At 42.5% G+C, this 70796-nt stretch overlaps 5 protein-coding genes across 10 annotated transcripts; 3 read left to right on the plus strand and 2 right to left on the minus strand.

Moving 5' to 3' along the window:
• Nucleotides 1-16556: 16556 nt before the first annotated feature.
• gpr37l1a (G protein-coupled receptor 37 like 1a) lies at nt 16557-20451 on the plus strand. The gene is made up of 2 exons (XM_012827297.3): nt 16557-17428; nt 18157-20451. Exons 1-2 carry the CDS (start codon nt 16739-16741, stop codon nt 19096-19098), a joined length of 1632 nt encoding a protein of 543 aa, XP_012682751.2. The 5' UTR covers nt 16557-16738; the 3' UTR covers nt 19099-20451.
• An 8225-nt stretch (nt 20452-28676) lies between these two features.
• Nucleotides 28677-38132, minus strand: arl8a (ADP-ribosylation factor-like 8A). Its single transcript, XM_012827855.3, has 7 exons — nt 37688-38132; nt 33628-33708; nt 32979-33052; nt 30925-31018; nt 29240-29307; nt 29081-29151; nt 28677-28876 (listed from the first exon to the last, which is right to left on the minus strand). The coding sequence occupies exons 1-7, from the start codon at nt 37808-37810 to the stop codon at nt 28827-28829; spliced, it is 561 nt and encodes a 186-aa protein (XP_012683309.1). The 5' UTR covers nt 37811-38132; the 3' UTR covers nt 28677-28826.
• Nucleotides 38133-38955: 823 nt separating this feature from the next.
• c5h6orf89 (chromosome 5 C6orf89 homolog) lies at nt 38956-44731 on the plus strand. Of its 3 annotated transcripts, XM_012827744.3 has the most exons (9): nt 38956-39084; nt 39299-39424; nt 39788-40228; nt 40526-40691; nt 41137-41285; nt 42270-42421; nt 42677-42812; nt 43161-43284; nt 43413-44731. In XM_012827744.3, exons 3-9 carry the CDS (start codon nt 40040-40042, stop codon nt 43493-43495), a joined length of 999 nt encoding a protein of 332 aa, XP_012683198.1. In that variant the 5' UTR covers nt 38956-39084; nt 39299-39424; nt 39788-40039; the 3' UTR covers nt 43496-44731. The 3 variants fall into 3 exon arrangements, with proteins under 3 accessions (XP_012683198.1, XP_031423155.1, XP_031423156.1); XM_031567295.2 differs by lacking the exon at nt 38956-39084 and having other exon boundaries at nt 39201-39424; nt 39791-40228; XM_031567296.2 differs by lacking the exons at nt 38956-39084; nt 39299-39424 and having other exon boundaries at nt 40122-40266.
• Nucleotides 44732-45000: 269 nt separating this feature from the next.
• On the plus strand, nt 45001-54861 carry znf76 (zinc finger protein 76). 4 transcript variants are annotated; one of them, XM_031567290.2, is made up of 14 exons: nt 45001-45210; nt 47071-47173; nt 47482-47565; nt 47800-47877; nt 48304-48497; nt 48899-48970; nt 49233-49349; nt 49520-49721; nt 49993-50172; nt 50820-51017; nt 51620-51723; nt 52767-52928; nt 53080-53190; nt 54085-54861. In XM_031567290.2, exons 2-14 carry the CDS (start codon nt 47101-47103, stop codon nt 54187-54189), a joined length of 1680 nt encoding a protein of 559 aa, XP_031423150.1. In that variant the 5' UTR covers nt 45001-45210; nt 47071-47100; the 3' UTR covers nt 54190-54861. The 4 variants fall into 4 exon arrangements, with proteins under 4 accessions (XP_031423150.1, XP_031423154.1, XP_031423151.1 ...); XM_031567294.1 differs by lacking the exon at nt 45001-45210 and adding an exon at nt 45263-45287; XM_031567291.2 differs by lacking the exon at nt 45001-45210 and adding an exon at nt 45282-45418.
• A 12265-nt stretch (nt 54862-67126) lies between these two features.
• On the minus strand, nt 67127-69751 carry btg2 (B-cell translocation gene 2). Its single transcript, XM_012827875.3, has 2 exons — nt 69291-69751; nt 67127-68632 (listed from the first exon to the last, which is right to left on the minus strand). Exons 1-2 carry the CDS (start codon nt 69436-69438, stop codon nt 68268-68270), a joined length of 513 nt encoding a protein of 170 aa, XP_012683329.1. The 5' UTR covers nt 69439-69751; the 3' UTR covers nt 67127-68267.
• Between the last annotated feature and the right edge of the window lie 1045 nt (nt 69752-70796).

Below are 70796 nucleotides of genomic sequence, written 5' to 3' on the forward strand. Positions count from 1 at the left end.
GTTTTCATTCAGCTCACCATAGACTTGAAATGATTTTATAAACACGTTATGCATTCATTCATGAATGTCATTCAGGGCACCAGTGAGTGCAGAAAAGGTATGTGATCCTTTGTTTGTTTTTCACTGTACCATGAGATATTACAACCATCTGGTTGTAGGTGATGCACAAGACTTTTAAAAGCCTGCTGCTCAACAATACTGAGAGGGTGCAGACCTTGAATGACAAAGTTAATGATGGCATCACCAAGACTTTTCTGTGACACTCTCTTGGTATCCCACAGTTTAAGTTGCATCCTCTGTCATTGATCTCCTTCTCACAGCAGGTGAAGTGAGGTTCTTGTACCTCTCCAGGTGATTCACGTGCTTTCTCTAGGAGTGACTAAATGCCACAGACAGATACACACAGAGATCAACACAGAGGCGAAAAGTTATTACAGCAAACAGATTTATAATTTTTTCATAACATATATAGGCCTATATATATTATGGGGGGTTACGGCATCACTGTCTATGCATTTAATAGACGTCTTCTCTGCGCCCGAGTCTTCCTCTCTTGTCTGATTTATCTTATTACGTATTTTACGTAGTTTCCGTCTTGTTATGTTTTTTACCTAGTTTTCGTCTTGTTACGTATATAGTGTGTAATAAGCACCGATGGATACACTAAGACATCTCTTCTATGTGTCCATCATCCCATTTACGATGAAATCAGTCTTGATGTTGGGAAAGCGTGAAATAAAAAATAAAGTAAAGTACGGAAAGTACAGATCCTTGGAAACAAAGTATTTGTCCTTCGTTACTCTCCAGCTCTGGTGGCGTGGTCTGGTCTTCCAAAATAAAGGAAAGTTTGTTCAACTGAGGTAGTTAAATTCCACACAGTGCGTGCTTGTCAGTCAAGTGTTATTCAATTGAACACCTTTGTTAGGAGGGACATTTTTTATTGATTTGCCAGCTTTGACTTCCTGCTCATTCACCTCATGAGCCCTCGAAAGATGACAGACTCCGCTGGCACACATCTGACCCAGTTCCATAGTTGTGTTGGCAGACCATGCATGCCAATTATATCGTGTGTGTCGTGCCACTGCGAGACAACAGTGGCCTTAACTGCTTAAGTCACTGCTCTGTGAACAAGACTAAGTTGTGGATGAGGATTTATTTTTTTGCTTTGTTAAGGTAATTGTTTAATCTGATTAAATCTACAGATTCTGTGCCTTCTGGCTTATCACTGGCCTTTGGTTTTGTTGTGGCTTGTTTGCACTGTGCCCACTGGTTTTGTTTCGCTGATGTTTATGATTAACACCCAGCTAAAGTGAAAGAAAAAATGCCGACAGTTTCTGCGAGGCTTAATGATTACCTTTCTGTCCAACTGAACACCCACATAGAAACTGTTACCACGGTGACAAGAGACTGTGAATAAAAGGGGCACCTTCATCATGAAATGGAACAGTGCAGCAATGGTCAGAACTTGGGTCTGGGGGAACAACACTAAGAGGTGCCTATTTTGGGCATACACATGCATGTAAACACAAAAGGGAAAAGAAAAAAAAAGTCTGCAGGTTGGTTGCCTTACTGAATAGTAGGCCACTCCCAGATTGAGCCCAACTCTGAGACAGCAGGGTCAAGTTCAGGGACAGGTCTGCTGTAAAATTGTGTTAGACGTACCTGTGATGAACTGATAAGCCAGGCTTTAACCGCTCTTTTAACCAAACCAAAGCAATGTCACTCCGCATTTGAACTTTGGTGCAACAGACTGACAGGCCGATGCTGGCCTTCAATTAGGATGTGGATGCAGATGGAGGCAGTTGCTACTGAAATGCTGGGCATTTTTAACAAAGCACATTGCATCCGAGGTCAAACTTACCCTTGCACGTATCTTATATTTAATAATGAACTTTAGCACACCCACATCTTAATAATGGAGGTGTGCATTTGTCTCTAGATTCTGAATAGATTTGACCTGCCCCTCTTTGCGACGCTGGGATTTGAGAAGTGATTTATAATGAGTGAGGACCCCTGTGCACCTTGGGCCAGGAATCTTGGCCACCCTGTACACCACTGGGGAGTTTTTCCAAACTGGTCAGACGTGGCTGCTTTCATCTAAATATTTTCTCAGAATTGTATGCCAGCCACTGATTGTCAACGGAGCAAGGCATCATGCAACATCACGGTCAACAAGTGTGACTGACCTGAAAGTAACCCTTGGGTGAGTTGACCTAATGTGATCATCTGACAGGATCCCTACCTGATGCTGGGGGGGGGGGGGGAAGAGCTGTGCTGTTCACACCACCATTGACTTTTCCAAGCGCATGGCTTGTCACAGTGCTGCCAGGGTTTGCAGCTTTATCGCCCATGATAAGGAGAGAGCATTCCACAGTAGGGCACATGCCTGGCACCAGTGACCACAGCAAAGCAAACACTGCAAAACAAAGTCCACCATTTTCACTCTCTCTCTCTCTCTCTCTCTCTCTCTCTCTCTCTCTCTCTCTCTCTACAGCCCTCACATCTGAACATGGAGCTTTTTCAGCCCCTTTCAAGCTGCCAGCAGAGAGAAACCATCCTAACGGTGGTCATGAAGTATTAGTAAAGAAATGTAGCCATTAGTTGATTTTTTAATCAACATACCACGTATCTCTTCTCTTGTCTCCCTAGTTACATTCCCCATTCAGGCATGTGCACAGATAGACCCTAGACAGGGCCCTTTTGCCCTCTGACTAAATAAGTGCCCATTTTGCAGTACATTGTCTAACCAATACTGTTTCTATAATTGTAAAGTTCATTTTTGTAACTATTTTAATTTGGCTCATGGCATCAATTTTCAGTTAAAAGCGCACTGCAACTATGGCCGACAACTGCGTTTAAGTTCTAATTCCGTGAGACTGCAACAGGCCCCTTCACCTCCTGCACCTCCTGCACCTCCCCCTTCGACTTCAACATCCATGTCTCCCTGACTTACCTTCAGTGGTGACAGCCAATGATAATGACTGATGATATGATGATAATGAAATAACAATAATATGCCCTAAGCCTCTGCGTTGTTTGTCACTATTGTAACATAAAACTACTATTAAAACATCTCGATCGAGCCTGCAATGGGCCAGGCAGCCCACCATTAAGCTTACCAAAAACCAAACTATTCTGGCGAAAGTAAGCCTTGCCAATAAAAATGAATAAACCCCACTAGTTCCATTAAAATCTGTAAAAAAAATATGGATTATGTCTACATAGTACATTGCCTATGCAATCATATTTTGTATTATGATCAGCTTGATCAACATCTTTGTAGGCTATGGGTTATTATTACAGGCTATATATCAGGCCTACTTTCAACATTCAATGAACTAAATAATAAATAAATTAAAGATGTGTTACCGTAGGTTACTTTATTTCTCATAAATAACTTTCGGTGAGAGGGATGCCTTTTTTTTTTAGCTTGAGCACAAAATGTCTGTGCATGGCCCTGGTGAGTGTGTATTTAGAGTCTTGAGAGGTCATGCCTACTAACAGAACCTCTATCAATAACTATGATGTTCCATGACCTGACACCATCTCATTCAGTAGAAGGTGAAACCTCATGAGATGTCATATTGTGTCATATTGCCATATTGGTGGTGTGTGTTGAAACAGAAAGCACCATACCATATCTCAGAACAGGCTCAGTGGTTTGTGTATATAGTGCCTGACCTAGATGACTTCCTTGGTATTTTTCCACAACAGGAAGCACATTAGGTGGAGTGGGTCGATACTGAGATTTAATCCCTAGTAGCAACGCATTGATTGAAGATGCAAGAAACGTTTGGGCACCAAGTGTAACAGACCTCATTTCGTATACAGAGCGCATTCTGTGCTAAAACAAGCATCAATTTATTATGAAACCATGTAACACTATAATGCCTTCTGTCCACGGAAAACAATAACGCGTTAGCCTTCTGTCCACAAAACATTGAAGAGAGCACATTTTTTCATGCACAGAAAACAAAATGGTTGATTCATGTCACGCACTGACCTGAATGTTGTGCTTTACATTTTGTGGGCAAAGGGCTGAAGGCACTTCTCAAAATGTACAAAATAAACAAATATTTATAGACAAAAGTAATTCTGTCCACGTAATAGATATCCTAGGCCTTTGAATGTTCATTATCTCCTCATAACAGTTCTGATAAGAAACCACCCGCTTAAATGCTTTGAGATACCTGATGTGTCACATGTTGGCATGAGGCTGATTTTTATTCAGTTTGTTTTGAATTACTCATGCATTTTCCTCAGACAACAGGGAGTTAAGAACCAACTTGTTTTAATTTCAAGTTAAAATGGGAATGACTACTCTCACACACACCATGTTTTTGTTGTCATGATAGGTCCCTATGGTGGAAAACAACACAGCATTAGTGATAATGTCCAAGACATTAGATAGGATTCACACTGTGAATATTCACACCATACATTGTGAATGTTCAGCCATAGTCCTCACGGTTAAAATACTGACTGCCAATCACTATATGCCTCTGGTTTGTGGGGCACTTTTAAAAATAGTAACTAAGAACTTCTGTTTCAAATGGCTGAAATAAAAAACATAGCATTATCATGAATTTTGCAATAAACCAATTCAACACCTGCACAAAGTATAATAAAACTGTCCTAATACATGTATCAAAACGAAACATAACAAGGATTGATGAAAATCATGCAAATTCTGTAGCTGCAACTAATTAAAAGGTGTTCTGTCTGTACCAGCGCAAACAGGGTAATTCCTTGTGACTCCTCGGGTTTATAGACCTTTGCATACATATTCAAATAGCTTTGGTCACATACATGGCTCACAGTAAAGCTTGTTTTTATTTCATGTATTATTTGAATATTACATTTGAATACCAAAAACACACCTCGTCAACATGCTTTGCAAATCTTGCAAAACAGTTGATTAGACAACGGTTAAAGCAATGTTATGTTGCAGCTTTGACACTTCTGTGTCACTATTCAATTATTTCTGTAAGTTTCATACCAATTCTGTGCATTTACTTTCTAGATTTTAAAGTTCCTTTCATCAACCTCTTTGTTATGAAATGGTGAGAAATATCCGTTGACTGATGGTAAACAGGCTTGACCCTGGCAAACACTAACAGGGTGTCACACACCCGACCGGTGCATTTTCTAGCCTAACTGTCAGACTTAATGAAATGGGCACTTGGCCAAGGTAAGGTGTGCTGAGGTGATGTGTTCACAGGCAAGATCAGTTCATCAGGACACCATGCTGTCATGTGGCTCAGTCATCTGATCAGATAGGGTGACCCGGAGGAGACAGAGAGGAGTCTGTGGCATCTAGCAACTCCCACGATCCCATGGGGCACCCATGCTGATGAAAGGGTGTATTGACACTGTGTGCAAAATAACTGCGTTAGTGTTGATAGTGTGGGGTGTGAAAATGCTGGCCTACAGGTGGTCTAGGCCTACATGCATCTGAGTATCTGTGTGAAAGAATGCAGAGTTAAGAGGAGATAAGAGGAAAGTGCTCAGACAGACGACTCAGGTGACTGAGGCTACGTCCACACAGAGCCTGGATTGCCTGAATCCGGATTTTTTTTGGGATCCGGCACCTTTTTTTATCGCGTCCACACGGAGCCGTGTCAAGAAAAATCTGCGTCCACACGGAAACGCTGGAGTGAATCCGCTGTAAAGACGTCATGGCGCATACGCATAAAGTGACGACTTCTCTACCACCTGAAATCACTGTTACCACAGCACTCAAACTAGTTAGGACTAGTTAGAATCGCGCACTTCGCCATAACCCTCGTTTGTGTTAAGTTACCATTTTGAAACTACCGTCTATAATTAAAATCTTTTCACGTCAGATTTGCACATATAGGCTATGACCTGGATTTATAAGAGGACAATTTTCATTTCATTGCAAATCTCCTCCTGGGGAGGGATACAATTCCGTGGTTAAATAATGATCAGATTGATGAATCATATTGGTTAACCTGATATCTTTTTAGGTGGTTATATGAAGACACGACAAGATCTTGCATTTCCAGTCTATCTTGTTTGCTGGGACCCACCAACAGAAGAGGACCCAACAATGAGCAAGACGCGGAAAGGAAAACTATTTTTTTCTGTTACCGTAACAGCCACCAAATTGGTGCCAGACAATGGAACAGTAGCAGTTCGGCAGCATTCTCCATCTACTACATACCTGCATGCTGGCCAGCCTTGGCCTTACTGCAAACCGAGCATTTGTGTGGGTTTGTTTGTGTTTGTGCGTGTGTGCGTGTGTGTGTGTTTGGGGGGGGGGTGTTGTGGTTCTTCTTGTCGTGACTTCTTCTGACACCAGACAACTTGGCTTTGGTTCAGCTCCAATGTGGTTTATAAAGTAGACAGGTCAAAAGGATTAAATAGGGAACCGCTGTGAAATACATGTCATACAATAACATTTAGTTCTTTGCTGTCAAGTCTATATGGCTATTTAATATTTCAACCACAACAGTTTATCAACAACAGTTAAACTACATATTAGATCAGAATAATTTAATGGAGGTACATTTATGGTGAAACCTTGGATATGTCCTATTGGATTTGGTTGCTTTAGCCTAATTACTGTGAATTATTTTATATAGACCTCAAATTCCCTGATAGAGCATTAAAGCTACTGTGGGAGATGAGCATCATAAAAATGTCTATTGGTTCAAATGAGATGAACACTCCCTTTCAAGCTTGTCCTTGAGTGACCTTCGTCAACTAGGACTCACTGTTGCAGTTTTTCCAAAAGACATTGTTTGAAACAATACACACATTTTTCAAAAGAGCTCACACATTCCCAAAACGATACTGGCATCAGTGCAACCATCTTACCAGGTCAAAATCAAACTGTGCTCTTAGACGACCCTCACAGGCGGTCAAAAACACACATTTGAGGGATTAATATATTATTTTAATACACCTTTACACAATGTTTTTTTCCTCCGAAGATTACTCTTACAAGAACACACTGTGATCACACATTTTTTTTGTATGTTTTGTCTCTAGAAAGCAAACACATGCTGATTCACAGATCCATGATTGACAGATCCAAACAAATGCAGGAATTTTACAGAAGAAGAAAAATACAACATAGTATTAATATATATATATATATATATATATATATATATATATATATTAATACTATGTTGTATTTTTTTTTAGTTACAGTATTGAGAATTTCATATATATATTCTCAATACTGTAACTACTCTCTTGTCTGCATCAGGATCACAAGATGTGACTCCTCTCTGGACTGATTCAGGAAAACACAATGTTTATCCAAGTACCATGGGAAATACGCCCTGGTGTGCATAGTTTACGCAGAGAACTTATCCTCAAATTCACTGAGAAATGGGGAATATGTGTGTAAAAAAAGATTTGTGAACCTGGGATGGTGACTGAACCAGGCACGAAACCAAAGCAGTCTGTTAGAAACTACAGTGACATAATTCCAAATGATAATGTATTGGAAGTGCTCTTGTTGCCCTGATGTGAATGTCTGCACTTTGGCCTTGTTGATAATGACCATATTGACCGCTGAAAAGCAGTTTCTTACTCATCAACAAAAGTAGTGTCTGCCTACCCCCAGAGGGTGTCTGCCTTTCAGTAATTCAGCAATTACTGATATCACCCTTTACTCTGCAAGTGTAAAGAATGAGAACAAGGTCCAAGTGTAGATACAGTCCTTACATGCTCTACAATAGTAGAGTGTTTCTAGTATAACACACGTGTCACAGCTACTGCGATGCAAATTACGTGGAAAATAGATGCAGTTGTGCGCTTTGGCTCACTGTAACTTTGGCTGCACTCATTGTCCAACTTCATCATAGTCATCCCATATATGAGCACATGGTGAACTAGATGAAATTCATCTGAAATTCATCTGAAATTCATTGTGGCCTTTCTCTCCCACGTCCTCATCCTCTGTGTGCTTGGCCTCCTCCACCACCCCTCTGGTGTCTGGCAATTTCTGCATTGTAGAATCCATTGTTCCAAAACATATGGACACACCAATGTCGCTTATTTATTAATTCTGCTATTCTGATTGATATGTAAATGTTTTTGTGTCTTAGTGTTTTCTCCATGAAAAAGATGTTCTCATTTAGTTCAGATGTTGACGAGTGTATTGTCGTGATTGTATGTGTTTACGAAATGAGCATACTGTTTACACAGTGGAAATGTGTGAATAGTGTTGACATTTATGGGAAAAGTGCATATCTTTTGAGAACTGAGGCCAAGCTATAGGTTTTCTTGTTGAGGGAACTGGTTATAGTATGTTAGCAATCAGAAAAGGCTGTGATTGGAAGGTGATGTGTACTGCCCTCTAGTGGGCCCAATGTACAACACACATAGCAACTCAATACATCAGGTCTTGGGAGTTCACATTCAGGTCAGTTGTAGCCAGCTGTCTTACAAAAACAACACAAATCACAGTAAACTGCTTTGTGTCTTCAGGTATGAAAACATGGTACTATGTAGTTAACTGAACAGTTAGATCAGGTTTGCAGACCAGTTAGATTTATAAAATAGTGTAGAATACAATAGAATTGTAGAATAGTGTTTGGATATGGAATCTGTATTTCATCTCATTGTAAAAATCTTCCACAAAACCATCCACTGCAAATTAAAGCCTCTTTAACCAAGCTGGCCTTAAAGGATTTAGTTTGAAACACCTGCTTCCTTTAGTTGAGGCTTTGCCTTGATGTATGAGGTAATGAAGAAGTAGAATGAACTTAACTAAAGTTTCACATGTTTAAACTGGGGGTTGTAAATTAATCTTCAAGAGATTGAAATCATCTCTTAAAGGTGGATAAACTTACCAATGTCAACAGGAAATTATTTTTGTAGGACTTCACAAACTGGAATACGTCACAGCTCCATTGAAACAGAAATACACCGGAAAATGATGTCAGATGTCAAAGGTTGAGACGTGATGTGACGAAACACTGCACCCTCCCCATTTTTAAAAGGTAGTATATATACATAACAGGGTAAAGCTGCTAACAATAGTAACAGGAAACTGCTCTCACATAGGTACATCCCAGTTCCACTCAACTCTGCTGTCACAAAGGCAGTGAGTGACTCAGATAGTTAGCCTTGAAATCATAGTCACATTGTAAACATTGCATGCCTCACAGTAGGAGTCAAAGTGTCCCTTGATCCTATGATAAATATCTTAGCTATTCCCTATAACATACAACACATTTGAATTCAGCATAATAAATAAAAGTAATGATTGCTGTAATATATCAAAGTTATCCACATAATGAACAATGACCTCATGTTAATCATCACACTGAATACCCAGACTCTTTAAGAATTCAAGGTTGCCACCTTTAGGCTAGTCGCACAGGAGCCAAACAGGACTTTACTACTTCACTAACAAGAGTTTGCAGGCTGGAGAAAAGTACTTAATTCGACTATAAGCCTGTCAAAAACAGACACAAACAAGTCCAAGCCATATCTAGGAATTCTCTGGCTATACACTGGCTACTGGGCAAATTCTCCAGGCTGGTAGCAGTGCAGGCTTTATTTATGTTTCACATGTGCACTGTGCTGTGCACAATAACGGCTGAATAAAATGCATTTTGTCTTCATTACAAGCCTGTGCCCAGAGCAGTGTGGCCTGGAAAATGAAATAAGAATACAAGAGAGTTTCAACTAGAGTATTGAAAACAGGAAGTATATATCGGCTTGATGACACCCATGCCAGGACATGCAGGTGGCTACTAGAATAAAAATAAAAGTAAAAATAAAAAAAATGTCAAGTTTGGTCTGCACCAGAATGGAAATGAATTGGTACATGTTTAACCTCTTTTAGAAAACACCTTCTTTCTCCCGTTGTACTAGTCTTTCAGGAAGTTCTGTATCTTAATTTCATGGGGCAAATGTCATGGCAGGCAACCAGAGATTTCCAATGGAATGCCGGTCTCCAGATATTATCATGTTTGGAAACCTGTTGTGTACTATAGACTTATTCATATAGACCTACAATGGGAACTTCTGAGTGCATCATCCTGTGATCAGATTTTGAAGTGAGAGTATTCTCATATGTATGTCGATGCATGAGATTTAAGCTCATTTTAGGTATTTAATATTTCAGGAAAGAATGCAGAGAGGCAAGCAACAACACAGGTGCACCTTCAGTGTTGTCTCTCAGGTTCTTTGTTTACCGCTGTTGTTGCTCGCCCAACTGCAGTTACAGCAGCTGTACTGTAGCAAGTCCAGGTTTGCTGTCATGAAAACATATTGCAATATTACATGAAATGGCATGAAATAATAAAAATAATAACAATTTTAAATCAGCATCATTGCCATCATATGGTACAATGGCTTACATCTGCAGTGAGGCTGGGTCCCCCATTAGTTCTGAGCCTGTGTTAATACAGATGTTGTAAAAGCTTACATTTAATCATAAAAGTCATCGTATTTATTGTATTGTTTGTGTGATGATCAGCAAATAGGCCCGAGTTTAGTGAACTTTGTAACAATAGCTGTTTTATGTACTAGTGTAACTGTATATCTTTTCAACAAACTGCCGAAACGAGAGAAGAAAAAAAAAGAAAACAGCCACTACAGCTTTGGATCTGGAACCGTGGGTATGGTAGCCTATGCCCGTAGGTTGTCATTTTTGGGATTCAGGCCACTTTAATAATGGCCTTGGCTTCGACGAGGCCCAGGAGAAGTTACTGTCTAATAGCATTATGAATGTGAGAATAAGATCTAGTCATAATGCCCATAAAGCATTGGCTGCTGGAACTGGTGAATGTGAAGTCATGGCATTCACCGTGATTAGGGCAAGATGGCCTAATTCAAGTCCCATGGTTATTCAAGTGACCCAAACCACTTAACTTTAGCGTATAACCCCTGCTGAACACTAGAGGGCTTTTGGGCCGATCCCGATTTAAAGAGCTTGTAGGATGAAAATAGTTGGTCAAAACTGATGAACATCCCATCTGAGGCCTGGGGGTCTTACTTTCAGATGGAGCTTTCGGGGTCATAAATTATTGTCTCTTGTGGTTTTGGATGAAATGGTAACGTACTTGAAAGTTTTGCGCTTTTTTGTTCCTGATTTTGGGGTTTGGTCACATACATGGCTCTCAGTAAAGCTTGTTTTTTATTTCATGTATTATTTGAATATTAAATTTGAATACCAAAAACACACCTTGTCAGCACGCTTTGCAAATATTGCAAAACAGTTGATTAGACAACGGTTAAAGCAAGGTTATGTTGCAGCTTTGACACTTCTGTGTCACTATTAAATCATTTCTATAACTTTGATACCAAATCTCTGCATTTACTTTCTACATTTCAAAGTTCCTTTCATTTACCAATTTCCTTTTTGTAACCAAACAACTGAAATTGTATTAATCCAGCTACTGCTGCATAGTTTGCACCTGTTGTTTGTGCATGTTTCTCTTTCAGGTGTGTTATAGTATCAAGGACTTCATAGTCAGTGCCAAACTGTCATGCAAAATCCAGAGATGCTGATGAATCTGACCTACATAGCTCATGGTTTCATTCTGACCCAATTACATATTTATCAAAACAATCTGGTGCTACCACTTTGAGCAATGGACAAGCCTTTACCATAACTACCTGTTTGTTATGTAGTGGTGAGAAACATTCCCAACTGTCAGACTTAATGAGATGGGCACTTGGCCAAGGTAAGGTGTGCTGAGGTGATGTGTTTACAGGCAAGACCAGTTCATCAGGACACCGTGCTGTCACGTGGCTCAGTCATCTGATCAGATAGGGCAGTGGTTCTCAAACTTTTTCTGTCATTCCCCACTTTGAACAAGGGGGCCTTTTCAAGCCCCACCTGTACCTCATCGCTCCCATAAAATGGTAGGCCAAGCTTAAAATTGTCAATTATTGAAATAACCTCAATTAATAACAAATAGCATCTTATTTAGGTCAGCAAATGTATATTGCTTGGAGTGATTTCATGTTTCATGTTGTAGTGTATTGTTGTTATGGACATGCACACATGGACGGATTATGAAACCATGGGTCAGGACGTATAACAAAATACACCACTTCCAACCACAACTAAGAGATACATTTAAGCCACCTCTGATATTAACAAATACAAAGTCTAAAAACAATTGAGAGCAAGCAAGCAAAGTTAATAACAGCTACTTCACTTAGAGGCTTTGGTTTAGGGCCATCCCTGAGCTCATGGGCCCTTGGGCCTGGGCCCGGTAGGCCCGTTCAGTAATCCATAACTCCGTTGGTGGCTAACGTTAGCACTTATTAGCCAGCTGTGTAATCTGTTGTTGCTCTGATTCTTGGTGTAATGAATCTAATAGTAACTTGCTGTGTTTAGTTAAGATACCTTCTAAGTATTTTCCGTTTCTTGTGTATTATTATTTCACTCATAAGTTTTCACCTGACATCAATAAAGGGGCAAGGCGCTCGCTACCTGGCTTGTGAAATCAAGTTTGGCTGACTGTTGAACTGACTGTCAACACACTGGACGTGTAAAACATGTAGCGAGAACAGTACACAGCCCTAACTAAACTAAACTAAACTAAAGTTTTTTTTGTAATTGTCCCGCTGCAATAAATACGCCGGCGTCAATCAAAATCTATTGTCTATAAAGGAAAGCGTTGCCATAGATCAGGGCTAAAAATATAAATCTCCCGCTCATCGCGTCCATTCGCGCCCCCACCTGTCACGTCTCTGCGCCCCACCAGTGGGGCGCGCCCCACACTTTGAGAAACGCTGAGATAGGGTGACCCGGAGGAGACAGACAGGAGTCTGTGGCATCTAGCAACTCCCACGATCCCATGGGGCACCCATGCTGATGAAAGGGTGTATTGACACTGTGTGCAAAATAACTGCGTTAGTGTTGATAGTGTGGGGTGTGAAAATGCTGGTCTACAGGTGGCCTAGGCCTACATGCATCTGAGTATCTGTGTGAAAACACAGTTTTTAGTTGCATCACTGTTTTTAGTGACGGAGGAGATAAGAGGAAAGTGATCTGACAGACGACTCGGGTGACTGAGTTAAACTAAACTGACCTGCACCTGAAGTCCAAGTGGCTGCATCAAGTGGGAGGGATCAAGTTCCATTGTTAAATTATAATCAGATTGGTGAATCTTATTCGTTAACCTTATATCTAAGTCATTTTAGGTGATAGTGCTGCTCCAGGTTTGCATGAGTGCATTTCTATTCAATCTTGTTTGCTGGGACCCACCAACAGAAGAGGGCCCAACAATGAGCAAGAAGCAGAAAGGAAAACAAAACGTTTCTGTTACCGCAACAGCCACCAAATTGGTGCCAGACAATGGAGCAGTAGCAGTTCGGCAGCATTCTCCATCTACTACATACCTGCGTGCTGGCCAGCCTTGGCCTTACTGCAAACCGAGCATTTGTGTGTGTTTGTTTGTGTTTGTGTTTGTGTTTGTGTTTGTGTGCGTGTGTGTGTATGTTTAGGGGGTATGGGGGCAAGTGTATTGTGTTTTCTTCTTGTCGTGAATTCTTCAGACAACTTGGCTTTGGTTCAGTTCCTATATCATTATCAAAATAGACAAGTGAAAATCAGTGGGATTAAATGATAAACTGCTTGAGTGACCTTTGTCAACTAGGACTAACTGTCGCAGTTTTTCCAAAAGACATTTCTGAAACAATTCACCATTTTTTCAAAAGTGCCCTGGTGCAAACTAGATGCAGTTGTGCGCTTTGGCTCACTGTAACTTTGGCTGCACTCATTGTCCAGCTTCATCATGGTCATCCCACATATGAGCACATGGTGAACTAGATGAAATTCATCTGAAACTACTAGTCTTTAATATTGTGGCCTTTCTCTCCCACGTCCTCATCCTCTGTGTGCTTGGCCTCCTCCACCACCCCTCTGGTGTCTGGCAATTTCTGCATTGTAGGATCCATTGTTCCGAAACATATGGACACAGCAATGTCCCTTATTTATTAATTCTGCTATTCTGATTGATATGTAAATGTATTTGTGTCTTAGTGTTTTCGCCATGAAAAAGGAGTGCTTATTGAGTTCAGATGTTAACGCGTTTATTGTATTGATTGCAGGTGTTTACAAAATTAGCATACTGTTTACACAGTGGAAATGTGTGAATAGTGTTGACATTTATGGGAAAAGTGCATATCTTTTGAGAACTGAGGCAAAGCTATGGGTTTACTTGTTGAGGGAACTGGTTATAGTATGTTAGCAATTAGAAAAGACTGTGATTGGAAGTTGATGTGTACTGCCCTCTAGTGGGCCTAATGTACAACACACACATAGCACTATATTGCAGTAAACTGCTTTGTGTCTTCAGGTATGAAAACATGGTACTATGTAGTGAACTGAACAGTTAGATCAGGTTTGCAGACCAGTTAGATTTATAGAATAGTATAGAATACAATAGAATTGTAGAATAGTGTTTGGATATGGAATCTGTATTTCATCTCATTGTGAAAATCTTCCACAAAACCATCCACTGCAAATTAAAGCCTCTTTAACCAAGCTGGCCTTAAAGGATTTTGTTTGAAACACCTGCTTCCTTTAGTTGAGGCTTTGCCTTGATGTATGAGGTAATGAAGAAGTAGAATTAACTTAACTAAAGTTTCACATGTTTAAACTGGGGGTTGTAAATTCATCTTCAAGAGATTAATAGGTGGATAAACTTACCAATGTCAACAAGAAATGATTTGGTAAGACTTCACAAACTGGAATACGTCACAGCTCCATTGAAACAGAAATACACCGGAAAATGATGTCAGATGTCCAAGGTTGAGAGGTGATGTAATGAAACAAGTGACGAAACATGGCACCCTCCCAATTTTTAACAGGTAGTATATGTATAACAGGGTAAAGCTGCTAACAATAGTAACATGATATTGCTCTCACATACATCCCAGTTCCACTCAAATCTGCTGTCACAGAGGCAGTGAGAGACTCATCATCAATCATCAATCATCAATCATCAATCATTGTTTATTCAGGGAAATTGACTGAGTACTCTTTTACGGCAATGCCCTGATTGAGGGTACAGAATACAGAGTATGAGAGTGCTCAGATAGTTAGCCTTGAAATCATAGTCACATTGTAAACATTGCATGCCTCACAGTAGGTGTCAAAGTGTGCCTTGATCCTATGATACATATCTGACCTATTCCCTATATTTAACATACAACAAGTTTAAATTCAACATAATAAATATATGTAATAATTGCTGTAATATATAAAGAGTATCAACATAATGAACAATGACCTTGTGTTAATCACCATACTGAATACCTAGACTCTTTAAGAATTCAGGTTTTTAGGCTAGTCGCACAGGAGCCAAACAGGACTTTACTACTTCACTAACAAGAGTTTGCAGGCTGGAGAAAAGTACTTAAATAGACTTAGTGCCTATAAGCCTGTCAAAAACAGACACAAACAAGGCCAAGCCATATCTAGGAATTCTCTGGCTATACACTGGCTACTGGGCAAATTCTCCAGGCTGGTAGCAGTGCAGGCTTTATTTATGTTTCACATGTGCACTGTGCTGTGCACAATAACGGCTGAATAAAATGCATTTTGTCTTCATTACCAGCCTGTGCCCAGAGCAGTGTGGCCTGGAAAATGAAATAAGAATACAAGAGAGTTTCAACTAGAGTATTGAAAACAGGAAGTATATATCGGCTTGATGACACCCATGCCAGGACATGCAGATGGCTATTAGAATAAAAATAAAAGTAAAAACAAAAAAAATGTCAAGTTGTGGTCTGCACCAGAATGGAAATGTATTGGTACATGTTTCACCTCTTTTAGTAAACACCTTCTTTCTCCCGTTGTACTAGTCTTTCAGGAAGTTCTGTATCTTAATTTCATGGGGCAAATTTCATGGCAGGCAACCAGAGATTTCCAATGGAATGCCGGTCTCAAGATATTATCATGTTTGGAAACCTGTTGTGTACTATAGACTTATTCATATAGACCTACAATGGGAACTTCTGAGTGCATCATCCTGTGATCAGATTTGGAAGTGAGAGTATTCAACTATGTATGTCGACAGAAAATGCATGAGATTTAAGCTCATTTTAGGTATTTAATATTTCAGGAAAGAATGCAGAGAGGCAAGCAACAACACAGGTGCACCTTCAGTGTTGTCTCTCAGGTTCTTTGTTTACCTCTGTTGTTGCTCGCCCACCTGCAGTTACAGCAGCTGTACTGTAGCAAGTCCACGATTGCTGTCATGAAAACATATTGCAATATTACCATGGTGATAAACTCAGAAAAATGACATATGATAAGAATAATGACCATTTTAAATCAGCACCATTGTCGTCAAATAAAAACAAGATTCAGGCCACTTTTATAATGGCCTTGGCTTCTACGAGGCCCAGGAAGAGTTATTGTCTAATAGCATTATGAATGTGAGAATAAGATCTAGTCATAATACCCATAAAGCATTGGCTGCTGGAACTGGTGAATGTGAAGACATGGCATTCACCATGATTCACCATAATTCAAGTCCCATGGTTATTCAAGTGACCCAAACCACTTAGCTTTAGCGTATAACCCCTGCTGAACACTAGAGGGCTTTTGGGCCAGGCAAATATGCAGTTGTCTTTGACTAAAGAGCTTGTAGGATGAAAATAGTTGGTCCAGACTGATGAACACATCCCGTCTGAGGTTTGGGGGTCTTACTTTTAGTTGGAGCTTTCGGGGTCATAAATTATTGTCAAAAATCTCATCGAACTCTTCTAACCTACTTGAATGGATATAATGTTTTGCGCTTTTTTGTTCCTTATTTTGGGGTTGACGGAGCCCTATCACGCAAAACCGCTAAAGGAACCTTCGGAGTCGCTGAAAACTTCTGTGGGAATATCACCAAGTGGATTAGATGGCTTTACTGCGATGCAAATTTCAATACCTAACAATTTAAATCTAATAGGAGATATGGCTAGGGCAGATCATGTTATAGTACTTCGGGAGGCAAATCTTAAGAGAGTACGCAGGGGGGCGAATGATGGAAGATCCAAGCAACAGGAGAAACAGTTCCCCTATAACTTCAGGTACCCAAGACCTTATGACCCAGACGGCTATTTTACAACACCCAGGAATGCACATTTGCCTAACAACACACACAGGGATAGAAGAAATGGTAGCAAGTCTCTTCGTATCCACAACCCTCTATACCCTGTGACTGACAATTCCTATGGCGCCTATGCGGTGATGCTCCTGTCGCTGATAGTATTTGCTGTGGGTATCGTAGGTAACTTGGCAGTGATGTGCATCGTGTGGCACAACTACTACCTGAAAACTGCTTGGAATTGCATTCTGGCCAGCCTGGCCTTTTGGGACTTCCTGGTCCTCTTTTTCTGTCTGCCGGTGGTCATCTTTAATGAACTGACCAAGAGGAGGTTACTGGGAGACCTCTCGTGTAGAATTGTCCCTTACATGGAGGTAAGTTTCATTCATAGATTAAATCTATATAAGTATGTAGCGTATAATAGTATGTACAGCTACCTTTTACACTTTCTGGAAGTATATCTTCCCTGTGGGGTGGGTTCTCCTGCCCCCTCGTTTTGCTTTACTAGTCGAGACTTTGTTATGTTAATTACCCATTCACCACGTTATTTGTCTGGAGGGAAGACTAATTAATTGAGCCATTACGACTTTAAATGAGACCAGATTTAGGTCAAACGGTCGTCAAGTGACAATCGTGTACTTGTGTTGCCCTTCATAAATAAACAAGGCCAGATACTAACATACTGATACCAGCGGTAGCACCTGATGGTCAGTTATAGTTTGTTAGTTATGAGCAGCTGTTGGCTTATGTTGTTCTTTGCTTCACTTGTAACTCTGTATGAAAGTGCCTGCCAAATGAATAGAAAGTAATCAAAGTGCTTTACTTGGTTGGATATCACATTCGGTATAATGTACTGTATATAGGAATTGGGCTGGAGTGTGTTCAGGAAACATCATGGTTGAAAAAGGACCTTATTTATAGTTTATTCAAACACTGTAGGTATAGCAATTTTATTGTGGTTTCATGTGTTTTACCCTGTCTGCAGTGGAGAAACATGGAACTCTCCAGTGTCTCCGATTCCCTTACTTTGGTGATCTCCCCCTCCACCCCCCACCGCCCCTCATGTCTTCACCCTTTTCCTCTCTCCTCTCTCCCCATCCAGGTGACCTCACTGGGAGTGACCACCTTCAGCCTGTGCGCCCTGAGCATTGACCGCTTCCACACGGCGACCAGCACACAGCCCAAGCCCAGGCTGGTGGAGCCCTGCCAGTCCATCCTAGCCAAGCTGTCGGTCATCTGGGTGGGCTCCATGGTGCTGGCACTCCCCGAACTCCTGCTGTGGCAACTGCAGCAAGAGGTGGCACCGGTGTCAGGCCTGCCAGTGGACTCCTGTGTGCAGCGGCCCTCTGTTGACCTGCCCGAGTCGGTGTACGCACTGGTGATCACTTACCACGAGGCGCGCATGTGGTGGTCGTTCGGCTGCTTCTTCTGCCTGCCGCTGCTCTTCACACTGGCGTGCCAGCTCCTCACGCGGCACGTTGCTGAGGAGGCGCGACAGGCGGCGACGGGGCGCCCACTCTCATCCTCTACCACATCTTCGTCATCGTCGTCCTCTTCCTCGCCTAAAAGGCAGCAGCGGCGGAGACGGGAGCGGCAGCTGACCCGTACGGTTCTGGCGCTAGCTGTGGTGTATGGCGTCTGTGGCCTGCCGGAAAATGCTGCCAACATCGCGCTGGCCTATGCCGGATTAGAGGTCTCTATGGCAATACTGGCTCTGCTGCAGCTGATTGGCCAGTTCCTGATGTTTGCTCGGGCGGCGGCCACGCCGGTGATCCTGCTGTGCCTGTGCCGCGCACTGGGCCAGGCCTTCATGGACTGCTGCTGCTGCTGCTGCGATGAGTGTCTGCCCGACCGCTCTTCCTCATCCACCTCTTCCTCGTCCTCTTCCTCACACTCCACGGCCGCCACCGCCACGTCCACCTCCTCGCCATCATCCTCAGTCCCCGAGGACAAGCTCAAAATCGTCTCAGGCACGTCACCCACCATCCTCTTCGACAAAGCCAAGGACAACTCCTCCATCCTGGCCATAGGTACCCCCTGCTGAGGGGCCAGCCTTGTGGACCCCGTCTCCAATGACTGTGCTGCTGGGACACTTTATTACTGTCCCATCAACTATCTGTGGGGCTTGATGTCGGAAATCATAAGGGGAGAAGATGCCAAGTCATTTAAACATGGAGGTTATTCTTTTGCTGATACTTTCATGTGTTTGCTGAAGCAACCCAATACTGTCCAAAAATCATAGTTTACTTGTTGAGAGCTGGTGACCCTGTCCATATTAGTGGTTTAAAAAACAATCTCATCTTTCTAATGCCCTTGTTGCTCCCAGCACAAGACAAATTCTGAAATAAAAGAGGAAAGTGAAGAAATGATACTGCTATTAAGGGTATAATAAGAAATCAGTTTTCCCCTTCAAAAGCGAGTCGGCTAGAAAGAATAATTATGAATCTTAAACTGTGAATGGCTTGTGTGGCCTTTATTATCTCCTTTGAAAGGACTTTTGACATATCGAGTCTGGTGGACTAAATGAGTCCAGTGAAGGCTTTTCCCCTGACACTCTGACTCAGTAGTTGGCCTTTTGTCTTCTGTTATGCTAACCCTTTTTTATGTCGCATAATGAACAAGGAGAGGAATGTTATGCAGCATTCTGTATTCATCAATGCATGACATTACTTCGTCCACAGGCTGGGTTTTTGTACATGTCTACTCACATTATTGTTAGTTAACTCAAAGCAATATATACAGTTATTACTGGGTATATGAATAACACTGTGCTGTGGGACTGATTTAGTTTGTCTTAGTCTTTTCTGCTGAGGGCTGAAATATGTCTTGAATAGTTTAGAATATTTTTATATATTTTCATGGATAGAAAGACTCCTAGTTTAACACAATGTATTTGTAAAGCAAATAGACACGTCAGTTTTAGGTCTGCAAGGTCAGTGCTATGGCATACTTTGGCTTGATGGCCTGTTGGTAGCTGGTATAAAATGAACAAACGAAATTCATTTTGTCCAATCTGGACTGGGAAGATATTTCACTAAGAATTTTCTATTTTACCAAAAAAAATGTCTTGTTACATTAAGATACAGTGATGTCCTAAATTTGAATCTGGAACTTGACATCTCCATCTCCACCTTAAGTCCATGTAAGATTGAGCGCAAACAGCAACCATTTTTGAAGTATTTTCGGCAGTCAATAATGGGGTAGCCGAGATGTCTCTTTAAAAAAACATACATTCAAATGGTTACGTTTATTTTCTAAAATTTGGAAATGCTCATGAGATTATCTTATGAGAAACGTGAGCAAAAAAACAATAATGCAGGTATAAGAATTTGTTATTTTAGTTGTACATTTACATTTCCTTTGTATTGACTGGGACCCAATAAAATAAGTTGTTCAAGTTGCAGTTCACTCTTAATGTAAAAGCAGTGAACCACCCGGGCTGTGCTCATCATCATCATCAACAACAACAACAACAACAACAACAACAACCCAGTCAGTCCCTCAAACCCTGCCTGTCTTCTGACACACAGTTAGATGTTTTCCCTCGTCTTTCTTTCTCCCTAACGCTATCTGTCTTTCTCACACACTGGCACACAAACAAGGGGGGGGGGGGAGATGCTGGGAAGTGTCTGCGCCTGGTTAGCTGAGGGTGGCTCAGTTCTCTCGGCTGAAATATTTGTCCTCCCACGTTAGTTGCTCTGCACACCACAAGGAATCGAGGTTCTCATAAGGACACTATTGTTCCTGCCCCCCCACTCTTCACCCCCCAACCACCACCCTCCCTCCTGCCCCCCTCCCTCCTTTGAGCCCCCTCAGTGAATATCAATACCCATACCCAGTCACCGAGGGGGTTGCTAAGCTACTGTCACATTGAAGCGCGTACTCCAGAGACACTGAGCAGGACCGGAGCAGCGAGTGTGAATACAAACCCGAACTCTCTGCCCTGCCGCCCAAGTTGTTGCCGTGACGACGGGGGCCTTTTTTTCCCTTTTGGGTCAATGCCGTCCCTTCACACCCCTCCCCTGGCGGGATGCTTTGGCTCTGTCTCACACATGCACTTGTTGCACGTGAGGCCTGGACACGTACAAGCCCTATTTAGAGCATTATTGCTAGGTTCATTACTATGAGCGACCAGATGCCTCTCTCAATGAAATCGAGGTCGTTAGCTCTTCAGAGCCGTGGTCAAAAACCATCAAGTGTGTCTGTAATGAACTGCACAGCTGAGTACACAAACATCTTTGGCACTAAAAGCTTGACCTGTGAAGTTTTTTCTTCGTAAAGGAGTCTTTGGTGGTCTTTTGGAAAGTAATTTACAATAAGGGTTCTGGCAGTGATTAAATGCAGTAGATGAATGTTTAAATACTGGCTTCTTTCCCAGCACAGTTTAAGTACTTAGTGTTTATCGCCATAGCTGGTTTCTATTAGATGTGTAATGCATGCTAATATGTATGAGAGAATTTTAAGGCCGGTGTAATATACTATAGGCTAATCCAGGGTACTGTGAACTGAATATTCTGCACAACACTCCTTACCACTGGGCTTGTCATATGTCTCCTCTTTCGACTTGAGTGGGTCTCTCACTGGTCAACTGCTGTCTTTTTCTCAGCTCACGTGAGTGAGTGAATTACCTTACTGCTTCACACACAAACAGGTTTGAAAGAATGACGCCTGTCTGTCCTTCAGAAAACCCCCATCTGCAACACTGACAAAAGAAACCAGTGATCCTACGGCTCAAAAGCAGCCTGGAGACAGACTATGCCCTGTGTTTTGACTAGACACAGGCACACATATTCACTCTGTGGGACAGGAAACACTGGGTTCATCCGACTGGGAAGGGAACGGCTTCAGTGACACTTTAAATGGCAGCCACTGTCTGAGCCAGAATTAAAAGGGGCTCAGTTTATATTGTAACATAACGGACTAGACAGCCTGACAGTATGCACCATTAATGCACATCTGTGGGCCTGTTTATATCATATTGCACTATAAGGGAAGTCGTCAGTGTATCCATAGTTATAAAGCCAGGAAGTGTTGGACTTTTGGCCATAGGAACAATGAAGAAGTTAGGTAAGGGTGATGACAGAAAGGTGGAATGAAGAATTGTGAATGTAAGACACAATATCCAACAATGCATGGATTTCATGACTGTCTCTTAAAAACTGTGGAAAAAAATGCATGGCTGAAGGCAGGCAAGCACTTCTACATACCCTTATTCTGTGTTCACTCAATGTCCATTTGTATACTTCCATTGTATACTTTTAATACCATCTGATTCATTTATTAAGATTTTTTGGTGAGAGTTATCACCGTAATATTAGGAATATTAGTAATATTAGGACAGAAACACTGCGCTGGTTTATACTGCCTGACTCTTGGTTACCTACACCTAACTGTGCCACGCCTTGGCGTGATTCTAGGGCATAACCAATGCTGCATTGTGCACATTGCTGCATGTTTATGTAGGTTCATGCATTATGTATAGAAGTGTTTAGGTGAGGGAGTGTATACTTGCCCTATTTCATGAGCCTTGTGCATGCCAGAGGAGAGAGGGTGTGTGTATGTATGTGTGAATAAGTGTCTGTGTATGTGTGTGTGTGTGTGTATGTATGTGTGAATAAGTGTGTGTATTATCGTGTAGTAGTGAACAGTCTCCCTCTGAGGGGGCAGACACTTTGAGGACAATGTTTATCTTGTTCCTGTCCAAAGCAAGGGGGGGGGGGGGGGGTTGAGTGAGGGAGACGACAACATGTAGCCCCCAATCCTGAGAGACCCTTTTGCGCCTCCATGACAACAGCCTCGACAGCCAGCTTCAGCCCTGGGAGCAATGCAAACAGAACAGAACAGAGTAGAACCGGGTCCAGCACTCTGCAGGCTGGGTCCGGTGCCGCTCAGATCAGAACCCTCTGCACAGAGAAACCCCACCTCCCACTGTCAGCACTCCATCACTGGTCCTGGTGGGAGTGGGACGGGTCCGGAGTGGCCACCGCGGTGCAGAGGGGCAGAGGTCAGACGGTCTGCGTTCACACTGCGTCCAGCAGGACACTTCCTGCTTCCTGCCGCTCTGTTTTCAGCTTTGGGGGTGAGAAAGCGTGAGAACGAAACTGCATGGTGGTGCTGGTAGACATGGCAATCATATTAAAAACCCCTCCTCATCAAGACACCCCTACCCTCAACAGTTTATCCCCCTCCCCACCACCACACACACAGACACAGACACACACAAACACTCTCTCACCCTGTTTCATGTCCATCTCAAACTATTCCAACCAAAACACACACACTCTCCGGAGCTGCAGGTCCGCACAGATGGGTATAAAGGCTTGCTCAGCTTGAGAGGCTTCGTCCAAAATCAACATCGGTGGGACACCCTTTCAAAATGGTCCAGCGTGGATCGGCAAGCTTTAAATGAAAGCCCTAGGAACAGGCAATTCAAAAAAAAGAATCCTTCAGGGCCTCCACAGCCAACTTCTATTTTAAGCTGTAAACAAAAGGCAACTAAAGGACCACTTCATCAATTAGGTTGCATGTTTCAGGCATCACTATGACCAGCACTATTTACCAACAGAGTAAAGAGTAAAGTGTCTAACACCTCCATAAAAATGATCTTGTTCAGTTGAATTTCATAAAGATTTAAGACAAAAGTTGGGACAGGATCTCAAAAGCATAATTTTCAGTGTAAAACCAACAGAGGCCCAGACACAAAGAAGAAAGCTGACGGGATCATGAAAGCTCATCTCTCCGCCACAGATTTTCCACCAGAGTCGTCACAGTGTTCCCAGCAATGGCTCCCTATTGTGACTCAAGATTTTTCCCAAGCCACACTGCGTCAATTGTGTGTGTAGGAAGCCTCAAAGAGAGATGAAAGAAAAGGAGTCGACTGCCCCATCCCTCGCCTGTCTGGATTCAGAAGACAGATACTGCCCTCTACTGGTCAGACTCTATACTGCCAGTCCCCTTTACATTTACATTTACTCAGTTGGCAGACATTTTTTTTATCCTGAACGACTTACTATGGCTTTGCTTGGTTTTACCTCATTTGTAAGTTAAGGAGGCCTGTTGGGAGTAAGCACAACAATAGTCTATTCCAATCAATCTGACATAAGTGTCAAGAAACTGCAGAGTAGAAGAAGGACGTTTTTTTTTTACCATTCACCACTCACTTGTCTTCATATTATTATTATTATTATTATTATTATTATTATTATTATTATTACTACTACATTCATGTCTTGTATGCATAGAAACCTGTTCTGTGGTAGCATAGAGATATGAGCAACATGTAATGACATGGATATCTACCAATTTCATATTCGATTTATCTCCCCACTTTTAAGTACTGTAATATCTGTCTTATGTTAGTAACTGAGATGAATACGGTCTTGGCACACGCCGGAAAGCTTTACAAAGATATCATGTAATCAGCAGGAAAAATGTCTGCCTGTGATCAGCAAATAAAATGGCCTGGCTGTATTCTGCAATAAGGAAGTCTGCAAAGAGATGAGCATACCTGCCTGGCTGCCGCTTATTTTGTGCATGCACAGCACATTGAAGGGTGGGGGTAGACTCCCAAAGTGGCGTGAAGCTGCAAATGAATTAGTTTGACATTGTGATTCCATGATTAGAAGGCAAACACACAAACCTTTGATCCTGTTTGTCTGAAAATCCACACAGAAAAAAGGGAACAGACACTCATCCACTGAGTGGGAAATCATTTATTCATCGTCTTTAAATTATCTCAAGATAACAATAGCAACATGTACAGTTCTCACTGGAGGGACAAGGGAATATAAAGAGAAGTTAAAATAAAAGGTCACCTGTTTTTCATCAGTTGAAAGTTTCTTCAAAGTAGTTATACAGAAACACTCGTTATCATGTCAACAATTCTTTAAAAAGTTATTTTCCAAAAGAAATAGAGTTATAATAAAGATAGCAAGGAACAGCCTATTTGTTGTCATTAATACATAGAATACATACATTTTCTTCTTCTTTTCTAAGGGGACCAAAGAGTGTGTTATGAACTGGACTGATATTTCATGCTGCAGGTCATGGCTTCACATGAGGCCTATGATGCAAGCGCTTGATAAAACCAGTAGTGTGCTCACCAGTGCTCCATTATATCAGAGCACCACAGTTATCAGATATTAGTGACACAGAGTAAAAATGCAGAGCCTCTCAAAAACCACCATGAATCACGTGCTGGAGGAAAGGAATTTCTGTCTTTTTTTTGTCTTGTTTTCGTCTTTTTGCAAACTGCTTACTGAATCGGCTACCACCTCAAAACATAAACATAAAAAAAAAAGAAAGAGAGAGAGAGAAAGGCAAATTTGGAGCTTAACTGAACACGGGCGGAATTCGAGAAGAAAGCCCAAGATGAAAACGTGTTCAAACAAAGTTATGTATCAATACACCCGTGGACTTCAGGGAGACAAGGCATGGACTAATGTTAACCTGATGAAGAGCACTGCTAACAGTGGCCAACGCTGCCACCTTGAGGTGACAAATATTTGTATGGGGTTCAAGCCAGTAGTTTTGGTCTGCTATGTCGTTTGACATCTGGCAGAAACGTCACCCATTTTCTTTTTCTCTGACATCACAGAATACCAATAATCTATAGCAATGAATTATTTATGGACAAAACGAACATTGAATCCGGCATTAATTTTCTGGCGACATCAAACCTACGAAAAAAGGCTAGTCTTGAAAAATCTTTCATCATGTGTCAAAATGAAAACAATGTCCAAAACCTTCTATTTCACCAGGAGTCTCCATTCTCTCCTCACCTTGTTCAGGAGTCAGAGAGAGAAAGAGAGAGAGAGAGAGAGAGACGAAGAGCCGAGGAACGAGGAAAAATATTGTGCTGTCTGTAAAATAGTTCCTCTTGCCATCTCTGGCCAAACTTAGCCCCAAGGCCCTGCTACCATGAGGTGACCGACTGCCCGTCTGCACACAGCATGCTACCCTTGTCCCCTCTCTTCCACAGGCGACGACCACACAACCCAAAGGATCCCTTCACAACTGAAAAGGATCCCTTCACCAATGCAATAAAAAGAGGTGATCCCTATACAATCCAATGGATCCCTCCACCAGTGTAATTAAACAGGTGATCCCCGTACAACTCAATCGATTCCTTCACCAACGAAGCTAATAAAACAATCTATGTTTTATATATACATATGTTTGTTTGTTTTGCACACAGGTTTCACAATAACTCATAGGACTCTACAGACAGGAGAGTTTGTTTTGGTTCCAAGTTGCTATGTACAACATCCCATCAGAGAGCGCAAATAGAAACTCTTCAAAACATGCCAAAAGGTTGTTTGTTTGTTTGTTTGTTTTTTTGCAAATGTACATATGTATAATGTAACGGAAACGTACCTTAAAAATGAATTTGACACAGTACACCTCCCAACAGCTTAAGATAACTACCAGTATATGAACAACTGTAAAAAGGCAACTCGCAAACAGAATTATGGGGTATTGTGTAACTACATGACTCCCATCATGACAAGCTCAGTTCAAACCCAGAGATAAGACAGCTGAACCCAAGCCAACATAGCCAGATGTATTAGTGTATGATGTACAAAGAGCCTGGCAGAGAGAAAAATGGCAAAAACAAAAAGAATGCAATAACCACTGTTGGAGCTGCTGGTTTCTCGTTGGGGACATACACTCAGGTACAGGAATCACACAAGTCCAGGAATGCATTCTAGCAATATTCATTTAAGACATCTAATGGCAGGGCCGTGCAACAAATACCACATCCTGAACCAAATCAAATCATTTGCATACCAATCTGAAAATAATTCAAACAAAAACAGGTCCTTCACAGGTACCCGCCATAAACTGGCTTTTAGTCTTGCCTCACTTTTACCACACTGTCCCGCTATCAAGTGTATGACCGGATGGCATTAACCTTTTCCCAAGCTGCAATACAAAGCTTCTGGAGGATCCTAAACCATGATGTGCACTGGACCTCAGAGCTTCAAGAGAGACCAAACTTTGCCCATTGACAGGAATGTCTAAAACAGAAACACTCAATTCAACCCAGTTAAAGCCTCTGAATCTGTGCGCTCAGAAACAAGTATGAAACCGTGTCCAATCAGGGGAATAATACAAGGGATTAAAAAAATTGGGAACCTTCCAAAAAAGCTTAAAAAGCACAAACTATGGCTTGAATAATGAGGGTATATGTAACAACAGATCACATGATGCAGACCAAAAATATTTACTTTCGTAGTCTAATCTAATCTAATCTAATCTAATAACTGACAAACATGCTGGTTCTGATTATTATGATCATCATCATTCAATTTTGAATCCAATGGTCTCGGCACTGTGCACATCATTTCATTTTGACAATGACGCTGTAAATACCAAAAAAACAAAAGCGCCTGAGTGGCCGAGTTAGTCACCCAAGGTCTCCACCAGAGCAGCTCAAAGCCGAGTCAGTCTCCCAAGGTCACCAGAGCAGCTCAAACTTGACCACTCATCCTTCTGCTCCAGAGGGAAGGGCTTCGTTTTTAAAAAACTTCACATCCTTACTGACCAGGCTATGAGTTGGTATACACAGAGGGACAAGACCACACACTGCATTTCGTAATTCAAGTCTGGGTCAGGTCAGGTCATAAGGGCTCTCAGCAAATCACTTTCTTCATGATATTACTTAATTTTGCTTACAGCTTGGTAAGACGAGGCAAAAAGGCAAGATATAAAGTCTGCACACTGAATTCCCAGGCTGATTCACAACACAAAATGCCAAGAAGACATGGAGGGTGGAGGTGGGGTTGGGCGATATCGCATGCAAATACCTCGCTGAAGAAATAGAGCTGATTTTATGGCTACCGTGTTTTGCAGTTGCATTCAGAAGAAACACCAACTTGCACAATGTTTACAGTTCCCTCTCCATTGTGTGTGCGTGGGTGTGTGTGTGTGTATGTTTGTGTACATCACTTCGATTGTTAAGATGAAAAATCACACACACTGAGGCATGCAGTATGTTCAGCCACCATGCCCAGCATCACTTCCTGTCACACACACACACACACACACAGTCAGAGGTCCTTTTCAGGAAGCAAGAGTGGCGCTGACTGTCACATGACTGTCCTGACCTAACCTTGGCCACTGACAATATGACCAACCCCTTTCAAAAAAAGTTAACCATTAAATGGTCGGCATTCGGTCACAGGCAGCCATGAAAACAAGCATGCCATGTGGATCACTCTACTCTGGCTGTTTAAGGTGAGGCCAAGCTAACAAACCGACCAACCAACTAACCAGTGACATTTCGGCTTTCTGTCAAACAAACAAACAAACAAACAAACAAACAAACAAACAAACAAAGCAAGCGCAAAGGTTAACAACAAGCGGTTATTTGATCAGCAACGTATGAAAGAGTCAATTGTTATCCAGTCACTTGTAAAAAAAAAAAAATTGCGTATGTAAAAAAAAAAAAAAAAAAAAAAACAGAAAGAAAACAGTGCAAATCATATTTCACACAATGTCTTTACAAGAACGGAACAAGGGTGAAGGTGTAATGGGTGTGGGCAGGCTGTGTGTGTGTGTGTTGGGGGGGGGGGGGGGGGGGGGGTTGCAAGGGGGGTGAGGGGGTACTATTTTTTTGTTTTGAAGAGTAAATCTGAGAAGCCCATGAGAGTGTGTGTGTGTGTGTTTGTGTTAGTGTACGTATGTGTGTGTGTATATATATGTGTGTGTGTGTGTACACCGGACACGGTTCCTCCAGGGTTAGGGCAGGGTCAGATGGATGAGAGGGGCTCAGCTTCTCCTGGTCCTTGAGTGCTGGATCAGCCACTGTAGCGTGATGTCTACAGGGACACACAGGTCACATTTAATACACTTAAATGACAACCAAGGAAACCACATGTAGTTCAAGACCAACTAACAGTGAAACTCATTAAAGGGTAGGAAGTACGTAACCACACTGAATAATTGTTATGATTGCACAGGCAACATCCCTTATGGTTTGTAGCACTCAGATTTGGGTAGGGCACCCTCAGATAAACTCTTACCGATGTTGTCTTTCTCCTTGCATGAGATGGAGTAACAGCAGATCTCTCGGTCTTGAATGGCAGACAGATTCCTAGAGAGCAAAGGATTAGGTTTTAAATGTTTTAAATTGTCCAACCAAAATAATGGTTAGCGTTTGACACATGAAAACAATAACTCACATTCTCTCGATCAGCTCCTTCTCGTCCAAGGCACCTGGAAGATCTCTTTTGTTTCCCAAAACAAGTACCTGTATGCGCGGAGAGGAGAAGGTTTCAATAGGAATATCCATTTCCTTCTTCATTTAAAAAAAGAAAACTGAGACTGGTATTAAAATATATTAGTTCAAATATGGTATGATATTCACTGATGGTTCTGTATATTATCCATCAGATTTTCATTTAAAATGACATTATTACATATAAATGTGACTGAATTTATGATCCATCCCCCTGTGAGCTCTCCTGAAACCCAAATTTAGGCAGCCCCAGTAAATCCTGATGACGAAAAAGCACCCCCTGTGCACCTCTGAGCAGAGTGATAAAGCCTTTAAGCCCTCTGACAGTGCCTCAGCCACTGCCCTTCGGCCAGGATCAATAGGACCCCTGCCTCCTCCACCCAGCAACCCAGCTGCTCTTAATGGCTTCCCATGTCTAGTCAGACACGTCGTCTATCCACTCCTTTACTGCGACGAGCTAACCTTGGGGAGAAAAAAAAAAAAAAAAAAAAAAAAAACGGACCCCTCCTCTTTTCCTATCTTCACACACACCCACACACAAGCTACCAATCATACCTACACAGTGACACACAGACACCAATAAACACACTGACACACAAACAAACACACACTTGCTCAGTAAACTCATTTTCTCCTCTTTAGTACCATCTCTCTCTCTCTCCCTCCCTCCCTCTATAAATCAGGCAGGACTGCAGTGGTGGTCATTACTCAAAACACACACACACACACACACACACACACACACACACACACACACACACACACACACACACACACACACACACACACACACACACACACACACACACACACACACACACACACACACACACACACACACACACACACACACACACACACACACACACACATTCATTATTCATAGAAGGGCTGCGACAGGACAAATGCCGACCTCCAATCATGAAGGGGAGAGGGGGGCTCCATGTGTGAGGCTCAGGTGCTGCATATGGATATGCACTAAGCACTCAGGCCACAGCCTTTTAACCAGCTGTGCACGTGAGTATGGAGACTACTCTGAACTTCACGCAAGAGCCAAAATGAATGTACACATTATATATTGGGGGCATTTGTAACCCATTAACAGTACACAACAATTAGCATGTTGTGGGAAAACAAGGCTAAAACTATTATTAATATGTGGTCACCCTGCCCTTTAGCAGAGGCCTTTGACCAAAGACACTTGTGCCAAGAGGGAACTGGCCCCATCATCCTGTCATCAATGGTGTTGTGCTCAATAACCTGAGCTGCAAAGGTCTTTTATCACAGTAAAAAGTTATACTTTAGAGCACCACACAGTTCTTTTGTTTTATTCTGTGAAACAAAAGCCTGACATAGTTTACATGTAGCCCCATAATGACAGATTCTTTGACTTTCTATCAGTTTTCATCTATGAGAAACCCGTTTTAGGCCCAAGGAACCTGCTTTCCACCAAAAGCTCCCTGGTGTGAAAAACTTTCCAAACACTTCATAAGCAACAGTCACTTGTTCATCGTCATACCAAAAAACTATATATATATATAAAAAAAAAAAAAAATACTCCAAGAATGAAGTGTTAATAAAAAGGCGACTGATGATTGGTGGTTTGCCCATGGCATGCGCGGTACTCACTGGAATGCCCTGCAGCTGGGGCTTGTCTAACAAGTTGTGCAGTTCGTTCTTGGAGGCCTCGATCTTTTCAGGGTCAGCAGCGTCAACCATATATCTGAATGACAGGCGGCATGGAGACAAACATTAGATTGCAAGGGCTGGACTGCATGTGTGTGTGTGTGTGTGTGTGTGTGTGTGTGTGTGTGTGTGTGTGTGTGTGTGTGTGTGTGTGTGTGTGTGTGGTAGTGAAGCTTTAAGAACACTTAAAATGCTGAGTTTACATAGTTTAGTGTTCAAAGGAATTCCAGTCCATAATGATTACTGCGCCATAACAATGCTAACAGTGAACTGTACCAATGCATGTCATTTTAGAATAGCTAAGTACAATACAAATATAAAAAGTATAAGACTGGAAGTCCAAGTTGGTGTGAATTAAGTGATTATGTGCTATAGCAGAGGTCACCAACCCGTCGATCGCGATCGACGTGTCGATCTCGAAGACCTTCCCTGTCGATCTCCAAAATTATTATTTTTTTAAATACAGAAAAAGTTGTGTCTTCTGAAATGTTTTCTTACGGACTTCGGAAGACCAAAGTCAGAAAAGATCTCCGCCTGATTCATGAACGCCAGCTATTTAAATCCGAGGATGTCCGTAGAGTTGATGTGAACGTAATCACCAACGATTTCTCACAAATGTAGCCCTTCCCACTAAATGCCCCTTCTAAAGCAGCGTGCACACTGCCCCGACAAACGCCAACATTCTCCAACAAACGCCAACAAACACCAACAGTTGGGTCAGCGTGCGGCAGTGGTCATTGTCGGGTACTGTCGGATTGGGTAAAGTTGCAGAATGTCTGCCCAATGTAGAGAGATTTCCAACATTCTGACAGCTCGTCTGACAGCTCGCAACTAGGCTCAACTCGCGTGCATAACATCCTCGAGCTCTCTTGGATGTCATTGTTATGTTGGTTATCGGCCAGTTTGTTAAAAAAAACGATCATAAGTCTATTTACAGATTAGCTTACCCAAACGAACGGTTTTCCAGGCAGATATTTGTCTATTTTAATTTCTACGACTCGTTTAACACTGCAACGTGTTTCTAAATATTAATGTTAAAGGTGACACGTTACATGAGTACGTTTGCGCTTATGTTAGTTATCGGCCACTCCCACTTCATTCCAATTACCGCGTTGGTTTTCGAAATATTAATATGCACGCATACTGTCGTACTGTCGTCGTAAAATAGGCTGTGGAAATATTTAGGCACCCTAATCATTTTCATGATTTGAATACCTGTAACTACTCAATCCTGAATAATTGCAACACATAATTAGTCTGATTAGCTTGTTAAGCCTTCAATTCCATAGAAAGGTGCATTCAATCATTAGAAAAACTATCTAAGGTAGCCAATTGCAAGATGTGCTTCTCCTTGATTCTCCTCTGAAGAGTGGAAACATGGGGGCCTCAAAACAACTGTCAAATGATCTGAAAACAAAGATTGTCAGTGTTGTGTTGTAACTTCAGTTGATTAAAAAAGCAGTTCATATCCAGCCTGCTCATTGCAAATGTGTTTTTTCTTGTTCATATTGTGTGCGGTTAACAAATATTTTCGTTTTTATGTTGCACTGAAATTAAATGATTTAGTGTGTTCTTGGCCACATCAATTTGAAAGCTGGACCAAAGTGTTTAATTTCATTCAATTACAATTAGGCTAAATAAAAAGTTAAGTTGTAAGTACAGTCTGGAGTCTGGACAGTCTTTTTTTCTCAACGCCTCAATAGGTAGATCTTGCCTGTCACCAAGGCAGAGGTTGTGATCTTTGGCCAAAAAAGGTTGGTGACCACTGTGCTATAGTGACTAACAATTTCAACAGTTTGTTCCATGTGTGTGTTCAGTATTATTTAAAAAAAAAAATTGATGTTGGGATCGTGTGGTAATGGAAGAATTTCGTCATCAAGAGGTTTAAAGTTCACTTCTAGTATATCACTGCAATGATTGACACTGTTCTGCTGGCCTGTCAGAGCGTGGCAAACATGAGCAGGAGGGATTAGTGACACCTGCTAAACGGTACTCACACTATAGCGCTGACTCCACGGCAGTACCTCTCCCACATACTCCTGAATCGAGGCTGGCCTCCGATATCCCAAAGCTGCCAGGAGGGAAATACACTAATTAGAACTACACACATAGACCCCAACACACACACATACAATACGCAAACACAACACAGGAGTTGTTCCTCTCCCATCACATCAAATACACTTAATATACACTTACACACTGCAAAGACACTGTAAAAGAACACACCCATATGTGTGCTAAGCTGTGAGCATGTGCCTCCAGAAGACTCTGTCCAAACAGTGGCGCAGTGGGAACAGAAGCCAAGCACCACGATCATTTCTACTAAATAGGATTGAGTGAACTCCCAAAGGACCCAATCTCCACTCATGCCTGACTCCAATGTTAGCCTAATTCAGTCAAATAAATGACAAGGGCTCATCCTGCATCACTGCAGCTGTTTACATCGCTGTGGTAAAATCAGACTGTAGTCTATCCTATTGAACATCAAAGTTAAATGTCTCAATAGAAATGTAGCTTTCTGGCAGACCATGACAAGATACTCTCACACACACACACACATACACTAATGTTAGTCTTAGTATTTAGTATCCGGGTTTACAGTCTTGTGTTTGTTTTGGATCCCTGACTGGATAATGCCCTGACCTTGATGGTGACATTTCCCTTGGTGATCTTCCTCATGTTGAAGCCCACAGTGGGGATCATGTCCTCGCTGAACTGGCCCGACTGCAGAGAGAAAAACAGTAACATGCACACTCATGAATACACAAATCAATTCCCAAACACACGATAATGATAAAACATACAGGTAATAACTAGCGGCAAACGGCTGCATTTAAAAAAAAACAGCTAACACCATGTGGAAAAGGTTTTAGATACAGAAAAAAAATGAGCATATAACAGTCTGAGGCATACACTGCCTTATCCCACACAACACGTGTCCACACATATGCCAAAGGCCGTTACCTTCCTCAGCCATCAAAGCACAAGCGTTGCACTCTGTGACATGAAACATTTTCTAGTGTAGGAGTTCTGCCACTACATAAACTGAACCATTTAAAAAAGCCAGGTGGTGAAAATCACTATGAATCCACAGTGATCTGCATTGTCAAATTGTTAATAATTTGAAAGCCATGCAAAGCATCTGGAGAATTAAGGGCAGAACTCGAAGAATGCAGAGGAACTTTGGACAGATTACACAGAAGTACAATCCTTGCACTAGACAGAGGGATGAAGGAACCAGTTGCTTTTTGATCTTCAAGTTGAGAGCTCTTTAACCTAATGGCTCAGCTGTTTTTACATTTACATTTTACATTTAGTCATTTAGCAGACGCTTTTGTCCAAAGCGACGTACAAGGGAATTTTTACTTGAACTTTCAATTCAAGCCATATTCCAATCACATTTACACTAAAACACAGTAACGGGATCATAGGGAAGTTTTTCAGAACAGAACTATTGTAACAGAAATATTAAGCATTAGGTCTTGATGAGACAAAACTCCTAGGTAGTTGTGCAACACCAAAGGACGGCCCCATCTGCTCTACGCAACCTGTCAGTGACCAATCCTAGGATGGGTAGAGTGATCTAATCAACTACACCTTATCCCAGTGGTTCTCAACCTGTCAGTGATCAAGCCTGGAATTGGTAGTGATCTAATCAATTACACCTTATCCCAGCGGTTCTCAACCTTTTTGGTCTTTTGTAACCCCCCTTAGCTGTTTTGCCATGCCAACAGAACCCCATCACTGATGCGTGTTAATGATTTTCCTAAATTGATTCTGTTAAAGTGATGTTTAACTTTTAGTATCTAACACAACTGTTCATTAAATAAAAATGAATTTCAATGACTGCCCTTTAATACAAAGACATTTTGCAGACGTAAAAGCAAATCCACACAAAATATATATTTTTTCACTGAACTGCCGATGTTTGGGCTTGGTCTCTTTTCACTAGGCCTTCACCTGAAGCCGGAGCGACAGCAAATGGACGTTTGAGCAAATTATCCATGTTTGCTAGGTAGTTGGTTTGTGCACAGTTTTGACATTCGTGAACGGGACCTCTTCACAGAGTAGTGCAACAGTTGACACCTGCTGGGTGGAAATTAGTGGTGGGCGGGCGCACGTACCATTTTAGCAACAGGCCAATGAAATGGCTTGGAATATCATTTTGTAAATAAACTGTAATCCCAAATCTTTCCACGTACTCCCTGTGTGCTGCTCAAGTACCCCTAGACGTACCTGTACCCCCTGCATGCTGCTCAAGTACCCTGAGAGGTACGTGTACCCCCCTGGTTGGGCACCATTGCCTTATCCCATCTTATCTGAAAACACGCTAGCGCATAGACACTTCCATGTCTATATTTGGTTCTATGTAAGGGGTCTCCATTGCATTACCCACTTAGGAAAATAAATCATTAGATGGCTTCACTGATGGCAGCCAAGCTATTTCCGGCTTCTGATATTCTGTTAAGGATGAGTCAAAAAGAATTTGTCATGTAATGTGTCATGGAACCACGGTCCTGGTGATGGATCCTCTGATAAAAGGATGCTTGGCAAGATGATGTGTTTTCAAACGATGTGAGCCAGCAAGGAATTGCAAGTGGAAGGTGGGGCAATGAGCAGGTTGAATTTATGTCCTTGCCAAAGGTGTGAATTTATACATGGATGACCTTCCACAAAGTCTGGCTTGTGTTCTCCTGTGGTGCAGGTGGAATACTCATTAGCTGCAGCAGACAACTTGATTCACTGCATACAGCAAAGTTAGACAGGGTGGTGAGTGACAAATCATAACATCTTAGAAGATGTTTTTCCTTAACCTTATGTTGGTCAATAGGAGAAAGGCTGAGAGAGCTACAGAGAGGGTCACAATCCAAGCAGTACTTCGTAGGATCATCATTAGGGACCAAATGGGACGCATCACACAGATCAGTTCTTTCACTTGATCACAAAAACAACATACTAGTAGCTGGTAATTGAAGTAGCCCATCAGTACGTTCATATTTAAGTTAATCAAAACGGTTATGGCCTAATTTAGAAGCACCTGATGCTATCTGATCCACAACTGGGCATAATTTGGAGCTCAGGTTCAGATGTGCAAAAACAAGAAAGGTTCAATGCTTGGCAAGTCAATAGCACCAATTCCCAATACCACTACATTTCAGTGAGGTAGTGGTCGACTATTGGAGTTGTTTCCTAGCCTAATCACTGAATAAAATGAAGCCCAGGGAACAACTGTAACTGACAACTGTAAGAAAATCCATCATGCCACTATAACTCTGTAAAGACCACTTCTACTTAGTCAGTAAATGATTTATTGAATTGTGACTGACTCACTAATGTACAAATGTCACGACTCAGCAAAGACACCAATGACACAACATTCTGCTTGCCTTACCAGACAAGCTAATTAGAACCTTCCTCAATGACACAGATTGAGGACGTGAAGGTTGTTGTGGAGGAATAATATTAATGAAACCATGATTTGAATCGTGACCATGTTCAAAGGATAAGAAGTTAGACAACATTCAAACATTATAAAACACTGGCAAAACAGACCAAATATTCAAAACATAGATGAGCATGTGTATGAAGATTACTTTAAATTTTAAATCCAGAATGGTTTAGATAAAATGTAACATGAGCCCTTGATTTTATAGTGTTGCCACAGGCAAAGGTGATGTCAAAACCCCCACTGCTTACAGGTAAAAAAAATAAAAATAAAAAAACGGAACTATCTTTTAATGGCTATGATGTGTTGGCTATGGGGAATTAACTGAATTCCAAGACATAACATTCAAGCAGAAAGCTCCAGGATCATTGGCCTTGCCCATAGACAATGTTTAGGTTAAATTAACCAAACCTTTGAATGGACTGGTTTCGCTGTAACGTAGATATACGCTTTAGCAAGAAAGGAAGTATGCCACACACCTGCTGTCAAAGTGAGAAATATGCATGACAGAACCACGCTGGGGCTGTCTGAGATTATAGCCACATCTTCGGCCAGACCACAAGCTATAGTAGGCCCTGAAACTGCAGAAACATACCCTTTCTGACAATTGGATATGGTGTTCAAGGATAACAGTCCATTTTAGCAGTACAATAGTCACGTCGTGCATGGGCCTATCTAGCTGTAATTTCCGAGATTTATAACTTGATAGGTCGGCCTCGAAAAATTATGCCTCTTTAGCCGAAGGCTAGTCGTGTTCATTATGGTATTTCGCCACTACAAACTAGCTTAATCCACACCAATTCAGCCTTAGGCATTCCTGACCGGATTTAGGACAATGTGCCCTACAAATGTAGTTTGAGGATCACAGATGGATTTAACCACATAGCAAATATTGAGGACTCCATTTTCATTCACTAAACGTCACACGCGATGCCGTCATAACGGGTCTCTGCACATCATATGATGGACTGTGGCTAGCTCTCGCTGCTCTTTCACACGCTTTAGCAACACTCTGGGCCCACACGGTCATCCAACGTTGTCTTTCGGCTGTTACACTGAAGCAACTTCAACCACATGCGAAACAAACCAAGATGACATTGTATTTTAACTATGCAATAGGCATCTTTCCTGTTCCGGCGAAATACGACACTTGGCAGTTACTGGGGGCGCAGCGTCAATCACGGGACCGCTAGCTACCTTGGAGGAAAATCATGATTTGCATTATTACTATGAGTAAACATAAAATGGTCACATTACCGCAATCACGTTTACAAAGGTGGTCTTCCCCGAATACTGCAAACCGACCAATGTCAGTTCCATCTCTTCCTTCCAAAACAGCGCTTTAAACCAGTCCAGAAGCTTGTTAATCAAGGCAATCATCTCGTCGCCGCTCGTTGGAAATTGCTAACAAAATATCAGCTGACTAGCTTCACCGTCGCGGCGCACAGTAGGAGAAATGTTGCAGTATAGCCTTCCTTCCTCTTCCTTGGAGAAAAATGTACAGAAAACGGCAATAAGCGTTATTGTTGCCTTGTAATGACCGTCACTGTGGTAAAAGACTCCCCGCTCTGTTTTCTTGCAGTCCCTGTTCCTCCCTACGGTTTGTCCTTCCTCATTGGGTGGGGTTTCAGATCCATGCACAGCTGATCCTAAACAATGCAGGGAGAAGGGCGACTGGTAAAAGAAGGCATGCTAGTCTGGGTGCTCGTCTTAGTCTTGAGATTGCGCCCTCTATCGTAGACACACTTTATGGAGTTAATTGAAATAGACGTCTTAAATAACTTCTAACCTGTTTTTATTGACAAACGCAAATCACAATATAAAACATATTAATTAGAACATAAAAAGGTGAGGTGAGTCAGGTATAATCAGGTTTACAGGTATTACAGGTATAATCAGGTTTATTATGCACACATATTCACCTTTTCATGGTCACACTAAGAAAAAGGGAAGCTACATTATGTGCATTGCTGAACTCCTTGAGGTAATTAACACAGCCATTCAGCATTACTTTGAATAGGGGCTACCGTAGCCCAACCAATTGGCACAGACAGGTCAATAAGATTGTGTGTGATTTTAATTATTTTAATCAAGATATAATAACATATGGCGCACTTCACCAAACTGTTGAGCAGACCAATTGATTTGGCAGGTAGGTATTGTGCACATAGGATTACAGGATTACTTGCATTCTCTAAAACCTGAAACAACACTCAAAATGTGGGCAGCAGGGCGAACCTTTACTACGGGAGGGAAAGTAATCAAGTCGTCCCCTGGTGGTCGCTTGGCGAAATGAAAGGGATTCTCCATAGAGATGTTTTAGAAAAAATATATCTCGGTTCATATCGAAAAGTTTATGGAGAGGCTTCCATAACATATGCTTTCAGATAAACGTTATTGATTCTGATTATCATAGTTTATTTTCAGCCACAATTTGAATTGTTTCGAAATTTCTGTAACGGCGTGATAAGGAACTACAATGAATATGTCGTATAAATGACGTCATCGGTTTGCGCACCTGATAAAAATGCTGACTTGTGTTGCTTGGCCGGCTGAATTTTTCTGTAGTAACAAATAATACATACCGCGTGGTAATAACCTGTATAGGTCAGGGCATGTGGAGCAGTGCTGCTAATCATAAGGAGAGCTGACAGGTGACTGATGATTCGATGGTGTAGTTTCATCATTAACGCCAAAAATCCACCAAAATGTTATTAAATATTAACTGCATTAGAATGTATTTCAACATAATTATAATTTTGCTGAATGATTCACTTTATAATGTCTGTGGCAATATATTCAGATATGGCCAACTGAAAATAGTCGAATCTGCGGATTGTGAAATAAAAAATACAGCCGTAATTTTAGATTCCGTCAGGGGAAGGTGGAGGTGAAGTGTCATCGTGAAGTTTGGTCTTGAAGGTGGTCTCCGCAATGTCTGGTTAGGAATTGGTCATGAAAACCAAACGGACTTTCTAGTATTGTCACTTAAGTGTAAGTATACCTGGTTTTGTATTGCTGATGTTGCAGACAATAGCGAAAGACCCGTACTGGCATACTTGAGCAGTTGTTTAGCTAGTGTGATAAGATAGCTATTCTGCTACGGCATCTAAGCTAACTAGCTAATGATACTGTTGTTAGCATTTAGCTAATGTTACCTGTCCAGTTTCGGCTAACGTTACGTTGTTACGGACATTTATAAGGCACTTCTCTTAGACTATATGATCGTGTATACAACACTTGTCATCTATTGTTATTATATGTTTCTAGAAATGATGGCGATTCATTTGAGGAAATGTGGAAATGTTCAGTCGTTCATGTTCATGTCTAACTGAAGCTATTCATGTCATATCTCAGAAGTCATCGACGATGAAGGCAAAGGAATTTTCACGTGATATGGGATAAGTGTGGATTCACCAGCTCCTGAATCGCTGCCATGGACGTTTACTGAACTGATTCAAAAAGTGTACTTGTATGCGTGGATCTATGTGCCAGTAACTATCGCACCTTAATAACAAGGGGTCCTTGTTGTGCAAAAGCCTATCTGTCGAAGACGTAGCCAAGTGTATTCCGTCCCTCCCAAAACGAGCTGGAACCTGTGGGATCGCTATGGGCACAACGTTGAGTGAACCTTGCATCTATGACAAGCTGTCTGAAAGCATCGACATTTTACGGCAGTCGGGATATCGTTATGGCATGTCAGAGAGGGAGATTGAGAAATTCATCAAGCAAGTTTTGGAGACCAACGAACCAAGGAGGGAGCCACCACAATTCCCCATTCTGCGAGCCACCATCAAGGTAGCAATCCAGTCCCCCTTTGAAATAACATAATTGAGGTAACCTTTGTTATATTACAAGAAAAGTTTGTGAATCAGTGGATTATGTTTTTATAGTGAAATAATTATATCAGACCTCATAAGTAAACAGATGTTCAGAGCCAGTTTAATAGTCAATAGCCCTTATTTGCATAGCCTTTGTGCCTATATTAAAATTGTCTGTCAGTTGTGTTCCGCATTGTAAGTTGCGCTCCTTTCATGTTGTCAAATCACCTATGAGTAAACTACGAGTTTCTGTATATTGTGTTTCCTGTTGCAGTTTGTTATGGCTGTAGGCTTCCTGGTGGTAGCTGTGTTGGCTTTCACCTACCCACAGAATCCTCGTCAACTGGGGTCACTGGACTCAAGTAGCCATAACTGGTCCTCCCCCCTCAGTCATGTGCGACTACTGTCGCTGCCTATTGCCAAGAAGTATAACTTGCAAGGTAAAGTAACCATGTATCTTACATATTGCATTCAGATATAATCGTCTGATTTGTTTATAATCCAAGAAAACACCAACCGTCTGTGTGCAGAACAGAAATGAATACCTTGAAAAGCTTGATGATGTCATGCCATATGGCCTTGGTAATAATGGATGCTTTGACTGTAAGAAACAAATACACACACTGGTAACCTAAGTAGTTCCTGTACAGTTTAAGACTTGCATGTCAGGCTTATCTTTGGCAGGGACACAATCTCTCTAAAGCTCCTTAATAACAAAACGTCTTTTGTTTGTTAAAAAATACATGTGCAGATAAGTGTAAACTAGGTACACACACACACACACACACACACACACACACACACACACATATATATACACATATACAGATACAGTGACAGTGCTGCATAACTCATTACTGTAATGACACTCACCTGTATTTGCAGGATTCCATGAGTGGTGGTGTGTTGGGGCCTTAAAACAAGCCCTGGTGAACTGCTCTGGCTGTGCAGATGTCTCTGCCATCACAGAGCTCTCTGAGTCTCACGTAGACTTCAGTGGGCTACGCGCCGGACCCCAGCCAGTCTTACTCAAGGTGTGTTTGCCTCTGCTGTTGGGACTGCAAGGGGTGCATAGTCTTCAGATTGTGCTTTGGGCTGTACAGTATGGAGGAAATATGCCATGAATGCTAAACCTTTTGGATGGTTTGATGGGAAGGGGAGTCGTAACAGAACATCAGGGCACCTAGTTTGACAATGGGATCGACCGAATTAGCCCAAGCGAGTTGTGTTGATCTCAAGTGAAAATAAACATTTCAGCCATGGGTATGCTGGACTGGTATATTTGAAAAAGCCAGTTACAAATCATCAGTGACTTCCTGTTTCATCTATACAGACAATAAATGTCATGTTCAAGGTGTTAGATTAAAAAGGTGGTATATAAGACAAACCCGATACACACTATCCTGTGTTAACTCAGGAATCATAGTTCACTGCTCTATATTTGTTTATTACAAGGTTCCCCTTGGTGCCATTTGTGTGAGGTCAGATGGCTCTACATGTGGTTAAATTGTATGTGATGGACTCCTTGCATGGTTTAACTCTTGAATGTTCATGTTTAGATGCTGGATTCAGATGTGGGGTAGGTTCTGACCACCTTTCCAGGCATTTGAGCTGAACACTCCAAACTTTTTTACTAAATGCTTCTACTCTTAGAAGTGTTTCAGGTCATTAAACACGTTTGTTGTGTTTCCATTGTTGCAGCCACCAGTGGTTCTCAAGTTATGCACAAACCCTGCATTTGTAAACACTTAAATCTCTTTTAGAACCTGAGTATTGGCACCTCACAGGCATAGATCCTCTTTTTGGCAGCACTTCCTCTACTGCAGTTTCTTTTCCACTCTTGATTGCAGTTTTGTCTTCAGGGTTAGCTTACTCTTTTTTGGGACTTTTAACCCTTTGTGAACCTGTGACTATTAAACTTCAGTTACATGGTTTTCTACATATAATAACAAGTAGGCTAATGTGCATGATTTTGTGTGTGTCTGTGTGTACATACGTGTGTATGTGTGTTGCTGCAGGGCGGGGAGTCTCTGACCTTGCAGAGACATCAGCTGGAGCAGCTCTACTCGGCCCATGCTGGCTCCATAAGCATCCTGCTGGAGGAGCATGACAGCAGCCTCTCCCATGAGGAGCACTTCCCCCAGGGCCCCGCCAACTTCACACTGCTCTGGTATGGACACACTCTGTTTCATTTACTCGCGTTTTGGTTCAGTGGGAAATGTTTACAACAAACATACGTGGATTGTAAAGTCTTTTAGGTACTTTAGGAACCTAGGGGTCATACACTCCCATTAGGGATAATTATTGACGTCCATAACACATGCACTCAGAATTACTCTCCATGCTGTTATTAAGGCCACATTTGTTCCCGTCCTTAAACTTTCCACTGTCTCTTTGTGCTCTAATCCACCTCTGGTGGTTGCAGGAGGTTTGCCTCAGGTGCCAGGGAGAAAGTGCTGCGGTGGCTGTTCCCCAAAGCAGAACTCTGTCACCTACTGGACAGTGCAGGAACTATGCTGCAGCGCTGCCAAGTCACTCACAGCACCAGTTCCCAGAGCAGGGTGAGTGAGCTCACAGGCAGAACATACCACAGCAGAAAGTAGGCATGCTGCCTGTTGACCAAATCTGTTTATTTGATGGAAGGAATTATGCTGACATCAAAGGTTAGACTCTATAGGAATGCACAGACTAAAATTGTTATTGGCAGTACGCTGCTAGCAAAAATGCCTGCTGAACCTTGAAATGGCAATTTTCATCCTGGTACAGAAAAGTTTGTGTTAAGGAGCTTCATGTAGGGTGGACACTGAATGCAATATGTAATTGTTACTGTAGCGATGCTTTTTTAATAGTCTTGTTTAATAGTGATGCAGCTGTTCTACGGTTCAATGTAAATTGCTGCTGTTTTTCAGGGGATGGAGGTGCTGGGGTGGCTGGTAGTGGGAGAAGGGCAGCCCACAGTGCAAGTGCTGCCTGTTCACCGCTGTCAGAAACAGTGCAGCTCCTTCAACCTATGGCTCAGCCCCGGAGATATGGGTGAGTGCAGATATGCCATGTACTGTCTGTTGTGGTCCTTAAAAAGTACTTTTTAAAGTGGTATTCCTCTGTTTATGTTCTTTGAGCTGGCCACCATGTTAAAAGCAGTCTTATTTTAATCCCTCTAGTGTATGCTGATCCACGCTACTGGCAGCTGGAGCTGTTCCCTGGAAGAGGACAAAACATTGTGTGCGATGGCTCGGCCTACTAAAGAGAGGAAAAAATGACTCGGTCAAAGCCCATCGGAATGGGAGTGAATGCGGTGTTGGAAGAGCCCCCGCCATAGACGTCAGGGTCTATGCTCCTTCTACACAGAGACTTCCCACAAGCGCCCAGCTATCAAGAATAGCACCACCGTTTGTTTTCACATGCCTCTGTGTGAACGTGTGTGTTCAACTGTAGGGACTGAACTAAAGAATTTGCCAGCTTTGCCTCAGCCTCTTGAGGGTCTTTTTCATGAGAAGTTATTGTTATGGTTTCTTAAGTGATCCCAAAGGCCAGTGATTACCGCCAAAATCCCCTCCACAGTCCCCCCCTAAGATCTACCCTGTGACCCGGCACTAGATGTGGCACTCCTGGTTCAAGGAACCAGCTATGAGGAAATCAGGAAGTCGATTCCGAATCCTGTGTTCTTTCTGTTTTATTATCTAGCCAGCCAAATTGGCCTGCTGTCGAACTCTTGTATGGATATGATTAAGGGATGATGCAACAACCAGGATGGAGCTGTTGCTGTGTGTTTCATAGAATGTCCCTGCTCTGTATCAGTGACCGTTTGAAAAAAAGACCTCCATGCTCTGGTATAGAATTTACTTAATTGAATTCCAGATGGTTTTAAAGCAATGGCATAAATGGCATTGTAGCCAGAAAAGTCCTGTTTTTCAGTAGCCGTTAACATTATTTATCTCTTGTTACACGTGCCAGATTTGACACTTGGTGGATTGTTGTTCCACAATGCCATAGATAAAATGATCTTTATTTGCCTGGTCTGTGTTAGCCATCTCTGCCTCTGATGGCTTTGCCTGTGAAAGCACTTTAAATGGTTGTGTCTTACTGACAGTCACATTTTCTTTTGTTATGGAACTCGTATTTGTTCTTCATAAGCATATAGAGTTGTTCTTCCATTGTTCATTGTCTGCCTTTGCATCATGTTTCCTGCAGTCATACTCAGATTGCATCTTTACTTTACACAAACTGGAATTTTTAAGTGTTGCTGTCTATCACTGCAATATTCAATAATAGTCTGCTTCTTCTGTAGCAGATACATTTAGCTTAGTCTTTCACAGGTGATGTGACATTGAACAGATGACATAGTCACTAATAAGTGTTTTGTTTTGAAATAAAGGTCTTTCTTGATTTTATGACATGTAATCATGAAAGCAAGCCAAATGAAAATATGTTTTGGTTTTTCCTGTCAAATGTCAAAACCATAAAGTTTTGTTGAATATAATGTAACTGGTGTGGTCTCCTTGTATCTTTTCACTTAATATGTTCTTCAGCAATATTAAAAAAAAATGATTTCCCTTTCCTGATTCTGCACTATGTGACATGGTCATCTTCATGTGTTTCACTTGAAAGAAGACACCCACAGCGGAACAGCTTGAAAGTTCAAATTCAGTACGTATTCAGGGCAGAGTATTTGAATTCTAATTCTAAGAATGACTCATTTGTACGGTCACCGTCATGGAGCTCTAAGAATCTGCCTAAATGTTTCATGTCATGTTGTGACCAGTTTCCACCGTTTAGCCATCAATGGCTGATAATCGCTTTTTTATTGTTCTATGTTCTGTGCAATGTAACTGCTCTATTAAGGATCACAACTCATTAGCATACGACTTCTTTGTAGTAGTTTTTTTGTAAATAAGAAATTGCTAATATTCATATTCCGGGGCGGGGCATTTGTGCCTAGTGCATGGCGGTCTGCTGGCGGTGAGTATCCCAGTTTGCGCTGCAACTTCTGAGGCCAGGGGAGAGATGGGATTGAAAAATGGGGGACTATGGACAGGGTAGTTTCTTGTGGCTCAGGAGTAGAACATTTGTAGTAGTTATGACGAATTCACAGTGCAGAAAGAATACCGGTGTATACTATATGCTTAGTGGTATCGAATGTCGACTGGATCTCGGAGCCAAATGGCAGGTCCGTGCGTAAACTAACATGGGGATACATCAAGGCCTTTGATAAAACGTTAGCTAACTTAGCTAGGTAGCTAGATACGTGGAAACGGGTTTGGCAATTGAGTTTTGCTGGCAGTTTGTTTCCTTGAGCTGTTAAGAGATCAGAGACCTCGGATGTGATGTCTAACAAACATAATATACATGACTGTTGTAATGACATTTTGAACAGTGTTGGCAGTGACAAATAAGCCACTGAGCATGCGAGTGTTTAACTTGTTTGGAGAAGGTAAACTAGCGAGCTAGCTAAGCATGATAACGGTGTGCTAGCTTGTTGTTTCATTTAATTCAAAAGTAATAGATGTCCTATCGTGACTAACGAAAACACTACAAAGCCCTGTCAGCTCATATGCTACTCTTTGTCAGCCATTCTTAATGACCGCATAAAGTTGAACCTTGCTAATCCAATAAGGCCTGCTAATATCACCAACTAGCGTTAGCTAACTTAGCTATCGCTAACTGACTTGAGTAACGTTGAGAATTGTTCCGGCCATCCCAAGTCCCAAGTGCTTTCGCTATGACTTGGCAGGAACTGTACCACATTTGAAATACTCGATGGTGACATGATGAAAACACTGTAATTGATGCCCCTTTCCACGTACGTTTGAGAATTTGCTTCGTCACCGAAAGTGTTTGACACTTCAGCACCGTGTTGGATTGGTAGAAAAGCATCAGCATGCAATACCATATAGCGTAGCTATCTTCTGTAACTAGGCCAGGAACAATTTATAGTTTATCTTTGAAGAGATGTTATGCCTCTGATCTTGTGCATGCAAAATTGTTCCAATTTAGCAGATCTTTAAACAAAGTCTACTAACTAAAAACGCCGTGACCACTTCTCCATAATCAAGCCAACTGATGTTGATACGAAAATGATAGTTGTGCTGCTGTTGATATACAAAACCAGAGAGTAATTTCACACAATAAAAAAGATATAGGCCTAGTATGCTTTGGTTACATATCTTACACTATTAAGGTTAACATTGTTTAGTGCGCCATGCAGGCTGTCATTTAGCCATATCGTCCAAATGATTTATTGGGCCAGGTAACGTTAAAACTATATATCGTCTACCAGGTAGCTGCCTCACATTAGCATTGTAATAGGATCGCCTGCAGTGTACAGTTCAGTTATACACAAAGCAGTCAGTCATCTGCTGTGCTCCAAGCAACAGCACAGAGGTGTACATAGTTCTGCCTTATGTCACAATAAAACAATGATGCATTTCTGTATTTGTTATAGATTCAATAAAATACCCAGGAACTGCATTCATCATTAATTAAAGTAAAGTGGGAACTGACGTTTTGAGAAAGTCATATGCTGACCTGATCATTTAGATCCATGTATTGTAGAATCCATGCTATCCTCCAGGTGGTGTTTGCATGAAGATATGTGTAGATTGAAATGTCAGAGTATAACTTCCAGGATTGATTGTACTACAAGTTAACCCTTTCAATATTCATTGATATACTTGCCTTATTTGAGGACTGCAAAAAAAAAAGGGGGGGGGGGCACTATTATTGGTAGTTTCTATGGGATCTCTCTACTTTATGTATTGTGTGTACATGTGTATGGTATGTGTATTAGTGACAGATGGGTAACTTTCTCTGGACATGCAGGTAAAGTGACAGCGGTCCTTAAAGAGGAGGATGGAGAGTTTGGGCCTTCAGGCAGTGGCCCTAAGTGATGGTTCCACTGCATACATTCAGCAGGCCATCAATGGTAAGACCAAGCCCAACATGTGTATGGTGGACGGTTAGGTGGTTCTATGTTTTAAGATTTGTACAATGGTTCCCACCTATTCACACAGTCAACATGGACATCAAGGCTAGTTGAAGCAACCACCCTGAGCCAATGTTTCAAATTGTTGTGTAATTATGACGGGGAGAGTGTCACTGTGCCTTACTTAATATTTTTAGGTTAAAGACATACTAGACTCAAAACATGGATAGGCCAATTTGAACTCATATTTTGTTGAACATGGTGTGCTTGAGAGAGATTTTTGTATACATGTTTGTTTACACTCTTAGATGGCAACCTTGTAGAGGGAGACACAATACAGCTGGAAGATGGAACAACAGCATACATCCAGCAGGTCACTGTGCAGCAGAAAGGTTGGTCCTGAAACCCACATAACCTTTTGATGGATCAGTCCAATGACTGCATTGTCTTGAGACTGCTACGCTACAGTGCTATCTATTTGTGTATGTGTGTGCAAATTTCACATTGCTATCAAGCTTGTGCGCCGAGAGACGTGTCCTCGACAGCAAAGCTAGTATACTTTGGATACACAAATGCGCACTCACGCATGTCTTCAAGTACACTTAAGCCTTCTCTGCCCCCTTCAGATCCCCTTCCCTTTGAGGATGGCCAAGCTGTTCAGCTGGAAGATGGGACCACAGCATACATTCACCACACACCTAAAGGTAGCTCTATCAGCCATCTTGTTTTCACCACACACTCAAAGGTACCGATGTGAACGTATATATTGCTTTCACCACATATCCAAAAGTAACTCATGCTATCCTCTCGTACATATGGAAGGCTCCATGCTTGCCAAAATCTTAATATAGCTAGCTGTTGTGTAGAGGAATCATAATTTCCTATTATCTTTAATTACAGAGTTGAGTCTTTACTTAAATTTGTCAGATGTGAGTAAAACTCTTTTAAAGATTGCATGATCCAGCCTTAAATTCATTTTCTGTCCTGATGTTTTTCAGTCAGCACAAGGAAGCACTTACCCGTGTGTTGTTGTGTCTTGCTGTGGCACATTCTTAGCTTGTGTCATATTAGCAGACTTTGTCCTTCGACTGTAATTTCAACCTTAACTACCTGACCTTTGTCCTTGATAGATGGCTATGACCCCAGTGCGGTGGAGGCGGTGCAGCTGGAAGACGGTAGCACGGCGTACATCCACCATCCCAGCGGCCTTCAGGCAGAGAGCACCATCCTCACTGTGCAGGCAGGGGGAGCTCTGGAGGAGCTTACTGCTGACGACCAGGTGGACGCAGACACTATCGCCTGCCTGCAATCCTACTCCGCCAAGGTGCCTAGCAACACACGGCTGCCTCCTGTCAGTGAAACATTTGTCCTCCCAAAAGACTGTGGTAGGGATCATGAGTCTGGACACGGGCAGGAAAGTCTGTCATGGACACTCAGAACTCTGTTACAGCGATCATGGAAGACAGTTCACTCAAACATTTCAATAATAATAGTTAATAATCTTTTTTTTTTTATCTAGGCTGTTAGGCTACAGAATACAGATCCTCCTGAAATTATTAGCTGCTGGAAGTTTTTTTTTTTTTATCAATTTAACAAGTGTAAAATTTTACAAGAGGAAGATTGATCATCCCTGAATTTAGCATTCATTTCAGTGTAAAGTTTGCTCTTGCCCTAGGCCATAGTATAAAGGAAGTCTCAAATTCTGCTTCCCTGTTTTCTCTTTAGATGATGGCAGAGGTGCAGAATAGTAAGAGGATGGGCAGTACCAACGGGCATCAGGAGCATACCACTGTGCAGGTGAGAAGGGGGACAGGTTTGGAGGAAAGCCAGCTTTATCATACTAATTACTCTTTGATTTGTCCATTATATGAAGGAAAATGCCGATACAGGCCTGGTGAAAAAAATACCCATTTTGATTGGTGCTGGCACTGTCTGTGGTGTGTGTAAACTGTGTACCAAAAGCTTTAAAGGATTTCACTGGGGGGGGAGCTGTGTTTAGTCTAACTTCTCTCTGAGCAGCTTCACATTGTCGGTCTCCTGGCTGTTGTGTGCCCCTTAGGTGATGTTTGAGGGGAAGACGTGGGGCTCTGCCAAAGTCCAGCAGACAGCTGAGAAGAGCTTCCGCTGTGAATACGAGGGCTGTGGTAGGCTGTACACCACAGCTCATCACCTGAAGGTACTAATCACACACATAAACACAGCTTCACAAAAATGTCTTTAGAGATGTCTGACATTCCCCAACTTGATTAGTATGAGTCAAGATGAACTGGCATGGATGCACAAAATCAGGATGTAGCTGTAGAGGTCTGATTGGCTGCTCACGTGTCTACGTATGTCTTTGTGAAGGTGCACGAGCGAGCACATACAGGTGATCGACCGTACCGCTGTGAGGTCCTGTCCTGTGGAAAGGCCTTCGCCACGGGCTACGGCCTGAAGAGTCACCTGCGCACGCACACCGGAGAGAAGCCCTACAAGTGTCCCGAGGACATGTGCTACAAGGCCTTCAAGACGTCCGGAGACCTGCAGAAGCACGTGCGCACACACACAGGTACGAAGACGAGCAGGTCAGGTCACGCCATCAATGTATGCGTTGCTCACCAACTCAGGTCTGAACGGCCTGGTGGTTAATCACTAAGGATTTACATGTTGGTCTTGGTGAGAAGTCTATATGAATTTGTAGTCTTTTAGCATTAAAAAGTGATTCAGGGAGAGGGCATAAAACAATGCATTTAAGTTTATTGTGTGTGTGTGATTTGTATTTGTTTTGAAATATATTTACACACATACACGCCTGTCTCTTGTACTCCATCTCATTGTAGGTGAGAAACCGTTTAAGTGCCCGTTTGAGGGATGTGGCCGGTCTTTCACCACCTCCAACATCAGGAAGGTTCACATCCGCACGCACACAGGCGAGAGGCCTTACATGTGCTCCGAGCCCAGCTGTGGACGGGGCTTCGCCAGCGCCACCAACTACAAGAACCACATGAGGATACACACAGGTCAGAACTGCATTCAGAACCACATGAGGATACACACAGGTCAGAACTGCATTCAGAACCACATGAGGATACACACAGGTCAGAACTGCATTCAGAACCACATGAGGATACACACAGGTCAGAACTGCATTCAGAACCACATGAGGATACACACAGGTCAGAACCGCATTCAGAACCACATGAGGATACACACAGGTCAGAACTGCATTCAGAACCTCACTTGCAAGCTACAGTCATATATACCCAGATCATAACCTCATATTAGAAACATTACAGATAATATACAGAACATAAGGCCACCATAACAACTTTTTGGTTTTGAGTTGATTTCAACAACAAGCAGATTTGAGCAATTTTGTCTACACACCATGTGTGGAGGCAGCAGGATTGGGCATAACCCAGATTAGATTAGAGCACAAAACATGCTAGATTTAAAGCAGTATCGTTGGAGTCAAGACAGTTGGGAATTATTCAGTAGTTAAGAACCACAGGTTTTAGAACCACATAGCACACGGTGCTAAGGAACATTTATACACACTGATACTGTCCCACACATGAGGTCCATGTCTGTACTTCCACCTTTTCCACCTTTGATGATGGCATGCAAGACATCAAAGTTTATGAGCTTTTCTCCCTCTTTACTGCAGGAGAGAAGCCATACATGTGCACTGTACCTGGCTGTGGCAAACGCTTCACTGAGTACTCCAGCCTGTACAAGCACCACGTGGTACACACGCACTGCAAGCCCTACACCTGCAACCACTGTGGTAAGACCTACCGGCAGACCTCAACCCTGGCCATGCACAAGCGCACAACCCATGGAGACTTTGAGGCCACCGAGGAGGGTGAGGACAAGGACCATAGAGTGTGTGTGTGTGTGTGTGTGTGTGGGGTGGGGGGGGGGGGGTGGTGTGTGAAACTGTGGGTTGGGGTGGGGAGTTTCTCTATATAAAGCTGCCGTTTGCATCTCTATTTTTAGAGAGGTATCAGGAAACAGCTTAATTGGTATTGATCATAGAAAGCGCCTCTGTGAGGGAAATCTGGCACCCTGCGCTCTGGTTACGACCTCTAGGCCTGCATTCTAAATGCTCTCTGTCATGTAGTTGCTGTCACCTGCATCAGCTATTCTGAGGCCTTTGAGAGTAGCTGAATTGTGACTCCTAAAGCATGCACGCGCACAAAGCACACATACACACACACACACAGACAGACTTGCACACACACAGACTTGCACACACACTCACATTCAAGTAGAGTGTTGACTGTTGCTGTTAAACCTCTGCCAGAGGGTAGCCACCTATGTGTAGTGGGAATGCGTCGAAGTGAACATGCTGTTTGTGCACACATGAAGGACAGCAGCTTAGAGACAGTGATGTTTATGGTTTGCTTCGTCTTGCATCATGGGTTTCTCTCTCTCTCTCTCTCTCTCCCTCTCTCTTTTTGGCAGATGGCGAGGCAATAGACACACCCCTCAAGCTGCAGCAGGGGGAAGGTGTGGATCAGAAGGAGGGCATAGTCCATATGAGCACGGACAGCATCATTGGATCTCAGGTAAGGCCCATCATGTGTGTCACCGCTGCAGGTGTGTTGGGCCTTACCGGGGGAAAGCTGCTCATCCTAGCTTTTGAGTCCTGACACTACTACCGTAATTTCCGGACTATTGAGCGCGCCTGAATATAAGCCATACCCACTGAATAAAAAAATATATATATATATTTTTAACATAAATAAGCTGCACATGTCTATAAGCCGCAAGTGCCTACCGGTACATTGAAACAAATGAACTTTACACAGCCTAAAATGAATATCAAAAGTAATACAATAGTGATGCATATTATTAGTTTTGCCAGTTACGATAAGTGCACTGTTGCATTAAGAGAGCACAGTTGCAAGAGTCAATCAGAAATAAGGTAGTTCTTCCTGTTCAGGTAGAACGTTAGATTGAAGACAGACGCTAGTTTGAAACCAGTGAGCTAAAGAACTTGAAGACTGGATTTGTATTGTTGTAAACTTTTATTTTATTTTCTAAAGTGTTTTGAGTTGTGTTCTGTCTACGCCGGTAGACTGTGGTTATTTTGACATTAGTTAAGTTATTGAGAGATACTGAGAAATCACGTAGAGCTAAGCATCCATGCTAGCATCCTAGCTTCACAAAGCCCCTGTAAATACAAAGCCACCGTATACAGTCACAGGTATCATAATCCATAAATTCATTGTTCATCGTCTTTGTTTAAGCCGCGAGGTTCAAAGCGTGGAAAAAAAGTAGCGGCTTATAGTCCGGAAATTACGGTATGTGTGTTGGGTTTCTCCATGTGCCATTTCACCAGTTCATTACAAAGCCCTTGATTATTTGAAGTGGTTAAATCCGCCAGACAGAAGGTAGTATGGAGCCTATGCAGTTTGGCGGGGAGTCAAGCATAAGATTGGGAACTTCATTACATACCTTACTTTATGATTATGTGTGGGGGGCAAACATGGAGCCCAAGTGGTATTATTTTAATCTTTAAAGACTTGAAGGTGTGTGTGATGAAAGATCTTTGGTGTGTGTGTGGTGAGTCTGTTCCGTGGGCTGAGTTGTCCATTTGATTTCACAGGTCAGCCTGTCAGCTGAGGAGCTACAAGCTCTTGGCACCGCCATCACCATGGTTACACAGGATGGGACCACCATCACTGTTCCCACGCACCAGGGCGACATCACGGGCACTACGCAGCACCATGTCACCATGGTTACAGGCGACGGCAAGGAACTGCAGCCAGTAAGATTTACGCAAAAGCAGTAATCAGAACACACACAATAGAATGAGAGGCAGCATGTCATAGCAGTTTGTTTGCCCATTTCATTTCCATTCGTAATCGGTCAAATGTTTGTGTTCTATTTTAAGTGGTTCTCCAATTCTGTTCTCTCAGGTTGCCATAGTAACATCAGAAGCTATTATGAGTGGCGGGTCAGATGTGTCGCCTCACTACCAGCAGGTGGCACTGCTGGCCACAGCAAACGGCACACAGATTGCTGTACAGGTGAGTGGCCATCAGAGCAACTGAGAACAGGTTAAGATGACCGCACGGTCAGCTCAAAAAGAGAAAAGCATAAATGTCGAAAGGTAGCCAGACATGTTAACGGAACTGTGGGGGTGGGAAAGGTCCACATGGTTTGACTACTTCCTCTTTGATACTTCACACAGAGCAAAGCAGGTTCTGTTACTGGATGTCCTAAGCCCAATTTATGCTTAGTCTCTTGACACTTTTGAAACCGTCGCCGACAGAAATGAGGGCTTGGTCAACACTTTTAAGCGTCGCCTGGAAGTGTCTGCAACCAATAGAAAATTCTACTGTCGCTGACCACGTCACATAGTGTCGCGTAATTGTGATTGGCTAGATAGACGGCGTGCGCCGTTGACTTCCTTGTTTGGGTTTTCGGTGCTCAACGCTGTATTTTTTAAATGGAGGGGATAGAGAAAAGGCGCCTACTTCTACGTCAGTACGTCGAGTGTCACGTGATGGTTGAGCGGAGGAGACGGTTCACTGAAGCATAAATAAATAAATAATAAATAAAAAAGCGACACTCATTTTTGTCGGCGACCATATGCTGAGCAACACTTTCCAATAAGTATAAATTAAGCTTTAGGAGTAGAAAATAATTGTGTTTTTTCTCTTCTGAACAATTGTGAGCTGTATGTCTGACCCATTTCACCAACAGCAGTCTTCCTTGTTTTTGTAGGTTTGATTTGTTGTATTCCATTATTGTGTCCATTCAGAAGAACCTTTATGGTTTTAAAAATGGCTGTATGTAAAAGTGGGAAAGAATTTGGTTCAGCCACATTCATAAACTGAATCATATTCTTATGGGATGTTAATTATCTCATCTTGTGTGTGTTTGTGTGTGTGTGTGTGTGTGTGTGCGCGCGCAACTAGCTGGAGGAACAGCAGACACTGGAAGAGGCCATCAGCATGGCGACAGCTGCCATCCAGCAGGGCAACCTGTCTCAGGACGGCGGCAGCGCCGAGAATAGCTGCTGAGCCCACCCTCCCCGTCACCTGGACTGGTGACCCCTGAGCACTGAGGACGTCTGCAGGACTGAGAAGGAAACAACCTCATATATACGGACGTAGCAGAGTGAGAGTTGAGAAGGGAGGAATCGGAGAGCGAGTTGCGAGTGTCATATCCATGCCATGGATATAACTTGTGGCCTCTTTAGATCTGATTTATAAGAGGTCTGTATTTTGTTTTTGTTTTTGTTGTTTTGTTTATTTCTTTGTTTTCTTGTTTGGTTTTATCTGGTTGGGTCTTACCCTCAAGGCCAGCTGGCCTTCCAGCCCTGCTGCTGTCAGCTGACCGTCAGTGCTGAGAAGGGATTTGAGCCTGACTGTGATTTTAGCCGTCAAACACTTGGATGTGCTGAAGATAAACATGTGTTTCTTCAGATTGTGCGTGTGTGTGTGTGTGTGTATGTGTGTGAGAGCAAGGAGCCTGGAGCCTCTTGGAGATTTCTTCTTTTCTTTTCTTTTTTTTTTGAGGATTGTTAGCTGGTCCTTGACTGTAGTTCAGTCACACGGCTGTGAAAGAATGCAATAGTATTTAGCTGCAAGTGGAAGGGCTGCCATTTTGAGCCAATATTAATGATCTTTAATATATCTTCTATTTAGGCGAGTGATGTTTACATTTGCCAATAAATTAGCTTTACACTTTCAGATGCTTCTCTCATTAATTTGTTATCTGGTGTCATAGATTGGTGTAAGAAACCACAGTGATCACATCAGGAAGACTCATGAAGTTCATCTTTCACTCAAACGTGACAGCTGAGCGTTGGGTGACACTGTGATGGGTCATTTATTAGATGTAAGAACCAGTTAATGTGGAAACTGCACATATGCACGCAGTACCTTAATACAACACAAGGGGGCAGAGTGTTCTACAAAATGAACACTGTTCTGAATATAGTGTTGAACTATGAGTATATGGTTTGTTGGCTGCAGTTTTAACTACCAAACAGCAGGGGGGTTCAGTGTATGGATAGATGACAGGAAGGCATTCCCCTGTTTTAAACAGTGTACCTTCTACATCTAGTAAGTATGTATTTGTTCATTCCTGTCTAAGAATTACAAAATAATGATGTCAATGCTATCACACCACTAAATGTATACTCCTTCATGTGATGAGTGTTTCTGGTAGATGGCAGAGGGAATACCCACTAGTGGAAGCCCCGAGGAAGTGAGAAAATGACCATATGTAAAGGTTTACACTTGGGAAAGGGTCCAAGGCAAAAAGGGGAACCTAAATCTGTCTTCAAAGCATTTAACCACTAGTGTCTGGACATTCCCATTCATCTGTTCCTGGTCATCACTCAGGCTCATGAACATTTTACGGAAAGATTCAGTCTTATCCCCCTCTGTTCGTTCCTGCTTTTTTATCCATGTTCTACAATGAATAGTCTGCCCGGTCTATAAACTGCAGGCCAGATGAAATCCTTTGTGTCTCATTTGGAAAAAGAAAACATTCACTGATTGCCAACTTCAACCAGACCCTTAAAAGCAGATGGAGAGAAAAAAAAAAAACACACGAAGCAAAACAAAACAGAGTGTGTGGTAATTTGGAACCGGGCGAAATTGAGGGGATTGGATCATGGTGACCTGAAACAGATATAAACATCACGAACAACCAGCACAATACCAAACGAGCTCCTCCTGCTCTTCCGCGCACACACACCAGTCTCCCTCCTCCCTCTAGAAGTCTGTTTTACCTCGACAACAGCCTCTGATTGGTTGAGGGGCCGTGACGACGCTCCGTGCCAGCACCAACAGCTGCAGTGAGAATAAGAGACAGGAAGTGGCCGCGACTCAGGTCCTCAGAGAGAGGTAGAAGGAGAGCAGGCGTTTCCTCCCAGTGCGCTGCTTTGCTCTGCCACGCTATGCGCTCGCCAACGCTTCGCTGGAAACCACTGCGGTTTCGGTGGCCTTCGCGTCGATTGTTCCTTTGCGTGCCGTGAACCGTAGGCTATTTCCCGTCTGTGTTATGCCAGGAAGTGAATAGAGGAGGTACAGAGAGAGCCTCTCTCTCTCAGTGCCTTCCCAGCTTCTCGCCCTGTTTCTCCCCTCCCGAAACACACCCATGAACTGCACTGTTTAGCAAGCTTATCTTCACAGTCTTGGTTGATAGCAGTGGGTGGTTCCAGTCATAACTTTGCTCTCTGGGTAAACATAAACACCATTCTTCTCTGCCGGTTCAATCTGATCAACTGTCTGATGGGCCCGGTATGTTACAGTCGCCAGCCCGCTTATAGGGCCTACTGTCAGGGCTAAGGACAGGCTTGAACCTGTTTGGTTTATATGGGAGAAAATCCAATACAAGTGTTCACACAGAAAGTCCTGCGTAGCCTAACTATTGCAGTGACTGTTGTTTAACACGACCTTCATTGTAGGCTGCAGAATTTGCATAAAGGGTATTTTGAACAATTATTAGATCTTCATTCTCTATAAAATTATAAAGCAACACCTGTCAATTTTCTTCTCAATACATTGTCATGTCTCATATATTCTCAGGTGTAATAATCTTTTATGATTGTCTGCTTTGAAAAAGCCAACAGAGCCTCTTTACTATAACAATGATGACCAACCATTCTCCATTGTAAAAGGCAGATGGCAAAGACATTTAGCTCCGTTTTCTCTTTTTTTTTCCCCAACCATTTTGTTTTAAATGGTCCAGGGTGTGTCCCCACTCTGTACCTTAAGGCAGATCAGGTTGAATGTACCTTTAACCTTCTAAACTGATGAAGACACTTGAATGAGGGACAAGAAAAAACACCAATGATCTCATCACCCCGGGGGAGGCAAGCTTCGCTGTCTCAACCCCAAACAGCCCACTATGCAAAGTGTTATCGACCCACATCTTGTCCCCGTTCTGTTGGCGTATTGTTGTTTGCCAGCGGGTGAGCCACGGTTCTTTGCCTCTTATCAGGCTCTTATCTGGTGCACAGCGCTCCAGGGTGTGGCGAGGGTTGAGCTCAAAGCTCACACTTAGTCTGGCCACGAAAAATTATGTTTTTCCCCAGAGGTCAATGTCTTGAATATACCCATATGGTCCCTGGGGGCAAGCCAACGTAATTACTCTACAGAAGGAGCAAGAAAAACAACCCCCCAAGCAGCCAATGGTTTATCTCTTAGTAAATAACCTTATTGTAAATTCTCAGCAGATCATAGGGACTTAATGAAAGTCATGTTACAATAATCAGGACAAAATTGTAATAGAATGATTTGGAGAAAATGAATATGACCTTCACTCTGGAAAAGGGATTACATGAGCCTATTCAATGTATGCATTTAGTATGTCAACCTTAGAGCCACAAGTACGTAAATAGTAAATATAGTTGTTGCAAGCATGTGATTCTGTGACAGAATATATCAGTTATATATCACAAGAGGTCAAGTAAATGTGGGAACAATGTGCATTGTTTTTCTGTCTCGTAGGGGGAAATAGGAAACCCTTCTGGTGTCCTCTCCAGCTTGAGTTTAGCCGGGACAAAGAAAGTTCCAAACCGTCTTCATGTCCCAGCGGCTCATTTTACCGCGCAAGGCCGGCTACTCACACGGACAGCAAAGCAGAGGCTATGTCAGATGCTTAATGTTATGTTTGCCTGTCTTTTATTACCCTCTTCCTGCTAAACCTACACAGCTCACACTCTCAAGAGATATTGGGCAAATAAAGTTGCGGTGTGTGTATGTGGCTGTGCGTGTTCGTATTTCTGTCTGTCTGTCTGGTCAGATTCTGTCTAAAACTGTGTGTTAATTTCAGTCTTAGTTGCAGCTTTTCCAGTGAATCTATGTTACTTAGTTCATCTATTTATCTAGTACATGGGACTAGATGGATGTCTGTGTTACATTCTATTTAAGTCTTACCTCCTACACTGGTTTCCTTTTTGTGTAAACGTGTTTTTGTGGTTCTGTGTCATGCTTTGAGTTTGAGAGTTTGTGAGTTTGTGTGTCATTGTAAGGGAGTATATGTAAGGGTTAAAAGCAACAGGGCTTCAGCAGGAAGGGGTTAACATGTCAGGGCCTGCAGAAGGAGCTCCAGCGTGCTGTGAGTGTTTGGTTTGCCATCGGAGGGGCGGGAGGGAGGGAGTTGTTTTGGGAGCACGGGTGGGGGGTGTGTGGGGGCGCAGGAGGTTGTTTTCAGAGAGGATATGGGCTAGGGTGAGGAGAGGGGGCTGGAGTGTGAAGTCCTTTTTACGCTTTCTGTCTGACCACCAACCAACCCCCCCCCCCCCCCCCCCCCCCTCCAAACACACACACTCACCCCCTTCCCCGGCACTCCTCTCAGGGGCAGCATAGAAGGATTTAACCCGACAGCTGCTCCAAGCTTGGGTTCCCGGCAGCCACAGAGAACAATATAGGCTTTGTGGAGGAGGGTAGGGACACAGGGGAGCGAAAGAGATAGAGAGAGACAGAGATAGAGAGAGACAGAGACGGATAAAGAGAGACATGGGTAGTGGGAGAACTGGTGAACAGCTGCTAAAATGATCCCATCAGATCATAAAATTTGCGTACCTTTTCTTATCTCTTTTAATCACACCTCCACCATGTTTGTCTGTTGTCAGATTTATGGCATACACACACCTCACTGTGTCTTTTAGGTTGGAATGCAACAGGTTTTGGTTGTTGAGTTATCATATTGTAGAAATGAATCAACAGCAGTTGATGATGTATTACTCTAGGAGAGGAGATGCACTTAGGCTTTAACAAGAAAAAAAGTTTCAAAGCAAACTTCAAAACTCTCAACGGGTAGGAGGCCATAACTTTCAACAGGTAGTTAAGGCTCTTACAGGAGGGACAGGAAAGTGACAATTTTACCCATGTTTACTAGTCTCTTTGATTTAACTAGCATCCCCTAGCATTCCCCTTCGTATCAACATAAAACGAATGACTATTCCAAACAATAAAGTTTAGTGGATATCGCCTTTACTAGTTATCCCCCCCAAAACAAAACAGTAACTGAAGTAAATAAATTAACTTTCAAGACTGCTATCTTATTGTAATGAAAGGCTCTCATTGAAAGCCTTTTCTAGAGGTAGAGCCTCTCTTAAGAGTCCCAGAAAGAGCACTTGGTGATGGTCAAGCTGTTAAGTCCGGTCACGTGATCATTTGTTTCCCTTGCCAAGTGTGACGAATTGGTCATCATCAACTACCATCAAAACTTTGCAATTGTCTGGAGAAAATGGCCACCCCTTTTCAATCACAAGGGCCTTCTCCTCCTCCTCCTCCACCCTCCAGCCGTCTCCCCTGCTTCGTAGCCACTGGTGGGGGGACCTGCAAGGAGGGGAGAGGTGTGGGTTGGCAGCGGGGGCCTCCTTTTGTGATGCATGGCGAGTATCAATCACTAACCACACAGCCGGGCAGCAGGCATTTTCACCCGGGACTGGGAGCGAGGCCTTCAGAGACGGACAACACAGGAAATGGGAGGGGGGGGTGGAGGGAGGTGTGGCTGTCGTTAGCGCAGCCTCAGAATATCCTGCCATGGCCCTTGATCAGTGGCTCCACAGCAGAGGCCAGGGGTGGTAAACATCATACGTTTTTGTCAAAGGTGTCAAATGAATCTGACGATATGGAATAGGAAGCAGAGGCAGTGTATTGGCTAGGTGCTGATGGGAGATAGACAAAAAAGTGGTATCTATAGGCCCAGCAAACAAGCATTCCAGAGAGAACTTGGGTTCCCCCATGTGCATAATGTCCCCCAATAAATCCAGATTAAGACCCTTATGTATCTGTCTACTAGTTGCAGGATTCTTGTTCTTTCAGAATCCGTAATTGGGGACAAATGTTGTAAAGTACCGGTGGGTTTTGCTGACACATCTAATAAAATAAAACCTATGTCTTTGATTATTTATTTTTCTATCAGTTAGCATAAGCAAACAGAGCTGGTGATTCTTAAAGTAACTAATTCCCAAATGGAGGATAGTTATGGAGCTATAAAGAAAGAATTTTTGCTAATTGTTAAAAAAAAAGTGAAAGTAACTGAAAGTCACTATTGATGTTGTAGCCAGCTGTTATAGCATGTTTGACAATCCAGTTCATCACAAAGTGTCCTCTGGAAACAATTCTGTCGTTGTTTAGTGTAATTGCTGCGCGTTTCTGTAATGTGTTGTCTGAATGTGCTGCGCGTTTCTGTAATGTGTTGTGTTGTCTGAATGTGCTGTGCGTTTCTGTGATGTGTTGTGTTGTCAAAATGATGATGTTTTCTTAATTTCCTTGTGTTTTGTCTATTGCATGCGTTTTGTTAAGTTGTTTTGGCTGTGTGGATTTACACTCTGAACATTCAGGCTTTGTGATAAGGAACTTTTCAAAACTCAGTATTTCTCGCTAAACATTCTCATTGTAATATTTGGTGTAACATGTGGGTTAGACCTCTAAGTGCATGTTCACAGTTCACAGGACGCAGACAGAAGCAAAATAAGTAGCAACAAGTATGTTGAAAATGTTGAAAATGTGTTGAAACAAAATATAAATTCTTCGATTTTTTCCCTGAAAACCTCCAAATACAGACACAAAACAATATATAAAGTTGTAGGCGATCAAATGTGAGACATTGTTCTTTGCCAGACCAATTAAGAGGAAAAAAAGAAAACTAATCCTTCGGGACAGTGTTGTTTGGCATCAGCTGAAGGGAGGAAGGTGGTGGGGTGGTGGTTGGGGGTTAGCGCACAGCCCCAACACTATGGCTCTTTTCTGCCCTAATTGGGGGAGAATGCATTTGGCCTCAACCCAAGCTCTGGCCCAAGGATTAACCAAATGGCCACAAAGGGGGTCCACCCTCCAGACCAACTGGTGACCTCCATCCCTAACACTGCCCTATGGCACATTAAATAAAACCACAGTGTGTGTGTGTGTGTGTGTGTGTGTGTGTGTGTGTGTGTGTGTGTTTGTGTATGTGTGTGTGTTTGTAAGCATAAGTTATGTTTTAGTGTGTTTTGAGAGTATGTTTGGTGTTGAGTGTACTGTATTTAGAAGTTCTTCACTGCTGTCTCTCCCTTTCCCTGTGTGTGAGAGGAGGAACACCACTGGTGTGATTTTAATCATAAAGTTGGTGGTGTGAAGAAGGATTAGGCTGTATACAGGGTGTGGGTGTGAGGACACAGTGAGATAGAGGGGCTTAGCCATTTTACATGCAAAATCTCCTGAGTGTGTGTGTGTGTGTTTGCGAGTGAGTTATTGTGCATGCATATGTGTGTCTGTGGGTTTATGAGTTAGTGTGCGTACATGTGTGTTAGTGTGTGAGCATTTGTATGTGTGCGAGACTGTCTGTGTGTTTCTGAGTGAACGAGAGAGTGTGTGTATCTGAGTGTTATTGTGTGAGCGTGAGTGTCTGTGTTTGTAAGTGAATAAGAGCACATATATGTGTGTGAGTATACACTTGTGTGTGTGTGTCTGTGTCTGTGTCTGTGTCTGTGTCTGTGTCTGTGTGGTTGTGAGTGAATTAGTGTGTGTGTGAGTGGGGCCTGGGGGGCTGTCATTAGCAGTGGTATGGTGTGGAAACGAGGATTGTGGATCTAAAGCCCAAACGTAGACACAAACATTGGAGCCCAGGGGCAGGGAGGGCTGGCGAGAGGAGAAACACAGAGCCATTGACTCCCAACTGAGAGCCTGACAGATTGATGTCCCAGGCATCCCAGAGAGGAGGGAGACCCTAAAGGGGGGATAGATTGAGGGAGGGAGGGTTGGGGGTTCTCTCAGGACACTTCAACTGGGAGAATTACCTCAGCTTTTTTTAGGGTGGGGAGGGTATTGTTTGGGGTAAATACATATGAGTAATCTACAATTACAACCCATGGGCTTAAGCGAGATTACATCAGCATTGTTTCCATGTTCTTATGCACATTAGTGATGCTAAGTGAACACAGATTTATCAGTTGCTTTGCATGAATGTGTTATGCTGGAAGCAAACTCAAAGATAATTCAAGTATAGCTGAGAATTTATATTTTGATGTGTTGGGTTCTTTGACAAATTACGTTTAGTTTTATTAATCATTTACGGCAAGCAAGCAGATTCTGCATTGCTTCACCAACACAAACCCATCTGCCTGATTATTACATAAGACTTTCCGAACATTTCAGAAATGGATGCACTAGAAACACACAGCACTGGCTTTTGTTGTCACTCAAGACACAAAGTATGCCCCCCCCCCTCTTCCTTTCTTAATTTAGGCTCTGTAATTGGATTAGCACTGCACACCAAACCAGGGGTTTCTGCTCAGGGGCTTTGTGGGAAAGAAAAAGTTTCCCTGCCTCAGAGATGGGATCTTGCCTGGATACAGCTGTCGACCAATCACAAGCCAGAAGAGTCTATAAACAAAGTTGGAAGGGCCCCAGCAGCTGGGAGGTCAAAGGCCAGTCAGTTGTTTTCTGTGGCTTCTCAAAAACTTCAGTCAGTCACCACAGTCGAAGGTGGGGAGAGGGAGAGAAGAAAGAGAAGAAGGAGGAGGGGGAGGAGGAGGAGGAGAACAGAGGCCTCAGTGTCCATTTTCAAGGCCCTGCAACAGATCACCACATAGCTGGCCCTGCCACACCTCAGAGAAAAAAAAAACTTCACCTGTGATCAAAGCTCCTGCACTCCCTTTCACCTTCCCAGGCCAGCAGCTATTCCCTAAGACAAACACAGCCTGACGTATGATGCCTTTATATGTATACAGGCCTGAACCTGTAGCTGTCAATTAGTTTAACAGAGATTTGACATGGACAGGCTTGCTCTATTTAAAATTAAAGGTATGTTAAGTCGTTTGTTCTCAAACAATGTTGGCAATATCGGAGAGGGGATCTACAGTGTGTTACAGCTGCTTTGGTGGGGTAGCACTGTTTGTTTACTGAAAGGTAAAGAAATTAAACTAAAATCCATTACCGTCCCAAGAACAACAAACACCCTGATCTTGACATCCAATAGCCAAAGAAGTCAACACCGTGTCTGTCCTCTGTCTCAGTTCGATGCCGAGATACCATTATCTCCCAGATACCAGCTGCTCTATTTTAGCCGTGTCCTATCTCCTCCTTCACTGGAATGAATGTTTATTGGCGTGGGCTAAAGCGTCTGCCTGTGAGCGCTGGGGCTTTTCAGCAGCTGGAAGTGGAAGAGGGCTTGCGAGAAGAGGAAGGAATGTGACGGGAGCTCAGCAAAGCCCGAAAGGCTCGGTAGCGTGGCACGCGGCACACGGCCAAACCCTTTCTGATATCCATGAGAGGGGCAAGCCTTAGCACAGGTCTCTCTTGCCTGCCCTCAGATAGGCTTTGGCATGGAGGTTTACATAAACCTAGACATATTTATGTCCAAAACACATAACCCTACAGAATGATTGCAGTTTGGTAGACAACTTGGTGCACTGAGGCGTCATTCTTTCATGGCCTTACAATTATACCTCCTCATCTGTGAGGCACAGGAACAACGCCTATGAAACAATCAGGTCCCAAAGGGAAAATGGAACAAATAATAAAATTACTCACAACAAAACGAACAAGCAATTCCATGTACTTTATGTCCTTGTGTCCTGCTTGTCAGCAAGTAAAGTGTATGGAATTCACTTTTATAGAGTTTTGTTGTCTTTGTTGGTCCAAAAAGAACACAAACTGGCCAACTATAAGGACCATGAGAGCAGCTGACAGCTTTGCTTGGACTGCATTCCAGTTTTATCTCAGCCATCTGCAATGTGACAATTCACATACAGCCTGTTAGTGTGTGTGTGTGTGTGTGTGTGTGTGTGTGTGTTTGTGTGTGTGTGTGTGTGTGTGTGTGTGTGTGTTCTGAATTAACCTAATGGGATCAGACAACAAACACATGTAATGTGACCAGCAAGTTTATCTAAGAAGGGATACTCTCAGCAGAGATTGTGGAAAACACTGGGACAGAGAGAAAGAGAGAGATGGTGCGTGTGTGTGTGTGTGGGGGGGGGGGGGATACTACAATTTTGGGACACTGAGAACCTGAACAATTTGTACTGATTATATACGTGCATAGTTGCAATAATAATGATAAGAAACCACTGCAGTAAATGTTGCCAATGGAGCACCTTTCTGCTCCATATCAGACATGCACACGCTACTGCTTCTTTTGTCTGTAGCATGATCTCTGCAACACACACACACACAGAGAGAGAGAGAGAGAGATGAGCATACACTTATGAATTACGTCAGTGTCTGTATCCAAATGCTCCCCCCATAAATCCTTACACCCACAAGAAATTCTCATCCAGAGCGCACACACACACACACAGACAAATAAAAGCCCCCTTTTGAGATCTGACACCCACACCCTGTTTACACTCTTTCTATTATACGCATCTTCACACTTGCTTTATGGCGCAATATCACCTCTTAGACTACACCCACACACAGCTCTATAAACAGGCACGTGTGGTTGCAGTTTGTGGAGATCTACAATTATCTTAACATAATTTAATAGTTATCCTGAAAGCATTTATGCACATATCCTTTTGTAATTGTGTACTGGTAATGACAACAAAGACTTGGAGTATGACCATGTAAAATAGCCTTCATGCTTCTTTTGGTATCGTGTAGATAAAATTAATATTGCATAATTATTTTATAAATGCACGACAGAACAGGTTGTTTTGTTTTCGAGAGGCACACCCCTTTAAATATGAACAGTTAATTGACAGGTTTAAGCCTTTGGTCTGACTCATTCATTTGGCTCTCCGCCATTTTGGCTCCTCTGCAGGATCTCCACATGAACATGCAGTTTCGACTAAGACTAATGCAGAGTGTGTATATGCACAGAGTAATGCACTTCTGTGTGTATACGCAGCACACAACAGCAGATTAACCCTGGAACCTTCCACGGCTTGAAAATGTTTTATGTTAGCAGCAGCTTTGAAGACAGAAAGGCCTGAATAAGACATTGAGTTTTCTATGGTGGCCTTTTTTTTTTACCCTGTACCCTCAATGCAGAGTAATCCACCAGAGGCTGTTGTCACAGCCTGAAAAGGTGGGCCCACCTCAGAGAGAGAGTGGAGATGTGTGTCTGTGTGGGGGTTGGTGTCAGGGAGGGTGAGATTCTTTGCTGAATGGAGCCTTTTGCTAGGAGTTTAGTGCAGAGACGACAGGGATACTTTGGGGTGGGGTTGGGTGACAGATGGTGCTCTGGCTACCACCACTGAGGTGCAGACACAGAGAAGGAGGGAGGGAGTGAGCGAGCGAGCGAGCAAGCGAGGAGACCAGGAATGAGGAGAGCCTCCCCTTATTGTCTCTCTCCCCCATGGCCCACTCTCAAAAACACCAGATGCCCCTCTGCTGAAAGAGGCGGCAGAGCTGTGCCAATTGTCCGCTGCTCGCGTGCAGCGCGGGGCCCTCCGCCCTCCCCTCCTGGGTCAACACAGCGGAGAGAGAATAGAGGCCTGCCCCATGTCCATTCACCCATGCCTTAGCCCTTCTTGGGCTGCTAGGCACATACCGCAGAGTGGGCAGGAAAGCAGGGGTTGGGGGTTGGTAGTGGGGGGTGATAGGCTCTGCAAGTGCCCCCTTAGTGTTTTTTTTACTGGGGCAATTCTTATGGAAATGGAATCACACATACAGCGTGCCTTCACAGCCACCACAGGAGACGAAAGGGATCTTTTGGATATGGTCATGAAGAGATGGGGTCTATCACAAAGCACAGAGCCACAGTTCAGATACTACCCTCTTCCTCTGTCATTTGGTGTGTATGTGTGACAGAAACCAAGCATCTGTGCTTTTATACCTTTCTTCTTAGACAGTTTAAAATGTTTTGCCAATTGTCTTTTTTATGTGTGTAAGTAAGAATATAATGGACCATCTTAACATGATGGTTAATAGCACAAATTATTGCAGGATTTTCTACAGAGCCCATGAGATAAGCTCCACTCCCTAGATATAGAGTAAGCATGTGGTATTGAACACAAATTCCTGTGTAACAGAAGAAACATGGCTGATGGATGAACACCAAAATGACTTGTATATTTAGCACACACAATATAAATGAGCCTGATGTCTTCTCCATATCAGCTCGTGTACAAGCCACGACATATTTCCCTTCAGCCCCTTTGTCCTCCCTGAATACACAAACAAAACCTGAAAAACATGGTCCTGCGCCAAGCTCCACAATGAACAAATCAGCTTCATGCAGTGACCATTTTCACAGGAACCTATCCTTCAGGAGTTTCCTGACATGTAGATGTAGATTCAGGGAAACTGCTGAAATGTCTCCTCTTTTTGTCAGAGCAGTAATTTGCATTTAAGTCTAATTGGGTATTTTACATGACTGGATCTGTTAGTGTAGAAATACTCAGACCACTGTTTCTTTGTGTTGGAAGGACTAGTTGTACTCAAACAGGACTTGGATCTGAAAAAATAATGCACACCATCAGTCTCCAAAATCTGACCACTTGCCTTTCCCTCAGGATGTCTTTGAAGGGGAATAATCAGGCCCAATTCTCTGCCAAATGCCTCACTTTCACCGTGCCTTATCCACAAGGGTTTGTTTAAAGCAGCATGTATAATTCCAAGTCGCAATCTATGGCCAACTAACAGAAATTAGATCGCCACAGCGACCTAGACATGCCTCTCCTTGTCAAAACCAAAGCTAAACTGGGTTTGTTCAGATTGACTCGGCATGCCAAGACTACTCAGCATGCCTAGACTAACTATTGAGGGTTAATTCCTAGTCCAATGAAAATCTTGATGAAAATCAACAAGCGAGAAAAATCAGATTCCTGATCATGAAACATAATCAATGCAATGGAATGAGTTGCATAAGTGCAGTTACCACATGGTACCCTGATTTTGGGAATCTATGGCCAGTCCAAATACCAATCACACTGAACAGACAACCAATTATATATAAAAAAAATTATTAAAAAAGTATCTTTAGCATAATACAACTTATTCAGTACAGAGGGTGTTGTTTGACAAGTTTCATTGTCAGCAGATTATAAGAAAGAGAACTTCAGAATAAAATTCATAAAAGGTTTATTGTAATAAAACTGCCCCCCAAACTGTACAGGTCTCTATATATGCACAAATTCATTTAAAAAGAATGTACATTTTAAAAGCATACTGTGTTTAAAATAGCTTACAAACTACATTTATCTCCATCTACAAAAAAGTAAACAAGAACAGCGCTGCTCAACAGCCCTGGTGGGAGAATGCTACAGAGAATGAGAACGTCACACTGGCAGTGAAAACAGGCGTGTTGCCAACCAACCACCTCACAGCATTAATTCACTTAACAAAAACAGCAACTTATTTGGGGGAGAGAATAATTCAATCCTCCTTAAAACATTCAGATTGTTTCCAAAGGAAACATGACGGAAACAAAACGCCTTCCACAGTCTTGGTGTTTTAGCTTTTGTAAATCAAAGTAAATTGAAGTAAATATCAAGATTCAGAACAACAACAGGACATTAACAAACCCATTTTTGGAACACTGTAAAATATTGCACAACAGGATTGGAATGAGAGTTTGGCAAATGATGGTCATAGTTCTAGAAATGGTCACATTACAGTTAAGGCAGGAGGTACACAGAAAAGCAGCTGTCGCTTATTTTTGGGTCCTCAAGCAGTCCACCCCTCAATGGTGAACTTGTGTTCCCATTTGATTGACACAACAATAACAGAAAATACATTGCCAAACAAAGATCACTGTGGGTGCCTGAGAGAATACCTTCACTCCAATTAGCCTATGTCTTTTGTGTTCCTGAATATTAGGTGTGGGGCTCATTGCACCAAGAGAAAGTATTGCCAGCCCCAGTGTTCATGTCTTGTACAAGTAAGGTCCCAGTTTAATTTGGCATGCAAGTATCACAGGATAAATGCACACTAGACCCAGAAAGTACCAGTAGTGCAAAAAAGCGCCTGACAATATTTCAAATTCTAACCCTAAATGCAATGAGCCAAGTGGGACCATTCCTCCAAGAATAGCAGTGCTTTTGAAATGTTCACTCACAATTAAATAAGAATTAAGTTACATTAAAAGGGGTTAGAATATCTTGAGATGCCCAGATTCCAGGAATTTACTCAATATACTGTGGGTGGTCGACAGCTCACACCAACTCACAACACCAGTTTTCAGAGCCTCATGATGGTTTCTCACTTTAGCTGGACACATTAATCAGGTAGTTTTTGGGAGGGCTATTACGACCACCCATCAGAAACTGATTCTTGCAAGTCTGATCAAATGGGGAAGCACTGAGGTTGGCTGGTGCGGTGCTGGTTTTAGGGGCCTCTGCTTCATACAAAACACATATGGAACCATCCTCCCCGATCCGATAGGAGACCTCGTAGGGGTCAATCCAGAGGGTCAACTCCCGTGGCAGAAGCGTGAACAGCTGTTCACAAGGTACTCCGATCCTAGTTGCAGCTTTAGAAATTATGGGGTCCATTTCGTGGTTAATGCGGATGCATCGATAACCAGATCCCTTCTGTGGTCTGTCGGGGAACCAGTGCTGCTGGTAGTGTTCTGTTTAGGAAACAAACAAAGGATTACATTAACATTAGCGAGATTAATCAAATAATAATGAACACAGTACTATGTCGAACTTCCTACGCAGGCCACGTCTGCGTTTCATAGCAGAGACCATAAATGATCCTGTATGTTACCAATTTGGTGGCAAAACTGTAATGGCGAGGTAAAACCAAATCCACATAAGCTAAACTCTCGCTTCCTAGGTACGCCAATTGCCAAATTATTGGATTTCTCGTGAATCTACAGCGGTCTTGTCGACATCGAAATTAACGTCAAATAACACTACATTAACGACAGACTGGTTGATAAATGATGAATCCTCTATTCATGTCCACTTATATGCTCTCCAATCGCCTGTTTTGTCGACGGATGCATTTGTCTGGTTGCTAGCCAGAGTTAGCAACGTTATGCTAACTGGCTTGCTTAAATCGGCTAACATGCAGAAATTGCTAGCATCGTAAAACTAGCTATAGATAGCAGTTAGCTATAGCGTGAGCAGGCCAAGTAGGGACTTAGCTAGATAGCTAACTTTAGCTAATCAGTTATCTTGCAAGTTAACATTAAAATTGAAACACCTCGTATACATTGGTTAACCATTTCGTTTAGACAGTATCTGTAGTATTGATATCATAAGAAAAAGATGGGTAGGTACCTGACAAAGCTTGCGTGAGACAATCCCTGAAAACCGAAAGCTGTTGCTCGCTGAGATAGCCCCTTGTTCTCAGCAGTCTGGAAACAAAGTTCGACGCGGCGGTTACCTCGGGGCCCATTTCTGCTTTGGTTCCGTAGCTGTGGTTCATTTTCTTCAAAATATCTTAAGGGTTTCTAGGCAATTAGCCGTTTCTGTTCGATATTTCAAAAACGTCCAGGAGCCAAAGTGCAGGTACTAGACGACTGACAAAGTGATATGTTAGCTGTGATGGCAGGCTACGGCAACGTCACTCTTATCTTGATGTCGTCCAAGTGAAAAGTCAGCAGCATTGAGATTAACAAAGCAAAAAGTTCGTTTTAGCTGAAAAAATCGCGCATTATTGAGTCTGAGTCCGGAAGATTCGGTGTCGTGGCCTATCTTCCCAACCTCAGCTGTGTTCTGAACCTTCTTGTTGTTATCGCTCTCCCCTTTATTGGGGAAAACGCTGAAAGAATGGTGTCATTTGATCACTCTGTCGATTGATGTAAACATCATCCAATGAGAGACCACACCAGAACCCTCCTACCATGGTGATTGGTTGGTGTCATGGAAAACATTTGGAGTACTGTGATGTAGACGCAAATTTGCTTCCGACCACCTCCTAATATAGAGATTGACGTCAGAACATAACCAAATAACTTCGAGGTATTTACGAAAAAGTACAAAATATATACCACCCTTACCGTAAGTTACGTCCCTAAAATAAGGAAGAGACAGGGAGCATAGGTTATGGTATCAATTCATAACTAAACCCTTGTTCGCCATGTTATGCTCGTCGAAACTCGCACATATTTGCAAATGCTGGGATCAGCGCAGTCTGTTTTGTGAACACATTTAATAAATTAGTTACAGATATGACAACCGCTGTTTAATTCAAGTCAGCAATCTAATTCCACATAGTTTATTCTTCGTATGGATTACATGTTGGGGACATTTCTCCACTCGGTATAACTTTACCTTGGCTGCAGAGTTCTTTCTTTTCCCCAGTCGGAAAGAAATCCCCCTTTCGCTCATTTTTTATATCTGAACCATGCTGTAAAACAAAGCTTATCTGCCTGGTGGTAGCGCAGCGACACCTGGTGTTTGCATGGGGAAGTGAAACGTTATTTAAACGTTCGCAGCAGATCTTCAGTGACGACTGTTTTTTATTAATAGTTTGCAAAGTAAGAAAGAATACACGATAAGCACATCTAAACTGTATATGGACATCAGGCATTCCGACATCAATCATTCCAATATGGACACATGCTGTACAGCCATTAGTAAATTGCACATTTATGACAAACGTTGGCTATTAAGATATTTGTACTCCTCAGGAAAATGCATTTTGAAGATGTGATGCTGAAAGATCTTTCAAACATGTGAAGGCACAAGGAATTTAAACATCTGATCTCGTGTATAACTGCAATTTGTTGTGCTTGGATTTAACAATGTCAGTGTAGCTGTGGTGGTGGAAGTAGTCTAAAT

Source organism: Clupea harengus, chromosome 5 (genome assembly GCF_900700415.2).
Source record: "Clupea harengus chromosome 5, Ch_v2.0.2, whole genome shotgun sequence".
NCBI classification, from domain to species: domain Eukaryota; kingdom Metazoa; phylum Chordata; class Actinopteri; order Clupeiformes; family Clupeidae; genus Clupea; species Clupea harengus.

Bases quoted from the DNA above. Each gene is read 5' to 3' on its own strand.
- gpr37l1a (XM_012827297.3), top strand. From the start codon at position 16,739: ATGGATATAATGTTTTGCGCTTTTTTGTTCCTTATTTTGGGGTTGACG. The intron at 17,429-18,156 runs GTAAGTTTCATT...CTCCCCATCCAG, and splicing joins GAATTGTCCCTTACATGGAG to GTGACCTCACTGGGAGTGAC.
- arl8a (XM_012827855.3), bottom strand. From the start codon at position 37,810: ATGATTGCCTTGATTAACAAGCTTCTGGACTGGTTTAAAGCGCTGTTT. The intron at 31,019-32,978 runs GTGAGTACCGTT...CCTGTCATTCAG, and splicing joins CGTGGAGTCAGCGCTATAGT to ATATATGGTTGACGCTGCTG. The intron at 29,308-30,924 runs GTGAGTACCGCG...CCGCGCATACAG, and splicing joins CCCAGCTGCAGGGCATTCCA to GTACTTGTTTTGGGAAACAA.
- c5h6orf89 (XM_012827744.3), top strand. From the start codon at position 40,040: ATGGGCACAACGTTGAGTGAACCTTGCATCTATGACAAGCTGTCTGAA. The intron at 42,813-43,160 runs GTGAGTGAGCTC...GCTGTTTTTCAG, and splicing joins GCACCAGTTCCCAGAGCAGG to GGGATGGAGGTGCTGGGGTG. The intron at 43,285-43,412 runs GTGAGTGCAGAT...TAATCCCTCTAG, and splicing joins GCTCAGCCCCGGAGATATGG to TGTATGCTGATCCACGCTAC.
- znf76 (XM_031567290.2), top strand. From the start codon at position 47,101: ATGGAGAGTTTGGGCCTTCAGGCAGTGGCCCTAAGTGATGGTTCCACT. The intron at 47,878-48,303 runs GTAGCTCTATCA...TGTCCTTGATAG, and splicing joins CATTCACCACACACCTAAAG to ATGGCTATGACCCCAGTGCG. The intron at 49,722-49,992 runs GTACGAAGACGA...ATCTCATTGTAG, and splicing joins GCACGTGCGCACACACACAG to GTGAGAAACCGTTTAAGTGC.
- btg2 (XM_012827875.3), bottom strand. From the start codon at position 69,438: ATGAACCACAGCTACGGAACCAAAGCAGAAATGGGCCCCGAGGTAACC. The intron at 68,633-69,290 runs GTACCTACCCAT...TTTCCTAAACAG, and splicing joins TCTCACGCAAGCTTTGTCAG to AACACTACCAGCAGCACTGG.